The sequence below is a fragment of the Lytechinus variegatus genome, chromosome 2 (assembly GCF_018143015.1).
Source record: "Lytechinus variegatus isolate NC3 chromosome 2, Lvar_3.0, whole genome shotgun sequence".
NCBI classification, from domain to species: Eukaryota; Metazoa; Echinodermata; class Echinoidea; order Temnopleuroida; family Toxopneustidae; genus Lytechinus; species Lytechinus variegatus.
Window position 1 is genome coordinate 79,908,880 of NC_054741.1, and position 72,089 is coordinate 79,980,968.

A 72,089-nucleotide genomic window follows, 5' to 3' on the forward strand; every position below is an offset into this window, starting at 1 on the left:
TTGCATTTTCTTTTAGTCTTTTACTCCACATAACTCTCTGTGCCTTTATTCATCTTTTTTTTATCTTTAGAAATATATGCATGAATACATTGAAAACTCATATAATCAACACTTTACATTCTCTCTTTTTCCTTAAGTGTTACAATAAAACCTAATAAAACTCAACGTACTCACTTTTTCCAGTGTCAAATATTCACAACATAACAGATTTTCAAAATACACAAAATCAATCATCAAAGGTCAAGTCCACCCCAGAAAAACATTGCTTTGAATAAACAGAGAAAATCAAACTAACATAACGCTGATAATTTCATCAAACTCGGATGTGAATTAAGAAAGTTATGGCATTTCAAAGTTTCGCTTATTTTTCACAAAACAGTGATATGCACAATTTAGTGACATGCAAATGAGTCATTCGATGATTTCCATCACTCACTATTTCTTTTGTTTTTTTTATTGTTTGAATATTATTATTCAATATTCAATTTCACCGGGCATGGTGGCTCAGCGGTAGAGCGTCCGCCTCATGAACGGGAGGTCGTGGGATCGATCCTCGGCCGAGTCTTACCAAAGACTTATAAAAATGGGACCTTCTGCCTTCTTGCTAGGCGCTCAGCATTTAGATTGGAGAAGGGTAATGATTATATAACATGTTATGTTATGCAGGGCCCGCTGGTAGAGCAGTTTCCTAACTGAATTGGCTACCCTGGGTAAATAAAACGTTTATTATAATAGTTCATTTTTTGCAGATTTGACAATATGCACCAATTTGACTGAACCATACAGTATCAAACAATGCTAATTCCACATGTTCAGGGAGTAATTGCTTATTTTTTCACTTGACAATTTGGAGAAAATTAGAATATTTCATATTTTGAAATACAAAAGAAATAGTGAGTGGATGATGTCACCAGTCTCCTCCTCCTCCTCATTTGCATACCAACCAGGATATGCAGATAACTGTTTTGTGAAATTAAGCGAAACTTTAAAATGTCATAACCTTCGTATTTTACATCCAATTTTGATGAAATTTTCATTTTTTTGCTTGTTGGATTTTTCTCTTTTTATTCAAATGAACTTTTTGTTGGGGTGGACTTGTCCTTTAATACAAACTAGTCGAATTGAAGCCATAAACAACGATTTTCCATAGTGGCAACAGTCGATTGGTACACTCCGATTAACCCTTATTCGAGGGGCATTCACTATCACTGTAAAGTAGCTTACATAAGTAAATTGCTGGGACCAGGGAACATCAATTTTTTTTTCAAAAAGGGGGTGCTGCATAATGGCAAGTAAAAGAAAAAAAAGGTGGAGGTTTGCTACAAAATATAGGTCATTTTGGTTCCAATAAATTTGACAAGCAAAGAAACTAAAATCAAAAGGGGAATTTCAGTAAATATAAGGCGTTTTGTTTACATTTCTCCATTTTGCCACGCCTACTAGAATTCCACCGATTTCAATTAAGGGTGGTTTTCGAGGACTGGTCAATATCAGTTGCGGGGCCCGGGGGGCCACTTACATTGACGAGTGGATACCATGCGCGACCAAAAAAACACGTAAAAAGGATGTCTTTTTCACGATAGGGCACGTTACGTACGTAACGTGATAAGGGTGTCAAAAACGCGAAAATAATGAAAAAAGGGTATCTATTTCGCTAGGAAAATTACGTGTTTAGGGTCGAATTTGCGGGGATGATAGCACAAAATTAAAATGTCTTATAAAGGATGTCCTTTTTGCCCCAACACTACGTGTTTAGAGTCCGATTTGCGCGAGATGTAGAAGGCGGGGTCGTACTAAACCAAATAAGGTAAAGCCGACGACCGAAGGACCCGTAACAATAAAACATTCCTGTACTTGTTTAGGGGTTCATTTCAGGGAATATTTGCCAAGAGTATCGTTTTGTTTCCAATACTTGTTAAGGGTAGGGTTTCACACTCCAATACTTGTTAAGGGGTGCATTTTCAGAATATGGAAATTACGTGTTTAGGGTGCTTTTCGAGACCCCATGGTCGCGCATGGTATCCACTCGTGAATGGCCCCCGGGTTGCGGGGTCAACCGTATACGTTTACGGTATTTTCCCTACTTTTTTAGGCTAAAGTAGCCAAACAGTGTTTAGGGCATGTTTTTCCCCAAGCTTTTTCCCCGCTGGGCTTTTTTCTCCTTGTTTTTGAAAGTGTTCGGTACGTTCTTCACGATTGTATACAAAACTTTTACGGGGTATTGATAGTTGGCGACAACTCAACTTATTTAGGCCAGGGCAAATAAAACCCGCGAAAAAAAAATCGTTTAGGGGGCATGGGCGGAAAGATCTGTCCCCAAAGGTAAGATCGAGGACCAGGGGTAGGGCCTATATTAAGGTCATTTTAACCCTCCAAGACAACCCCCCAAAAAAAGTTTTTCACCCAAAATGTAAGGTCATTGATCGAGGTCCATGGTCCATTTTATTTCTGCATCATTAAAGACGTAAGGGGGGCATTTAATATTGTGTCCCCCTATGATTATGTTAGGGGGGTGTTGGAAATAATTTGGTCATGCATGTGTACAACAATACATTTGACTTGCTCCCCCGGCGAGGGAAACTGCGGCCTGTTAGTGAGAGCTATAGGGGCGCGCCTCTCAAATATTGTCATAGTACAAAATAACAGATTTGATTTAACTGCATTGAATTGAATTTGATACGCGGATGTCGGCCTGCTCATATTGAGAAGTGGGAGATAAGTGAAACATTGTACTCGCTACCCCCCCCCCCCCCCCTCATCCCTGCCCCACCATTTCATCCCCACCTCTCTCTATAGCTCTATGACTGCATTGCGTAATCTCTGTAGCTTCACTGGATCTGAATGCACGGACGGTATACGGCCGAGCTAATTTGGGAGCGTATGTAATATATTGATCACGTGACCGTCTATTATTTACTGTATGAAATCGGCCATCTTCGCAAGCCTGGGTGTTTGTAGTGGAATTTCCAAGACCAAGATTGGAAATTTTTTCTAATTTCCACTAAGTGAAAGTAAGATATTTTATCATGGGGAATTGTCATACAGTTGGCCCGAATGAAGCGCTCGTTGTTTCAGGTGAGAAGTCTTGATTGTCCGATGGAATCGTCTGTTTTTGTCTGTTTTTTTATGTGGCTCCCTCGGCCTCGAGATTGTGCTGTTGAGTGCGAGTGTTGTTGTACGGTAGGTACAGTTGAACGGGGCGGTGGGGTACGTGACGAGCGTGGCGCGGCAGCGCCCACTTTTTGACTGCTTTCGGTCTTCCCCGCCTGCACCCTTCATGTTGGGGAGCGCCTAGCCAGGAGGCTTCTCGAGAGGAAAAATCATTTACTAACGCTGTCGTAAGGTTACTCTCATACGAAGCCAGGGCTTCTATTCGGCTAGACAGCTGGCAGCCGTCTGTTTCGAGGAGTTTTTTAACATTTTTTTTATTTCTCCTCGTACACAGACGGCTCGCTATCGTGCACGCACCATTAGGGGACTTGCAATGCAAAATCCCCCCATCGGGGCTCTTCAATTTTTGTCTTTAATGAATAAAAAAATTGAAAATGATTGCGACCAAAATGCAAATTAATATTCCCTCTTGGCATTAATTGCCAAAAAACGGAGAAAAATCAAGTTAAAAGGAACAAAAACAGTGACTTACCTCGGCTGTCACGCAAATTCACTTCCCCGTTTTGTCCGATCTTAAGTACATAACATATGGAGATTGAGTACCCTGTACAGATCGTGCTAGAACTTTGGTCTCTGTATTTTCTGTATTTGGTGAGTGAAGCCAACGGAGTTCAGCTGAACAACCAACATAACAGAGACCGAAGCTTTTGGTCTACTATTCGGCAATCCTCTATTTTAGGGGTCTAAATTATTTTAGGTTGCTAACTTCAGGCAACAGCTCCATGACCGCTGTTAATGTTATTGTTAACGGTAGTTCAGTAGTGCGTACGTACGTGCCGGGTATGGCGGGCCGTTAATGCCATTATAGGGCATGTGATTTTCCGTTTCAAAAAATCTCAAATTCCGTTTCCATGGTTTCAGCACGTCAGAAAACGGAAATTCTGTTTCCCCATAGACGTTGTACACACGGAAAAGTGACAATTCCGTTTACACATTGAATAGCAAAATCAAAGCGCATACACTCGCATTGGCCAAAATTTGTATCTGCTACCGGGCTCGATCGGCCATTTTGTTTTTGAATTTTGAAGAAGGGGAGCTACCGCGACAGAACTTTTTCGTTTTTTTGATGTTCCAGTCTGTGCCTCGATGTCGGGAAACCGCCACTCGTTAGACCTTCATCCATATAATCGTCGTAAGTGCTTGATTTTTGTTAGAAGTTTATATTCAGAGAATTGTTTTGACCATACTTCACGCTTCTCCGTGAGCTAGGCCTATGACTTTCGGGTTTTTTTCTTTTCGGGTACCCGTGGTAATTTTCGGGCGGGTACCCGAAAATCATGTCGCTCGAAATATGACTGGTGGAAAAACCCCATAGGTGACGTCATCAAGCCAATGCGATGCAAGCCAATTTATGAATGAAAATATAGTAAGCATGCGCATTGCAAGCCTCCCGTGCACCACGCAGTATTCTATCGAAACAAGTCTGCAATACTCTGTCACCTCGTACCAAAATCGACCTAGAATTCCACTTTTCTATATTTTATATGAATTATAAAAGGTATTCTCAGAGGATCTGTTTTCTCACCGATACCGCACAGGTAAGCAAATTTTCATTACTTCTTGCTTTTCCGTCAAAATCTTACGAAGTATAGCGTCGATATTAGTCGTGTTCGTGAGTTTGTAGAATCTATCGCTACGTGAACAAAGCCAATTGATTTCCGGGTTTCGGAGCGTCAAATGCGCCAGCCAATCACGATCGTGTTACCATTTTCGGTTTATGATGAACTGAAAATGGTATCAAGAACGTGATTGGCTGGCGCCTCGTATGCTCTGAAACCCGGAAATCAATTGACTTTGTTCACGTAGCGATAGATTTTACAAACTCACAAACACGATGCATCATCGACGCTACTTCGCAAGATTTTGACGGAAAAGCAAGAAGTAATAAAATTTGCTTACTTGCGTGGTATTGGTGAGAAAACAGATCCTCTGAGAATACCTTTCATAATTCATATGAAATAAAGGGAAGTGGAATTCTAGGTCGATTTTGGTACGAGGTGACAGAGTATTGCAGACTTGTTTTGACAGAATACTGCGTGTGGCTAAGGCTTGCAATGCGCATGCTTACTATATTTTCATTCATAAATTGGCTTGCGTCGCAGTGGCTGGATGACGTCACTGCGCTGCAAAAGAAACATGGCGACGATTGAACGATCTTAGTCACATCATCATCACTTGAAAAACAAGTATATTTATGGATATTTCGAGGGTAATTGGTGAGATTCAAAATGAGACTTGTGTACTTTTGTGATGAGTTTACAATAATGTCTTACACTACGCAATACAAATCAAATGTACGTTATACTGGTGAGCAATTTTCGGGTATCGGGTATTGATTTTTCTACCCGGGTACCCGACGCTTACGGGCGGGACCCGGGTACCCGGGTTTTAGTCCCAGCCCTACCGTGAGCCATAGACAAATGCACGTACGATTCTGGGTTATATTTTACAGTGAAATTAAATTTCATCAATAATTTGGGGTTTTTTTGGACATCGTTATCATCAGTCAACGACTTTCGCCAATCCGCCATCTTGGATTTTAAGACCACGATATCGTACTGTTACATCTTCAAACGTAGAGTTAAGCAAAACACGACCGTGCAGTTGAGCGATGTGAAGCTCAACCTGGCCGGCCGGTACGATCGCAGGGTACTATCGAGTGTGCTGATGTCAAGAGCAATCATGATGTGTGAATTGTCATGATTGTAGCGAAGTGAGATCGTGTTTTCTGGGGTTTTGTGGCCATTTGATATTCTCATTTTGTTGTTATTTTGGAGTAATTTCTGTTGCTATTCTGAGGGAAAATACGTTTTCCATGATTTTCCGTTTGAAATGCCACTTTCCGTTTCAAAAGGCCTTTTCCGTGACTTCCGTCCGTTTTCAGCGATCGCGGAAAATCACTGTCCCGACCATTATTATAGGACTACTAGTATAAAGCTACATGCCTATGTAGTAGATATAAAGTTGTATTTACCAATGGGGTATCATGCGATATAAATTATAGGGGCCGGGGGGGGGGGTGGTTTAGAAATAGAATAACGGTATATACCTAAAGCCGTCGGGGTGTCATGTGACCCGAGACTAGTCAGGGCCGGGGGTATGCAATGGAGAAATATAATGCCATTCAGCACGCCTTGGTTTTAGGGGTTTTTATTATTTGGGGCATAACGGGGTATCTAAGCACATGACGGCTAAAGGAAGATGAGTATAATAATATGGACCACATGTACATCAAACCAAGGGTGAGCTAACCCAGGGGGCTCCCGGCCGCGTAGCGGTCGGGAGCCCAGGATCGTACGTGCATTTTACCGTACCTCACGGAGAAGCGTGAATTATGGTCAAAATAATTCTTTGAATATATACTTATAACAGAAATCAAGCACTTACCACGATTATATGGATGATGGTCTAACGAGTGGCAGTTTTTCTGACATCTGGGCACAGACTGGAACCTCAAAAAAACGAAAAGTTCACTCCTTCTACCCCCGTCTCGATCGGCCATTTTGTTACAGTTCATAACAAAAATGGCCAATCGAGACGGGGGTAGAAGGAGAGACTGACCAAAACAAAGATGGATTTCCCTAGGAAATTCAATTCCAAATCATGTAAATTGTGATGATTTTATTCTTTTTTTTAGGCCTAAAACTTAAAGTTACACCTTTTCACTTCTTCACTGCTACCACCCTGCCTGTGGTGAATCTACAGGTAGGACTATGGTATGCCGATGTTGTACAGAGCACACACTTTAAAAAATCATTAAAATATCACTTGTGTGACCAAAATTACTAATTTCCATACAGCTGCAATTTATTTTTCATTAGTAACTTGGGAATAATTTTTGTATTCACCAGAGCGCTCAAAAAACTTGAATTTTGGGCATGTTTTTGTGTACGCCCTCTATTGGTGGAAAGTGATATGGCAAGAAAATTCTCATTTTTTGATCTCTATTTTCAATTAAGAAAAAAATGATTTAAAGAATCAAATTTAAATAAGAGCCAAGTTGTATGAATAATAGGTGTAATGGAAACTGTCAGTGTAAAAAAATCAAGAATTTGCCCCAAAGAAAAAGAGAAAATAAGCCAAACATTGCCACCCTTATTTTGCAACACATGGAGATATAACTGAGAACAAGGTTATATCATAACCTTGTTCATTGAATGAGTGCACCTTTTAAGGTTAAAAAAAAATAGTCAATAAAAATGTTTAAAAAAATTAAGGTTTCTTACCAGACCAATCGTGTGTAGATCCCTCGATCCACATGTACACAACGCAATATTGTGTGTATTTGAGTTTTGTCAGAGGTGATGATTATTTATGTCTGGAACAGACCTTTAACGTCACCATCCGAAAGACGTGACCTGGGGAGCGTTTCATCAATATTTTCATACGACAAGTTGTCAGATCTGACATCTTTCCTTGATTCTGATTGGCTGAGAGGCACTGTTCCTATGGTAACTGTCGGATAAACTGTTTTATTTTATAGTCCTGTTTTATCCGACAGTTACTATAGTAACAGTGCTTCTCAACCAATCAGAATCCAGGAATGTCAGATCTGACAACTTGTCGGACGAAAATATTGATGAAACGCCCCCAGGCCTGTGCATCAATTTGTAACTTCCCCACATTGCTTGGATTACAGGCGCACGCCACAACGCCCAATACAATAGGGTCGACCCTTGAACCGCTTATGTATGACGTTTGCCGGGGAGGCTTCTGGGGAGTAAGTCATCTACTAACGTAGGCTTACTTCCCATGAAGCCTGGGAGTGGGACGGATAGGCATCCCTCCCTGTAGAGGATAGGATTTCACACAGTGAATCTAGACCTAAATCACCAATTTTACGTTTTGTTTTGCGCCCAAACTAACGTACATCACGGTACATGGGCCAAAACAATATTTACCCCATGGTGAATCAAGACCTAAATCATCAATTTTACATTTTGTTTTGCACCCAAACTAACGTACATGGCCAAAACAATATTTACCCACAGTTTTAATAAAGTTCCTAATATTTATGAAATAAATACATGTAGTAGTGAATTTGAAAAAAATTAAGAGCACAAGCGTTCACTTACCTAGTCTGTTTACATTTTGCAGTCTTTTGTTATCGATGCCTAGAGGCTAGATACCACACGTCTGTAGAGCTGCCAAGTTATATTTTTGAAAATATTGCATCGGCCGATAAATATCACGAATCGTAAAATATTTGTTTCGGTCAATAAATATGAAAATATTTTATGATATTTATTGAGCACCACGATGATCACGCACACCGCAATTGGGACTCCTTTTTTTATTTTCAAGTGTTGCATGGCAGTGTGCAGATATATTTGAGGGAAAATATTTTTTTTAAACACAGAATACAATTTTTCATTCCCAGAGGTTGGCAAGTCTGGGTAAGACAGCAATAATACAGATTGAAATTAATTTACAGAAAGTCCATAACTTCTGGTTACCTTTTTTTTTTCATAAACATCCTGTTTATGTTGCCTTGTTTAGGCACATTCATGCAAGATATACACATACTGATGTTCTTTACACTACTGTTTCTTTCAAAAGGTGGGTGTTGTGGAGCAGCTGAAAAGAAGTATGTGATGGGAGGCTGGGCCTGGGCTTGGTGCCTTGTTACAGATGTGCAAAGGTAAGTCTTATCAAATAAAATTAAAAAGCAACAAATGTACATTAGGGCAAGTCCAAGAAAAGGTCACCCTAAAAGGCAAAATTTCATCTTTAAGAAGTTATCTTTGGTGGGGTAAGAAAGCCCAAATGTTGAATTTTTGAATTTCATTGAGAAAATTTTGATAATATGCATATTTATGCTAATTTGGGGTACCTACATGTAATTTGCATAATTGGTTAAATGGGTGTTACGCATGGGACAATTATAAAACTCTTAGAAAATGAAAACAAAACTTATGAGATTTATTCATAAGTGGGACATGGACCCCCTAACATCTTATTACTTTTTGTGGAAAAAAGTGGTGTCATCTAATTAATTATGCAAATTAGGTCTTGTCCAAGGATGGAATGTCCCATACGTAACATTTTGAGGATGTTTTTTAAAGTTATTTCTCATAATACAATACTTGTATTGTTGCATCTCTGGGAAGTTCTAATTAAGTATGAAAATATACCACAAAAAATTAACAAAACAGAGTTTGATTTTTAATGAAAAGTTCATTAAAAAAAATGTACATATGGGACATTTACACACAATGTCAATGGGAAGATTTATGTACAAAGTGAATGGAGAAAAACAAATTTCAAGAGTGCCCACGAATTTCTGTCTGTCTAAAGTAATTGAACTTGAACTAAACATTACTCCTTTCGGATGGTATTGTCATTCTCTGACTCTGCATCTGACCTGGCAAAGTTATTGCAAGATCTACACTAAAGCAGACAGGCATACCTACCGAGTAGAACTAGGTTCCCAAACTTCTCTTCTTGCACCTTGTATGTAACTTGTCCTGATTTATCAAGAGTAACACAATTAAAGGTGCATGTAAAAGGCAGAAGTTACAGCAAACAATTATTTCAAGGTTAATTGTCAAAATATTTTCAGACATATTGATCTGGTATATTACATTGTATCTTTGCAAAATCATGAAATCTTAGCGCAAAATCGATAATTCTGATGATCATTAACACAGAAAAGCATGTTGGACAGTGTATTAATATTGGTTCGAAAGATACCCGACATTTGATGGTGTGCTTATTTTGCTCATTTCTCAGCAATTACGCATTTTCTTCCAGAGCTATTTTGCGCATGCATTATTTTTATTTATACATGCAAACACTTTGGTGGTAATTTCATCTTTTCGAACTCATTTTGAAATCGTTACCACAACCGTTTGCATACATTGTGCCAGCTGAGTATAATTTCTAGCAGTCTAGAAAATCAATGGGCTCACCGTAACCCATATCTTCTATTTTATTTTACAGGTATGGAGAAGACAGATTTACTCATCAAATATAGCCGACTAACTTTCCTAACTTTTGAAGACTAAATAACCTTTTTGGGTACATGTAATTACTAGGTAGTAATTACATAAAACTTTGATGAGTCACTTTACACATGCACATGTATTGATATTTTTGAGGAAGATGTTCAAACTTGGTTCTTCTTGTATAGAGACAGAACAACCATGATATACATGTACAAATGTTACTTTGTAAACCTTACATGTAACACTGATTTAAATCTTTGTACTGTTTTTCAAGTTAAGTTAAAGTTCACATGTACAGTGCATTACAATTACATCCTTGTTTTTCCACAGATTATCATTAGAAGTAATGACCCTGAATCCCCGATGTGAGAGTGTTGAGACCTCTAAGGGTGTACCTCTGACAGTGACTGGTGTAGCACAAGTCAAAGTGATGACTGAAGAAGGTCTACTGGCTCAGGCTTGTGAACAGTTTATTGGCAGGTCAACCACTGAGATTGAGATGGTTGTTCTTCAGACTCTAGAAGGTCATCTTCGTGCAATTCTTGGTGGGTAATAAATGCAGTTATATAATTTAACAATTTTGAACTTTGTGATTTGTGTATTCACTAGTTGACTGCAAAGTGCAACATAAGACAATGAGCATGCCCAAACTGGACAAATTGTGCTCGACTTATCAATTTTTTTGACAAGGACATGGACTCCCCCACCCCATCATGTTTTTTTATGTGGCTCCCTCGTGATAGGGGGTGCTGTTGAGTGTTGTTGTCTCTGTGTATTGTGGTGCTTTACTCCCCCAACTTTTATGCTGTGAATATTCAAAATGTACTTACATAGCACTCTACTATATTTATGCAAACCAATAAATTTATCCCTTATTACTGAATGGTTTTATATGATTTTAATGGCTTTCCAATACTTTTGTCCATCACCTTAAAACTCTTATGTTTAAACTCATGCCAAATTCATTCAATTAGTTTATTGCAATTAAACATTTAAATTTCTTTCCCTCTAAACACATGAGAAACATGTGTTAAAACTTGTGGAATTGAAAAATAGTGTGATTGAAGAGAAATTCATTATTATAACAAGCATCATTGATGAACTAAGGACAGGAAATGCAATTCAGTAAAATCAGATTGTGAGTGAGTATTTTCCCATATATAGTTCAGAAGCCAAGGCAATATTTGAAGGAAATACATGTATAATCGTACATTTTGGAACTGTCTTTTTCTACAGGTACCCTAACAGTAGAAGAGATCTATCGAGACAGGGATCAATTTGCTAGCCTTGTGAGAGAGGTAGCCTCACCAGATGTTGGACGTATGGGTCTAGAGATTGTCAGTTTCACCATCAAGGATGTCTATGATAATGTAGATTACTTAGACTCATTGGGTAAGACACAGACTGCTGCAGTCAAGAGAGATGCTGATATTGGTGTAGCCGAGGCAGAGAGAGATGCTGGTATCAGGGTTAGTATACATTAACATTATGTAAAAAAATGAATAAACTGATGGATGGATGGATGGATGGTTAGAGTAAAGGATGGAAGAGGATGGAAGGAAGAAAGGACCCCTTCCCCACACACAGTCACTATTTTCATTACTGGATTTATATGTGTGTGTCCTAACGCTGTTAGCGTTATGATGTGGATGATATGAAACACAAATATATTTTGCAATTTTACATGAGAATTAATTTGGGAATACAACTAGTCTTTTTTTTCTCTGCTAGATACATGTATAAAACAGTTTCTCTCCAGCAATAGAAATTTGTAAATAGTTTTAAATATTCATAGATAAATGTAAAAAAATAAGTACTATCAATGGATGAAACAAGATAATGTCATATTATTGAACTTTTACCAAGCTTTATTGTGAGATACCATTTACAAAATAGTAATAATCTTTTCAAAGCTGAATTGTGCATGAATGAAAGCAATAAATTGTTTGATTCTAAGTCTAAATGGGAGTCATATTTTCAGGAAGTGTTTGACTTTATAAATGTCTTAGGTGGTAAGTCATAATAATAGAATATAATTAACTTTTGATATTGTATTGAAACTTCATTGTTAACAAGTTTCACTGCATGTAGATATGCAGAGTATATTTCCTGAATGACTGTCTCTGCTAGTTGACTATATATAGCTATGATGTTAGTTTGATTGTTAAAACTGCCTATTCCCTTGCATTAATGTATTTCCTAAAACTAGTATGAAGATTATGATGCCAATAATACATGTGTACATTGGTAGATTATTGGTAAGGAAGTTTGTGCTTGACTCATTGATTTTCACAGCATATGATAATCCCATTTCCCCTGGGACTAGAACGACTTATTCTATCAAGGTCAGGATCATATCATTTCAATATTGAGGTTTCATGCATGAAAATGCAGCAATTAAATACTGGTAGTCAGGCAGTCTAAATAGAAAGAAATTGATATTACAAACATTGGTTTATCATATGATTCAGTTGCATACATGTATTTAAATGTAGCACTACTGTCTCTTACTGACTTTTCTTCATTTTCTTCTCTTTTTTTTTCTCACCTGAACAAAGTTCAGCAGAGACCTACTTGTAGAAGCCACTTTAGTCTGTTAATAGTCGGTCGGTCTGTTATTTAGGTAGTCTGTCACAAAAATGTTAAAGTTTTGTTCGACTTGGCCTTATTTCTTTATTACTGCATCAATTGAGTTCAGACTTGGTACATATAATCCTTGAGGATGATGGGGGTCAAAGGTCATGCCCATTGTTTTTTTCAAGTTTTTGTTCAACTTGCTCTCATTTCTTTATTTTCTGCATCAATTTTATTCACACTTTTTCAAAGGACCCTTAGGTAATACCACATGTGTGTTCATTAGGATGATGGGGTCAAAGGTTATCTAGGGATCAAAACAGATCATTTTGCATATTTTATTGACCACTTTGTCTATTCAACTATCCTCTTTTTGTCTCATTTTCTTCAGTCTCTGTCTGTCTCTGCTTTATCTTCAATCCTCTTTCTCTTTATTTCTGTTCCTTTCTTATTCCCATTCTCTCCTCTGTCTCCCCCTTTTACTTTCCTTTCTGTCTATCCCTCTTCCTCTCTTCTTTTAATTTACCCTTTAAGATCATTTGATATCACATTCAATGTTTCTTTTTATACTCTACCCCTCTTCGCAGAATAGATGCAAATACAGATTTGCAAAATTTCCATTTCTATATCTGGCATTATTGTTGCTAAGTAGTATCATCTTGTTTTTTCCCACCTGTCATTAATCTGATATTTAATGTACTGTACTTGAGTACTGAGTAGTCACAAGTGTGTTAGTGGCAATGCATCTCGTCAAGGGTATTTACCTTTGTGTTACAAGCCTGACACTCTGTTGCACATCATTACTACAAACAAACCTGTGCATTATTTAAAAAAATAAATAAAAATTTCACCCTTATAGAGACTACATGTAGGAGGCCAAAATCTTCTTCCTCATGTGACACCACAAGCCTACATGTACAGTGGGGCTCAAAAGTTGGTCAACACCACCAGAAAATGAACATAAGTGTTCAAGTTTTGTCATGTTTTAGATATTTAATTGCGAAGTCAGGGGATAAAATATTGCATTCAGTAAAGTTTGTTTCTCTGGGCTCACCAAACATTTTAGGATTGTTTTCTGCATTCAACTTTCAGCATGAAGGAGTGCAATTTGTGGTGGGGCTCACTACTTTTGAGCACAAAACATGGAGGCATGATGATGTGTTTCCCAATGAGTTCATCAATTAAGCTTGTCATAGCCTTTTATATGAAAGAACACAAAACATGCATATATTATTGGCCATTGCCAGTTGAAGTACGTTTTCGGTTTACATGTTTTGTCATTGACAGGAAGCTGAATGCGAGAAGTCAATGATGGATATCAAATTTGATGCTGATACCAAGGTTGCTGATTCACAACGCCAGTATGAAATGCTGAAAGCTGGTTATGAAGCCGAGGTTAATACCAAGGTCAGTTCAATTATGGCAATCGTTTTGAAATTGTTCGCAGAAGACCATATTTAATGATAATAAAACATGTACTATAAGGAATTCTGGAATTGCATGGTCAAACTTTGAGAAAAAGTATTATTTTCAAACTCCGGGAGAGGTGCACTAGGGCCCAATGATGCTAAATTTAAAACCTGAGTATATTTCAATGTATGTGCTTACAAAAATGATGATATTGCTTTAAAATAGATTTGTAGTCGATTTAACTGCATCGGTTCAACAAAGTTGTCTCTTTTGACATTTGCAGAAAGCTGAATCAGAGTTGGCTTACTCTCTCCAAGGAGCTAAAGAGAAGCAGAAGATCAGGAGTGAGGAGGTTCAGATCGAGGTCGTCGAACGTCGCAAACAGATCGACGTTGAGGCCAAGGAAATTGAGAGGAAAGAGAGAGAATTGATTGCAACCATCAAGAGGCCTGCTGAGGCTGAGTCATTTAAAGTAGAGACCCTTGCTGATGGTCAAAGGTATGACCATGAAATAGAGTCAACTGCCTTGCTATGCTCAAATTTACCTTTTTAACCAACACTCGTTCCTAATGCAGTGTTTTAATAAATTGACCTTTTTATATACTGTGAGGAATAGTAAGTTTTGGTATTCACCGTTTTATTAAGAATGAGATATTTTTGTAATGGGCTTGTGAGGGGTAGTTTTGAAATAATTTTTATGCATCTCCCAATTTATACATTTCTACTTTTTATTTCATCCGGCCTTGAGCTTATAATGTCTTGCAGCGTTTTGTTGTTCGTCCACATCAAAATGCTTCTTAATCATTTTATGTCCAATTTCAATGCTGTTTGCTTTATTACATCTATTTTTTTTTGGAATGATATTACTAGGCAGGGAGTTCAATCCTCTATACAGAATTTCAAAAGTGATTAGATATAAAGATTCACCAAAAATGCTTCTTATTCTTTATATTTTGACCAATTTTGATATTTTTTGTTCTATCTGGTAGAACCTCCATGCGGTTCATTAAACTTACTACACAGATTTGTTAAATTTTGGTAATGCATTTCTCTATACGTAATATCCTAAAATCAACCCCCAAAATACGCTTCTCACTCTTGATTTGTTGATCAATTTCAAATCTGTTTTCTTTTAATATGTTAGTACTTTGATGTAGGAAAACTTTATCCAAAATCTTACATTTTCACATTAAATACATATTTGCATTTTCTTAGAAATTGCACTGAATGCTTCTTTATTTGTTGATCAATTTGTTTGCTTTTAATATATGATACTATCATATATTAAAAGCAAACAAATTGATCAACAAATAAAGAAGCATTCATTGCAATTTCTAAGAAGTATCATATATTAAAAGCAAACAAATTGATCAACAAATAAAGAAGCATTCATTGCAATTTCTAAGAAAATGCAAATATGTATTTAATGTGAAAATGTAAGATTTTGGATAAATTTTTCCTACATCAAAGTGCTAACATATTAAAAGAAAACAGATTTGAAATTGATCAACAAATCAAGAGTGAGATAGGAAACCTTTATAAAAATTTTCACAATTTCACATTAAATACATATTTGCATTCCTCAAAAATTGCAACAAATGCTTCTATATTTTTTGATCAATTTCAATTCCATTTGCTTTATATGATAGCTATAGGTTGGGGTTACAAAACTTTGCAAAATTTTAAAACTCCTAAATGTGCTAATTTATTCACATTTGAATATATAGCATTTAATCAGATTTATAATAGGAGGCATTTCCTCAATCTATAGTAAAAATGTATGTATACAAAATTATTTCTTTCACCACTGCATCAACTGGGCTTAAGTTAAGAATGACACTTATTTCTTTTCCAGATGCCATATGAGCCCCACTTCATCAGTTTGCTAGTTATTTTCCAATAATAATAATAATAATATATAGCATTTATGAGGCGCCGATCTATCTAGTTATTTTCCAACATGAGTAACCTACATGTATGCAAGAATGATTATATCCCTGATCATGTGACTGCTCCATGTGGAATAAATTATGAATACCATGTGGTTGCCCAGTAAAGGATAAGGCTCATTCATAAGTTCCTATTCTTCTAGGCCAGACATTTGAACGGTATACTGTCTTTACTTGTTATCAGGATGAAGACTGTGCTAGCTGCTAAAGGTGATGCTGAGAAGATCAGGAATGTAGGAGGTGCTGAAGCTTCAGCCATTGAAGCAATTGGTAAGGCTGAAGCAGAGATGATGAGGATGAAAGCCGCAGCCTACAAACAATATGGAGATGCTGCCATGATGAGCTTAGTCCTTGAAGCACTGCCCAAGGTATACTGTCCTTTGTCTTTAGTCCAATCCATTCTTTTTTTTTACTACTGACTTTTGTGCTTATTGAGTTGTTATTTTTAAGTTGCCAGTAACTGTTAAAATTGATGATGCTTTTGAGCTAAGACAAAATTTGAAACAATAAATGTTTTCATTGTATGCCCCTAAAGATTTAATAAAGAGAATTGCTTGTTTTGGTAACTCTTGTTTTTTTATTTCAGTTCTATTTTTGGGAGTGGTTAGTGGCTGGAAAGTCGAAAAATAAGAAGAGTAATATTGAACCAAGGCTATAATATTGAATATCCACCAAGGCTATTTCAAAATCCAAAGATGGATGTCTTCTAGATCAGATTGGTCATTTATCATTGTGATTATTGGGTTTGGTTTTTTTTTTACCATAGATTGCAGCCGAGGTCTCTGCACCTCTCTCCAAGACAAATGATATTGTTTTGTTGGGTGATGACCGTACAACAAGCGAGCTTACCAGGCTTCTAGGTTCCCTCCCTCCTGCAGTCCAAGCTCTCACTGGTACTGATATCTCAAAGGTAAGACATTTGCTCCTTGCATCACCAGGGTACTGTTTCATGAAAAAGTTGGTCAGTGATTTTAAATGAATAATAAGCTCTCGGCCAATCGGGTGCAAGGATTTGCAGTAGCTTATAACATCTGTCGATGAAAATCGCTGACAAAACTTGCCATGAATTGCTCCCCAGGTGTGATACCAGGAGCTGTTTGATATGTGTAAGTTACCTATGAATAGGTATATGAATGATTGAAAAGAGTTCTTGGGTGCTTAATCATATTCTCAATCATACCTGATCTTTGTAGACTAGATATCTTGTTTACAAGCATTTCAAAGCGTGGAATGTTATATGCCAGTTTTATTAGGGTGTTAGAAATAAATGCCACTATCTTCAATCATGAAAAGAACAGATGATATTGGATGTCTCTAAAGCAATATGTAGCTTCCAAACAACACAAAAGACACCCCAGGACCTTAACCCTATGTAGGCCGGGGGGGGGGGGGCCTCGGAGGCCCCCCCCTCAACGAATCGCGCGATATTTTCGCCGTGCGAAATTTTTGACCGCGCCGCTCGCTGAGTTTTTACTTTCAAGTCTTGCGCAACTTTTGAGACCAATTTTGCGTCACCCGGGTATGTGGTTCCGAAATTACGCAACATTATGTAAGTGCATGTCAGACCGAAAATTGCTCAAAAACGTGATTTCATGTACAAAGTCAATGCAAATTGTGTTTCCAACCAAATTTCATAAATGTATGATTATTTTTAGTTTTGCTAGTCTAAATGTATTCATTTTATGCTTTTTATGATCACAGAGGAGTCCCCAACAAATTTCATTGAAAAAACAATGAAAAACAAAAGGTCAAAAAACAAAGAAATACATAAGAAATTGCAAAAAACAATATAATACATAAGAAAATGATTTGATATCACAATTTTTTTTCATGTACTCTTGCTTAGGACACCACAAAGAGTTTCTATACCAAAAATTAGTACATTTGGAGCTTTATTTAGGGAGTTAGAGGAAAAAGTATGATTTCGCATACTAATTACGCATAAATTAGCATGATCACTTAATAGCGATTCGCATGAAATAAATTACTATACAATCTTGTAGATTATGTCCCAGGCAACCCGTGTGCCAATTTTTGGCGCGGTCGACGGCCGAGATCTTAGGGGGGGCCTCCCAGGCCATAGGAACTCCCAAAATACCCGGCCTAGATAGGGTTAAAGGAGAATGAAACCATTGGAACAAGATAGCTTGTGTGAAAACAGAAAAATCAAAGAAACAGATCAACAAAAGTTTGAGAAAAATCAGACAAATAATGAGAAAGTTATGAGCATTTGAATATTGCGATCACTAATGCTATGGAGATAGCAAATTGGCAATGCGACAAAGATGTGTGATGTCACTTGTGAACAACTCTCCCCATAGTTTAGTATATATTTCACTTGAATTGCCTCTTTTATCACATCTATCCATAGATCATGTGTTCTTTCTACATGAGGGCATGTAATACATATTTTTAAAGAATACATCATGGATAAAAAGTTTGTATCATCATAAGAAAAAGCAAAAAGAGACATTTTGAGGGTATTTTATAGTCCACCAAAGGGAAAGTTGTTCATCAGTGACATCACACATCCTTGTCGCATTGCCAATGGGAGGATCTCCATAGCATTAGTGATTGCAATATTTAAATGCTCATAACTTTCTCATTATTTGTCCGATTTTTCTCAAATTTTCTTTATTCTTATTCTTTGATTTTTCTGTTTCTACACAAGCCTATTTGTTCCAAAGGTTTCATTCCCCTTTAACTTACTCCAATATTTGATTTTAAAATTCCAAGAAGTTCAATAATCCTGTCTTTATAAATATCTGATTAGATTGCCAGATGGTTTACTGTCCCTTTTCCTAATTTAAAGTTGGGTAAAACTCATTTCTTCTGATACCTACTTGCTATCTATATCCCTACAGTTTTGCATTTTGGGATACATGTGTATAAAAGATTTAAGTTGTGAGTTAGTTACAAATATTACTAAGTGGTTATAATAAATATTGCAAATGTGATTCTCACACTCTTATCAATAGTTTTATTTCTAATATGTTTGAGATATAAATTCTTAACAAAACACCATGTTTGGAAAGTATATGTTTTATATTCCAAAATAGAATTAGATTAAAATCAAGTAGTTTTTCAAGCATGTTATAGATCCTAATTTGCAGATGCTATGTTATTTTTAAAAAATTGAGACCTTCTTATGATGTGTTTTAAGTACCCCAACTTGCAGGATACTACTGACATCCTCTTCTCATGTGGGGCCCGTTTCATAAAGTTGTTCGTAAGTTACAAATGACTTAACGCACGACTGGTGACCATTTCTTGTGCTAAATGATATCCCTATGTAACTGAATCAGCGCCTAAGAACAGGTTTCAGTCGTGCATTAAGTTGTGCAGAACTTTGTGAACAGCTTTTTGAAACACCACCCAGGTATTGCTATTTAGACGTTATCTGTACATTCATGTATTTTGTCTATCTCCTAGGCGCTTTCTCAAATCCCAGGAGCACGATAAACAGATGGCAATCATGTGTGGCAGCAGCAACAGTGAGTGGAAACAGCAAAGGTAGCTTGCAATCATCTAAACCATAGCTCATTAAGACACATAGCTGGGACACACAACATTTTGAAGTAAAATCCGGTGTTTCACAAAGATATAAGTTTGACTTTAATTCACTCTTAAATACCTAGGTGTACGATATATAACGCATCAGATCGTGCTCCAAAGATGGATATACGATGCATGTGTTGGCATTTAAGCATTACTTTTAAGTCATGCCTAACTTTTTGTGAAACACCCTTCAGGATTTGAGTTCTTAACGGGTTTCTCCAGGTGGATATGTACATAACTGTACCCACAGTATTAAATTGTGTAAGGCCTACACTGCATAGATTTCAAGAAAAGGAAATAAGAAATGTAATACATTTATGCATAAACACTCACCATTTGTATGTGGTGGTGATGCATAATGATATATGTCAATATGTAGTTTGTCAATAGACACATTGCTTTTTTTTCAAGAAATTTCACTTCTGCCCCTCGCATACAACAAAGTTAAGCAGTGTGATGGCACCATAAACGATCGACACATATTTTGTTTCTTTAGTTTAATATACAATAATTGTGTACGTTTTGTCATAAAATAAGATTTTGCCCCAAATCCATATGATACTGATATGAATAAAGCTACGTGTACATGGTCATGAATAGAGCTTCAATGGGAACTATATCTGTTAACCAGCTATCAAATAATCCTCTCATGACTCTTCAATTCAGGTGATTTCAGACTTTGTAAATAATAACATATTTTATCAATTTCTTGTGTATTTGTAAGTATATTTCTATGTTTTACATAATGGTCTCTAGTGATGATTGTAGGATGTGTTTTTATATGGCCTGCTGCTACTTTTTGTACATTTTGATTAGAGTTCATTGTACTGTGAGATGTAATATTTCTTGTGGAGTAGTCATTGAGGCGCAGTCTTTGAATTTTGCATGCATTCATCATGCCTCTGTATAGTTACAAGAACAAACAAACAATTCCTATTCACCATTATTGATAAAGTTAGGTTGAAGGAAAATCCTAGAGTTACAGAGAACTGTTATTTTGAGACCCTCGGCTTTTGAAGAGCTGCAATTTGTTCAGCCCATCCAGACATTGGCAGTCATTTGTATGCATACATCCTTTATTACAAAGGATACTCTTCGTACTTGATGAAAACTTGTGTATGGGGTATTTTGGACCAGTCACCATGCTCCTTTGAAGAAAAAAAAATATTGAAAAATGGAGAGTGAATAAGTCTTGTAGATGATATTGATGAGTTTTAGCAGTTAGGATTGATTATATCGATCACAGTTCTTAGTAAGACAGGGCCCTTATTCTCTATTACGCAAATTAAACTGCCAAATGTGATGTTATGAAGTCCTATGCTGCGTAATCTTCCATTTTATTATATTAGTCGATCAGATTTGGGATTAAAATTTATGAAGGGTGGTTCAGACAGGCTCCAAGACAACACCTTTCACTCCCTCATAACCCATCCATTCTACTTCATATTCATGATATCAAAATTATGTTTGTGAATTGGTTTTAAAAACAAAAATTAAAAACAATTGAAATATTCAAATGAAATTTTAAAAATGTATTCAGGCTAGATTGTTACTTCTAAATTTTAGGCTCAAATTTTAAAGTTGAATAACCAGGTTTTCATAGTATATGACTGGAATTACGCACAAATGTGAAGGACGTAATACCATAGCTTTTGCAAGTTTGAGTGTTGGCTTTGTTTATGCAATATTATGTGGACCAAGTTGAAGATAGATGTAATGTTAACCGGTTTGATAGTCTTTCGATGTTAGTGAAATGTTGAGCAGCTTGCCAATTTAAAACTTTTTTCTTTGTGTTCTTAGTTTCCTGACCTTCAAAGATATTCTATTCCATTACCAACGATTCTCTCAACTTTATGTATCTTTGAATATTAATAATCATATTTTATTCCTGTTTCTTCAATGTTTGCTCCCAAATAAATTCTGATTTAAACTTATTCTTTGTGGGGGGAATTGCAGATACAGCTACCATCAATAATAATAGTCTGAAAGACAGTTATGCTGCAGTTGTGCTAATGAAATGGACTCCTGACTTAACAAATTTTATCTTTTAATCAAATAAATCAGTGGGTTTAGAATCTGTTTTGTTAGTACAACTGTTGTGACAGGGTATCATGTAGCTTAGGTTCATTTTAGGTTTAAAAAGATAACATCTTCATCATTGTCAGTGTCATATATTCATTTGCATGTATTTGATCAGAGGCTTATATGTCAAGCAAGTGAAAGTACTTCTGCCCTTAAAATAGGCATTTATGAATCTGAATTAAAACTAATGCTAGCAACAAAATGTTCAGCTTCAATTGTAATAAAGAAGTACTATTAAAAGGCAGTTACTCCTTTTGTATACTTTAGCAAGCTCCACTTAACTGGAGTGTGTAGTATCTTGTATATCATTAGGATATTGTGTGCCAATTTGCTGACAAAAACTCAATGTATGAAAATGAAATCAAATCAAACTTTGTTTATGCTTTGTTTATAAAGAACATACATGGATTTTGACTTAAGATAATTATTGGTTCTCTAGAATCCCAAATTATTTTAATGATGTCATTGAATATCACGAAATGAAAGTACGATCAACTTTCAATCATTTTAAATGATGAGGTGCTGCTCATTTCCATGAAGCCATGACTTCGTCTTGAATTTAGATGTTTAATTTCTTATTTATTTTGATATTCTAATTTTCATGTGTAGATGATATATAAGATTTTCTGTTGTTTCTCTTTACATTTATTAACAGACCCCCAATTTTGAATTATGATTTTTACTGACAGTACCTACATGTATGCATTTTTACTAGCTTCACATGAAAATAAACATACTCTTTGAAAATTATGTTACATATTAAAAAGATATATGGTGGGGTTTTGGTGTTAGTGGGGTGTAGTTACATGATATCATACAAATTAAATCTATTTATATTTACTGTATTTAATCCATGTATAGTATTGATGGCGAGTTGTTTGATAGAGACATGCATATTTCATTGACAAGTTCATGGATGATATTGGGTAATTCATACAAATTTATGCCTAATTTTTGTTATTCTTTGCCTTACTTCCGACTGTTCTGATATCAAGTTATTAAGCCACAAAGGTATTGACTTTGTGTGCATTATGATCTTTTATATATCTTTCTCGGAGATCTTTGATCATGAAATATGACACATCTTCAGGTAGGCCCTGTTGCATGAATCTTCATTTGATTATAACTCTAATCATTAATTGTTACTTTCATGGTAATAGGGCTGAATAGCCAATCAAATTCAAGATTTCTGTGGTAGTTATCGACGGTAAAGTTACCCAAATTTTGATTTTTCATGCAACATGACCCGGGTATGTATAAAAACAATTCTTGACTTGAAGGAAAACAATTTTATCAGAAAGAATGTCTTTCATACTACTCTTGTATTTCTTATCCTGTATTTTTTATGAATCAAATATAGCCCTTGTTTGAATAGCAAAGGAAATTGGTAACTTACATGTACCTGAATGTAATCTTGCGTAATAATCATCACCATCATTGTGTATATTGTACATACAGTATATACATGTCAATAATAGTTGTATTTGGTGTGATATTAAAGTGTCATAAGCTAGTACATGTTATATAACATGAAAACCTTACAAACATGTTTTTAGAAAGGTATAAACTCTTTGTGACTTGTTTAGATTTTAGATGTCAGTAAGTTTTTGAGTATTTAAGTTCTCAATTTATGCAAAAACAGATTGCATACATGTAAGTTCAATACAGGAACCAATGTTATTACTGTGTGACAAATGCTGATTGTATTTTTATGGATCAAATCTTATGTGAAACTAAAAAGTGATGAATTAATATTTGTACCACTAAAAATGTAAGTTGAAAGTAACAAAGTATGAAATCCCATATATGTCTGTAGTTCATGTGCGTAGTGGACATGTCAGTCATAAGCTCACTGGCTTAGCACATTGAAGTAATCACCATTTCAAGTACTCAACTAATGGTTTTGAGAACCTACTCTATTCCAGCTTGTTATACTTAATGGCCATGCAATCAAGAGGTTGCTTTCTATCACACAAATGATTTTAGATGGGTACTGGTTATACATATATTTCCAAGACAGTTGATTTTACAAATTTTCTAACAACTCCCACAAATTACATATTGATAAAGACCCCTAGCCGCACTACACTCCTTGGTCATGTGATGTGAAACTTAGCAATTGTTCAGATGATGCTTTTTATGATGATCAATCCTATTCAATACTCTATGTAATCAATGGTAGAAATCAGTCCTTTGACAATCACTAAGCTTCATGCCTGGGAGAGCTTTTAATTTTTTTTTTTATTACATATGATGGTATTGTATGGCAGCATCATCCAACAATCATGTGCATGCCTCTTTGAAAAAGAGCATGTTTTTAACCCCCCCCCCCCCCCCCCCCGCTCAAAATTCTTGGTGGATTTCCAATCGTGTGTGCACACCACGATGCAGGCATATCATCCCCAGATTTTTTTATTGATATACATGGAGGGAGTTGTAATGTATTACCCATAGTTATAATATACAAAGTTTTTTCCGTGAAAAATATAATTTCAACTGCAGGGATATAAACATTCTAATTTCATTCAGTGAATGGTGGTTTCTACTTCAGTCTTGCAATATCATGGATTGACAGGCATGTATTCTGGCTCTTTTCTGAAAGAGGTGACATTTTTTCGGGAACAAAAATTGCCCCCATAAGTTGCCCATTAAAGCTGTAGAGTCAGTCTTATACTGTACCGAACATGTAAATTTTCAGTCTGGGTTATCAGAATTAAAGGTGTGCTATGCATTAGTCAATTCAGGTACAATTATTTCTATCATGCCCAAGAGCTATGTACATGTATACAGCAGATGATTCACATTAAGTAAATTAAAAATGTTTTATCCCACAATTACATGATTGTGAAATTTGGTAATTAGCCTATAGATGTTATAATATTCCATGTATGTAACTTGTGTGTATTTGTATATTCTCACGTTTCATATTTTGCGCCGACCTGTAATTAAAGGTGCATCCAGTTGAAAAAAAATTGATGTTTTCTGTATGGAATTTTGTCTGAAATCAATCTTTCACCGTTCTCTCCCTCTCTTTCTTCATATTCTCCTCTTCATCTGGTAATTCTTTTTACCCCATCTTATTTGAAACCCCTTGCTAATGTGGACATCAAATAGCATTAAGTTATAATTAGGTTATCTTTCTTAAAAATCATAGAATGCCAGGGTCTATATGTTGCCAAAATTCATAAATCTTACTTTACTAATTAAAAGCAATTGATTTCATATTACTTATGACTGAAATAGTGTTGCTGACAATTTCCATTGGAAAAAAACTAAAAGTAAAAAACCCCCATAAATATCAAGTAATTACAAAAAACAGAAAAAATATTGGATCTTTTTTAATATATTCCAAAACTAAAAAGTGCCCAGATTAAAATTAAACTGTTTTGGAGCTACAGTATGTTTAAAAATTAACATCCGAATTATGATTTTATGCATTAGCACAACATTTTTCAAAAAATATTTTGGGTACAATTATCAAATTTTGGAGATCACATCATGGGTGACATGCATGCCAATTTTCGTTGTGTTGCATGATCAACAACCAAGATCGGGGGGGGGAGGGGCAAATAAAGGTATGCCAGTTATCAACTCATGAGACTAATTGCCATTGGAACAAAGGCCAATGTACGACAATATCGATCTACCAGTATTCTAAGTATGGTACATAAAATGACTAATGCATTACAAGCCATGTAGCTGCTTTAATATTGCAGATATTTTATTTTGAATTGAAACATTTTCTAACCTCTTAAAATATCAGAGAACGAATGCTAGTCAATCTCTGAAAATATCTCAAATGTGAGAGAAAAAAATACACCCTTCTCCATATATTTATTGTACAGCTGAGAATACATTGTGCTTATTGCATAAGTGAAAGGCAAAATAAAAAGAGCTGGGAGCTGTTTACCTTTTTGCTAAACTGATAAGGGTAACTAACAAGAATGTTTTAAATTGTAATCAACCAAATCACTTTGTCAACTCTTGGAGATTTTTGAAAAAGTTATTAGAATTTAAATTTTGATTTGTGGCGTCATGCGAGCAGCTCATCACCATGTATCATGAATTAAAAAATCAAATAAAATGTCACTTAATCATGAAAATGGGTTTAGTGTAACAGATACATTATTTCACAGCAGCTCCTGAAAGAAGAAATTGTTAAGTCATTAACCATCAAAGCAATTGTAATTTATTTTATAATGCATAACATCGGAAAGCTGCTCGTACATGACGTCACAAATCAAAAACTAAATGAATATACTCAAACCTTCAATCCTTTTAATTTTCTGCTATTCTTACATTAAACTTTTCGTCAGAATGAACTTCCTTTTCAAAATTACATGAGTGGGGTACGTTTCTTTCAAGAGAAATGTAATATAGCAAATATTGATAATTTGGTTAAAGGAAATGAGAAATATAAAGGTGGAGACACGAAAGCTATTTGGTGTGATATGAAAGATAATAGCCAAATCAGGTCACAAATTATATGAAATCCTACACATTTTTCTTTCTGACTCAAATGATTTCATTGCATACACTAGAAATGATCATAGTTAAGACGAAGTTCACCCTGATGATAAAGGCATATTAATAAATGAAGAAAATATACAGAAAATATTGGATTTTTTCCAAATCTTCAATATGTTCCCCTTTTCTGCTATAATTAAAACCAACATCATAGTAGAGTGAAGTTCCCCTTAAAGTGATTAACATTGGTTTGACTTTTAAAAAATCTGAGCTAGAAGGTCACACTTGTCACCTGTGTCTGTGATGTAACAAAAATGAAGCCCAGAAAAAAATGCATTCAAAAATAATTATTTAGTGCTTCAAAAATTGAAATATAAAGTGACCAAAAACACCATCCTCATTTCATCCCATACACTTATGTGTACTATTTAGGCGTCTATAAGACGCCTATTTACAAAATCGGGGTTTGACTTATAGTTTTAGCTTTTCATTCTCAATAATGGTTGTTTTCAGGGTTTATTAGTTCTAATACATGCACTTGTACACATGTTTCATCTTGGTTTGAGAATTTTTTAAATCGGCTGCTCACAAAGTTAAACAATACATTTAAGTTATCCTTTGAATCTTATTAGGGTTATAACATTCAATTGGAAGCAGAGACCATTCTCCAATTTATCAAAAAGAAAAATTGCAACACATAAAACAAACTATTTCAACAACTATATATCTTCTGATACTGATATAAATACTACAATAAATACAAATTGAATGTTTACAACACAGAAATTTGGAAAGAAAGCAGAAGTCAACACAGTGAACCTCTGTGCAGCCACTCTGCAAGGCATACATGAAACAAATAAAAAGTACCGGTATAGTTAATGAAGTACATTGTTTAGGTGACCCAGTCAAACCAGAAACTTCAGAAATACAAGTATCAATTCCAACATCCAGAAGTTGAATATTTGTCCCAAGTCAAAGATTTTCTTTTAGGCCACATTATGCATTCTTCAGTCGAACAGATTTCTTAATCCTAAAAGATTTACCTTTATAGGCAATTTAATTATTGATTATGATGAATTTGAGTTGACAAATTGAAAAAAATTAAAAAAGTATATTTGGTATTAAACTAAGCACTCAATTAAAGAATGTGTTGTGTTTAAAAAGTATGGCCCAAATTCACAAAGGTGTTTTTGAAAACCCACGGTCGAGTCCATGGTTAATGCAGATTTCCTGTATAAATTACGCTTAATTTAGCGCGTGTCTGGCGCATGTATAAAAAATTCAAATTCTGATGCGCGCTTTTTTCACAGTGCGCAAAATAGACGCCTGTTACCATGGTTAGATACGCTATTTTATTCATGAGTCCACTGTTTTTATTCATGAGTCCATTCTTCAAACAGTGGACTCATGAATAAAATAGCGTGAATTTGGGCCTATGAGCACATTCTTTCTCTTGTGACAAATGTCTGGTTTGTTGGATCTAGTCATACATCAAACAGATTTCATGACGTTGATAAATGCGTAGTCCCATCACCATTCATATATAAGGTAGGGTTCATCTTCATGACTTGAAAATAATTCAGAATACAATGTTAGACTCTCAAAGATACATAAATATTCATTCTCAAACTTGCAATAAAAAAACTTGATTACATGTAGACCTGGCTCGTCTCCTTGGCTTTTCATGTTAATCCACTGTGTATTAAAACCATGTGACACATCATTTAATCCTAAGGGATGTCAATATCTTAAATAGTAAACAAGACAAGAAAGCTTGGAAGGTTCTCCCTAAATTACTTTAAAAATCTCAAATTTCTTTATTGTACACTGTTGCAAGAATGGGTGTATCCACCAACATAGATGTACATGACTAAATGGATATGAAAGAAATAAATCATTCTCAGTACATTCAGAAAGTAGCATAGTAATACTAATTACATCATGATGGAAATCCTGCAATCATTGTGCATTTGAAAGTCACCTAATAGCATTTGAGTAATTAGTATAACAGATGTAACATGTCTACAGAGTCTGAAGCAGGAAGTATTAAGTACTTTTCAAAAGGCAAGATTATACATATATTGTAGGACTATACAAATTCCTGCACTGTGAAAACCGAATTGGACCAAAATACACTATTCTACTAAAAGTTGGATTCAGACAGGACACAGGATAAACCCATATTTTGATATATTTTCAATAAACCATACCAGTGAATATAGGCTCATCTTCACCGATGACCAAGTTTTTAGAGCAAATACATGTCCATTATGAATGAGCTGGATTACAAAAATAGAAATATGCTTGAACTTGAATATCACCACATGTTACAAGAAAAGCAAATGAATTACTTTATATCAGTGATGCTCTTAATGAGCCTGTAAGTACAATTTTTGCCATCAATGAAGTAGTATAATACCAAACTCCCCCTCCAAGATAAATACAAGCAAGGCAACCTGGGTCCTGTGTCATAAATCTCATTGTGAATCAAAACTAATCTTTGGAAAATCAAATGGCACAAGTTTAATGATAGTGGCTTGTTACTTATCATTAATCACAAGTTTTATGAAACAGGATTCAGAATGACATCTGGGCCCCGTCTTGCAAAGTTTTCCAAATTGATTCGATCAATCACAACTATGGACGGCCAGCAATGTCAACATCTATTATGCATGCTTGTTCAAAATATTTTCCAGCTATGATGTATGCACTCATTGTTTTCTTGAAAATTCACTGTGCTTCTCTTTGTTTACAAAAGACATTGTGCAAATTTCATGCAGAAAAAATTATGACGCTGATGGATTTCCATAGAGTTACGATTGATTAGATCAATCGTAACTCTTTGTAAGACGGGGCCCTGACAACACATGTCAACATCAGACATAAACATGAACATGATACCCTGAATTATTTCTCAATATGAAGTTGTTATCATTTTTTTTATCCATAGAACTTGATATCAACTGAAAGCTTCAATAGCAATGAGGCTATTGACATACTAACTCTTGATTGGGAAGTTTTAAAGCTATACAAACTTTGACATCCAATAGAAAAGCAGCCTTCCAATTCTGATGTGCTCCAGTGTGTAATTATAACATGATCTCAACACACTATTCATGTGACTGATAATCACATGGTTTTGAGGTGCTTTGGATATGTGTAGGAGATCAAAGAGACACCTGAATAATAAGAATAGTGACTCAAACTTGAGGCTAGTTTTCAAAACCAATGATAGTCCCACTTTAAAGATGAACATCCTACAGAAAACTGTGTTATTTCTATTAAATAAATATAGGGGAGTTGACCTAGCCAAGGTTCCTGGTAGTTGATAAATATGATGTGGAGCGTTGTGGATTAGTCTTCTGACTTTGAAACAGAGGGTTGTGGGTTCGATTCCCAGCCATGGCGTAATTTCCCTCAGCAAGAAATTCACCCACATTGTGCTGCACTCAACCCAGGTGAGGTGAATGGGTACCCGGCAGAATGAATTCCTTGAATGCAATGAGCGCTGAAAGGCAGCTCGAGCTAAAGCCGGAGTAATAATAATAATAAACAATGCACCTCAGAATAGATTATTTCTAGATAGATGGCGCTATATAAATGCCTATTATCATCATTATGATGAATGAGGTGGAGGCTTTAATACTTGACTTTTATTAAGAGTAGGGCAAAAGGACTGGTGTTGTATTTTACTTACACATACACAATTAGTAACACCACATGTAGGTGAAGGTTCCTCATGGGTACCACATTTCATATCACTTTTCAACTTCCACACACAGGAGAATATCATCAAATGATTCTCTAGGATGATGAGGAATTAAAGAGATTCCTATCACAACAGTCTCTCATGAAAGAAAAGAATGAATTCTTAGCAGGCTGTGGATTTGTTGGTTTCTTTTGGCTTGTCTTCGAGAGCTCTTGGGCTAGAGTCAGTACTGATACCTAACGAAGAAATAGAAAGAGGATCCTCATTATTATTCAGTTTTGATTCCACAAGTTAAAATGTACAAAAATAATGTATTAATCATTGTTATTTCAAAGTTGGCATCACCATCACCAGCACCATCATGCACGGACGCTACCACGTCCTCACAATCACAGAAAGAACCTTCACAACAATACCATTTCTTTCATGATCATTATATTATTAGCCCTGAAAACAATTTATTATTTCACTACTCACCATCATCTTTATCATCATCATCACATCAATTTTCATTATCATCCTCCTCATCACCACCACCACCACCACCACCATCATCATCATCACACTCATTTTCATTATCATCATCACCACCACCATCACCACCACCATCACCATCATCATCATCACACTCATTTTCATCATTATCATCATCATCACCAACATCATCATCAAACTCATTTTCATCATCATCATCACCATCACCATCATCATCATCATTATCATCATCATCATCATCGCCATCATCACACCCATTTTCATTATCCTCCTCCCCATCACCATTATCATCATCTTTAAGGCCCCTGTGATAATATGTACCTGTTGATTCAGTAGTATGACTACTCCTTGTACTGGTTGTGGCCTTCTTACGGGTGAATGTGATGGATGATGCTTCTTCTCTCTGGCATGGTTCTGCATTGCTACTCACTGCTGCAATACCTCCACTTGACTCACTCTCATCTGAAATAAGAATTTCTTTTCTAAATTAAGTGTCTTAAAAACAGGCTTTCTTGCTTGTTCCTAGTTTCTTGCCTAAATTGACATAAAATAAAATTAGTAAACACCTGTTTCTACTCCCCGTATTGATAAAATTACACTACATGTATACAAGAAAATAAATTAATTTCATCAAATCAAAGTTTTCATTCATTATTGGTTACAAGTGGGGGGTGGATAACTTTTACAGAAAAAATATTGACAATGGTAGTCTTGATTTTAGGGAAATGAAAAAAAATCAAAATGGATACTCACTGTCTGGCTGTGCTGTAGTATTTGAGTTTTTATCATTCCTTGTTTCTAATTGGTTATTCAGAGCACTGCAGAAAATGAAATACAGGTGGCCGTTTCATGAAGTTGTTCGTAAGTTAAGAGCGACTTAAAGAACGACTGGTTAACCTTTCTTACGCGCTAAACCATCGCCTATGGTGTATACCACTTACCAAAAGAAAGGATCACCCGTCGTTCTCATCTTACGAACGGCTTTATGAAACACCCACCAGGTCAACTTTATAAATTCAGTTAAACATTGAATTAATAAAAAACCTTCAGAATTTCTTCTGAACAAACATTTTATGCTATAAGTAACACAAAGTAAATAATTAAAAAGAAGCACACTTGGAAATGATTTTTTACTTTAACTATTAGCATCTCTCACAAGACATCTCAGTACATTTCTTATGGGAATGTCACAACACTATAAATTCTCAGAATCTATTAAAACAGAAACTAGCTATAGTTATCTACAACAAAGTAATTTATCTGGGCTATTTTGTAAGCTAAACACTAAAAGGAATGGGGGAGGGCATGGTGGCCCCCTCAATGCTTTGCGCATATTTCAGAAACGCAAAAACAAAACGCCGCAAAATTTTATGACTTATCACTTTTTGGCTCCCAGGTACTGGTGAAAATAATGATAAAGATTATAATAAGTGCCCTACATTTCCCCCAAAACAATATTGCGTAGACTTAAAGAACTAAATGAAGGAGAATTGCTACCTGATTCTTGCCATGAGTCTAGCAGTACTGAGGTCATCTAAGGCAGATTGAAGGTCACTTGTGCATGTTGAAAGGTCAACCAGTTGACCATCTTCTACAATGAATGATGCTGAAGCTGTGTTTGAGTCTTCACTGCCATTTTCCACTTGGCTAGGGGATTCTAACCAAAAAAAAAATGAAAAATACATTCTTCTAATGAACAAGCAGAAAAGCTTAGGCTGAATTCCCTTCAAAGACTTTGTTGAAATTGAAAGAAATGAAAATTGATAACAAAGGATTACTATTTAAAAATCAAAGTATGCTTCAAATGAATGTGGAGGAAATGATGCAATTACATAACACAATTTGGACAAACATAATACAAAACAGGACCCCTCACCATATAACAGTTCTTGAAGAAATTAAATATTAATAGTTCAAACAAAGGTGATATAGCTCACCCAAGTTGCCCATCAGTGTTTAATCAGCTACATAACAGGATTGACTTAATTGTAAGCTGCTTATTTCTAATAATTATATGTTCACAGACGCATTCTGGGCATTTTATTATCTTTTTTCCATAAAAATATTATTCCCTTATAACTTCAATTCATCAAAATCTATCATCCATTTCTTTTTTTAAAGATTGGAATAAACTTACCATTATCTACTGCTCTGTCTACCTTCTTCTCTCCTTGGCTACTGACTTCAGTGGAGAGCTGAAGAGAGATACTAGGTACTGGTTTGGTTTTTGGCTTCCAGAAACAAGGAAAACCTGCATGACAACCATACATAAATCACAATGATGCATGATATTGACAATAAGCATCCAGCTTTCCAGGCAATGGAATTAGAACTTCTGAGACAAAGGTATAATTTCTATTCGCAGAACTCACTTCCTACTTATCTACTTAATTTGTCAATTAATCCTTCCATCTAATCAATCATGATTCTAATTTCATTCATTTAATCATTCACTAGGGTGATTTAAACAACAGGCATTAATATATGTATCTACCCTATCTCAATGATGTCTCCACATTACAAAAGATAATTTGTTTCTACTTTTAAAAATAAACATCACAAATATTGTATTCATTTTCAATGATGATCTTTCATTCACTAATGTTTGGAAGCTTTTGCTTTCAATCTTGATGAGGATTGATGACTTCCGATGAAATGATTGATTTCAAAGAGAACTCACCCAGTGCAGTGTCTGATCTTGAGCCTCCAACCGCCCCTGCTACTGCCTCCTCACCAACCTCACCCGGCTCCTGCCCTGATGATGATGATGCTACATCTAACGTTGTAAGACCCATGTCAAGCATGCGTGTCTGGATACGACGTAAGATAGAGTCTGCTGATAGAGGACGCCCTCGCTTCTCCCGCTCACGTTTGTCCTTGCTGGACTTGGCATGGACTGTTGTTGAGAGTGATACATTATGTTGACATATATGTTTATGTATGTTAAGTGCATGGAAATCTATTCATACCAGTGTACATATATGAACAATAATAAAAGCACTATATAAAGACCATAACATAGTCTCAATCTAAGCACATAAGGGACATCTTTTGAAAGATTCCTTTAAAAGGGATTCTGAAGCACAAGCATAAAAGAATAAATGAGATTGATTTTTTTTTCTTGGGGGGGATTGAAATCTAAAATATTGTATCTGATGTAATAAAGTATGAACAATAAATTAATGAACACCATAAGAAGACCAAGTAACCCTATTACTCAAAGATGTGACTAAATATTATGACAAACTGTATTAAAATATATCTAACACAAGTTATTTTACAGGGTTATGAGATATTGATACAAATACATGAATATCACAGAGAAATACAAAAAACATCACACTGAAATCAATAATAAAAAAATGACATACATATCCCGTGCACATGACATACAAATAATGAAAATGAATGATTTAACATGTATGTGGATGCCTTTGAAGCTATTCTTAAGTTGTTGGGTTTATTAATTCAGGATCAAGATAAAACACTAGCAGCCATTGGGATTCTCAGATCATTTGTATTAAACCAAATCAAATATCAAACTGTGCATTAACTGTGATTTAGAAAACCTATGACCTTACATTCTTCAATTAGCTCTAAAACATATTAATAACTTAAACTCTTAACATGCCAAAAGTTACTAATTTGCACAACGTAAATAGCTCAAATTCAATGGAGCTGAAATTTCACTGATATGTTTAAACTTAAGACCAGCTTCATGACATCCCATACGTGAGGAATGAGTTATCACCTCTAGACCGATACGGAGGCTTGGGCATGAAACCAAGAACACTATCTCCAGCTCTTGTCATCTCAAGAAGCTGCATCAGCATGATGTCTTCCTCTCTTAGATTCCGCATCACTGATGCTCCTTCGCCTTGGTGATGATGAGATGCTTGCTGGTGATGATGATGGTGGTGATGGTGTGGGCGGTGTGGGTGATGATGTGAACGAGGCGTGGCTCCAGCCCCTGAGGCCCCTCCTGCCGTTCCACCAGATGCTGATGATGCTGTTGCCGTGGTGGTGGTGGTGGAGGATGAGAGTGTGCTTAAATTAGTCTGTTTAGATGATGACGATGATGAAGAGGATGATGATGATGGTGATATTGAGGGTGTGGTATCCTTACCAGATCTTGCTGGTTGGGTCATAGATGATGATGTAAAGGTGGTAGATGTAGAGGAATGAGCTGTATCCATGGTAACTGCATTGAGGGATGTATCAAGTGACACATCTAGAGGACCTTCCTCAAGATCCCATATGCGGGAATGTTCAACATCATTTTCACCAGACCTGGGAATATATGAAAATACATCATAATACACACATGTTTAAAAAAATCCCTTTCATGTATTGCAATGATATTGTAATCAATGTGTTTGATTTATTAATTGGTATTAAATCCCTTTCCTCACATTTCAATCAAAGTACATGTAGCCTTATGTGAGAAGCACACAGAGTTAGGTTGAATGATATGAAATCATATACCAAAAATATGCTTCATTATAGCAAGTTCTGTATGCTCATGTAATCAAGTACATGTACACTTATAGTGGTTCAATGTAACCTTTCTTATCTTGCAAAAACATGCCACAGACATAATTAAAATTTAACACAGGGCACATCAAACATAGAGAGAAAAAACTTACATGGTCTCTTCATCAATATCATTCTCCTCATTAAGAGGACCACTCTCCAGATCACCCTGCTCTCCCTCATCAACCACCATGACGGATGCACCAGCATCATCATCTTCATCTTCTTCTTCGTCCTCCTCCTCTTCATCATCATCTTCAGACGAGGAGGGGGAAGATATTGTCACACTCGAGCCATCACTCTCCTGCAAAGTAATGATTACAAAGTTTGTCCAGTCATTTTATGTTCTTAAAAAAATACTTAGAAACATATATTATCAGGAAACCATTGCAGAAAGTTGCATTTCAAGGTAACTAAAAAAATCAAGCACCACGCCAAAGCATGTGCTTCTAATTGGGATTTTATTTTTTGCAAGCTCTTTCTTCTGCAGGCAGAAAATCTGATTTGTTGCCCTCCTGTAATAAAAAAATTAAAAAGGAAATACTATTTGGCTTTAATAAAAAAATAAAAAAAAACCTCTGATACTCTGAAAAGTAAACTCAAACATTAATGCCACTTTAGTATTTAGACCAATAAATCATTTTCATACTGGATAATCAAACCATTAAATGAAAGCAATTGAAAAATTCTTGTAATTTCTGAGAAATCCCTATCAATAATATGAAGAATTGCTATTAATTCAAGGTGACAAGTGAATATAAAGTAGAGGAGTGTGATTTAGCTAGTAGTTAGTTAGCTAGGGGATAAAACTGTTACTAGCCAATTCTTCCAGTGACGATTGCTCTGATGGAAAATCTACACATTATGCCAAACTTAGAACCGGACTTCAAACCTAACCATAGTCCTCATATTATCCTGAAATAAAGCCCCATTAAAAACCCTAACCATATAATAAGAACATGTGTTCTGAGATTCCCAGAAAGAAGCAAATAGATTAAGAATATCAGATAAACACACTTCATAACTTTAACGTTATCATTACAACCATCATCATCATCACCATATTCATCACAACAATCATCAGCATATTCATTATCATATCCAACATCATCGTCGTCATCAACATTGTCATCATCATCATCAACATCATCATCACAACAATCATCAGCATATTCATTATCATATCCAACATCATCGTCGTCATCAACATTGTCATCAACATTGTCATCATCATCATCATCATTGTCATCATCAACATTGTCATCATCAACATTGTCATCATCAACATTGTCATCATCATCATCATTGTCATCATCAACATTGTCATCATCAACATTGTCATCATCATCATCATCATTGTCATCATCACAATTGTCATCATCATCATAGCAATCATCACCATATTCATCATAATATTCATCATAATATTCAACAAATGATCATGTTAGTCACCTGTGTATCATTATTGTCCCTACACAAGTCAGCTTGCTCACGACCCTGTAAACATGACTTAACTTGAACACCATCACGATCAGTATCTGACAGAAAGAAAGAAAAAACATTCAAATATTCACAAATTTTATCATCGTGTGTAAGCAATTAGACCTGTAAGGAGAAATTAGATGAAAACATCTCGAAGGGAAGAAGTATTATTCTAATGTATATAGGGCATGTGAATACAACATTAGTTTCAGTATTAACCTTGATCAGATCTCGACAATGTTGTATTTTTATGGTCTATATAATTTACCAAATGGGATGAGAGATAATGTGCATGTTTTACAGGAGTCACACATAATTCTATGACTTTTTTCTGTGAAGTCTTACACAATTTTTGTATAGAAAGAAGAACAGCATCTCCACACACACATTCTAATCGGTCTACTTGATTAATTTAGGTTTAAATTTAGTTGAAAAATAGTCTATAATGATTTTCATTAAAAAAAAGCAGAAGAAAAAAAAATATAAGAAATTCTAGAAGCAATGCAAGTCATAAGGAAAATGTGACTTTTGCAACTTCTCCTTGTAAAAAATAACATTATAAAGACAGCTGTGAAAAAGAATGAAATAAGTGAAAATGGTTGTCTAATAAGCAAATAATTTATCTTTCCTTTTTTTTTCAATTTGATTTTTTATTCATAATAATAATCAATTCAGAAAAATATTATCTTCACTGGACTTGTACTTTGTGTTGTAGAGAATGTGTCCACTCCCACCTCCCTCCCGAAATAACTACAATACCACCGAAATAGCCACATTATTTACAGGGTTAATGGTGTTCAGTTCCAGGTGTAGGAGACCAAAAGGAGATGGGGGACAAAAAAAAACCCAAAACAAAACAAACAAGCAGATATGTTGGGTTGAAATGAGGATGAACTGAATCAGGGTGGCTGCTGTGAGCATGGGACTAATCTGGACACCACTGTTCATGGGGACAAAATCAAGATTTAAAAGTTTGGATTTACTACTAACATGATTCCATATTAACACATATAAAGATGTTTGACTATGCTATTGGTAGAGCAAGAAGCCCCTCATTTTGTATAGTCTATTGTAATCAATTGAATCAAAGGAATAATCTAGTGGTTGAATGATAGGAAGATAAAATTTTCATGACATTTATCATTTTATTTCAAAATACATGTATTATTCTTACCTGGTGATGACCGTTCAGCACTGCCCTGTGTTCTTGATAACTCAATGGCAAGTCTCTACAGTGACAAAAACAAAACAAAAAAAAAACTTAGCAAAATTCATGCTCATGAATTTCATCTAATACATGTAACACCCCCCTCCCCCTCCCCCCAAAAATGGTGTCAATATTCTTTGTAGCATTCATAACTATTTTGTTTGAAAAAATAAGGGTTTGAAAAAACAACTAATTGTATTTTATCACTTTACAAGTTTCTCATGTATTTCTCTGTTTTTCAACCTTATGTTTTCTTTTCTTTTTTTTGGCCAAATTTATTTTTGAAGCATAATCATACTAAAATTATTTAATTTCAGCTAATGAAAGTGAAAATAAATAATAACTCAAACTGCAGTCACTTTGTAAACAATTCATTTTTTCCTCCGCAATTTTGAACTTGAAAGTCAGAGACAGCACTATGATAATTTGTACACAAGCAGAATGAAAAAATATCACACATGCAGTGTAATGCAACATGTGCTGTAATCATGTCAGATTGTGCCTGTTTATTTCTAAAATGCAAGCAATTAAAGCACAGCAAATTTGTGAAATGGCCTATAGAAGTGAGATAAAGAGCAAACAAGCAAACAAATATAATTTTTAGATGCTTTAGATGGTCAAGTTTGTAGGATTCTATGTATACCAAAGTACTTTTAAATAATCCATGTAATTAGTAATACTATCCAAATAATTTTCTGACCATACCTGTCAATCAAAATGTTTGACCTTACCTCTTTGAGGTCACTGATCTGTTGTACAGACTGTCTTTGTGATGTCTCCAGCTGGTTGATATACCACTGCTGATCTCGACATTTCTGATAGAATGTTGGAGGACGTACCTGTGTAATGATTACAGACATCACTCAAAGATTGACCAATTATTAATCATCTCAATGTTGTGCTTTGTCAACACCAAATTCTTCTGAGCATCATGTCAAATACTTAGAGTGGATGCTATGTTTGTGAATGTATGTTAATAATTTATTTTTAGTAGACTTGTATGGATAAGATATCATGGGGTACATTTGGGGAAAACTATTATTGTGCTATCAATCAAGGTGATTCAACAATGAGATTTTTAATACACATCTTGCATAGAGCCTAGCCTTGGATACCCTAGGGAGAGTGTAAACATGGTCAAAGCCTGAGCAGAGTCTATCAAGTCAGTTGGTAGGATCCAAGCAGCTATTAACCAATCAGATGACATAATTCATAATAACGTGTCTATAGTATACAGATAATGCACGTAAGTGCGTGCATGTAGGGCCAAATAATGAATGATGTGCAAGAGGAGCCAATAGATATACCGCACCAAGATTCGCAGGTTATATCCATTTGGTGAGTCGAGAACAGAGTCCATTATTTAGGTCCTCTATGCACAAGAATGCATGCATTATTTGTTTTATACAACCCCCCCTCCCCAATGTTACTGACTTGCCCTGAATGCTGTATTTGATCTAAATTCTAGATAATTCCAGACCCCGCACTCTCCTGCACTCTGACGTCAGAGTGCAGGATAGTGCATTTTTGATGCCTTACTGCAATTCGCTAAATAACATGTGATCCAATTTGGACCAATCAGATTACAGAACATTCCTGGGAGTTGTATAATTGGTGCTACTGTCTTGGATTGTACAACATACCTGGAATTGTAGTATGAGTGTATCATCCTTGAGATATCCTTCACCAGCCAGTAAATCTAATCTGAAGAATCTATTATACCCCCAGCATTCACCAACCTCAAAGTCTGAAGCAAACTCACGTACAATGTTCCTACTGTTATCATGTGATGCCTGATGGATCATCTCAACTCGGTATTCATACCTGTTCATCAAGGAATAATTTCAGATCATTACCCTCCATATCACAATCTGAATTTTGTCAAACTTTCCTTGTGAGCACGCAGGCACGCATACAAAAAAAAAACTCAGGAAAAGCACTTGTTTCTTAGCTGCAAAATAATCGTATCAAATGCTTTGTCGTGGTAAATGCAGCTCATGATATTCTGTCAACTCCTGTTTATATACATTCAATATTTCTTATTTTCCACTCAAGGCTTTTTCCTTCCAGGAACCAAACATACCCCCTTTGGTAAGAGGTCCTAAAGCTAGGTGGGGTTTATAGCTACATGCACTACTACTTCCAAAATTAATCTCAGTAGCAAAATATGCATGCTATATGAATGGCACTGACTGTAGAGTAATCAATGAATAAAAGTTTCATACAGTGACTTGATAACTTACAAATCCACAGAAATTTGCAGTTTCTTAAATTCTATTCTCTTGTCTTTAATCATATGGATATTACTTAGACAATGAGGTCTGTAAATGGCATTTCTTTGCACAAGTGGCATAAAAATAGAGGTTTATGATTTAGGGCTAGATCTTTTATTTTTGTGAGTTCTGTGCAATTATCTTTACAGGTAAAGCCCTTTAGATAATTTACCTCTCCAAGACAACGTGAACATTCAAATTCCAATGTTTTCATCATTTGATCCATCACACTACATGGGGACTTACAGAATGTACAGAAGATTAATATACATGTAAAGTATCATACTGACCAGTTAAAGATTTTTCAACTGAAAAGCACTTAGTGTTGGAAAGACACAGATAATTGTAGCCAGGTTTCATGGTTACAGGAATAAACCTGAATCCTAGCTTCTGACTATTTTTCAAGCATTACTCACTTGGATGTTTCAGGCAAGCCAGATGACAGTTCAAGAAAGACAGATAAGTAGTTTCCTCTTACCACACCATTACCATCCTATAAAAAAAAATATACATAGAATATAACCAAACAGGATAAGCCTATATCTGTTTTTTCTTCATACTAATAAAATGAAAATTAATTCTAGCAAATTTTTCATGTATCCAATGCGTACGGACAGGCACAGAATATCATTATTACCCAATGAACAACTTCTACATCCTAGACAGAATTCCTTACTGCTGCATGATTACATTACATTTGTTAACTCCTTTGTAACACAACATTTTCATTTCACCAAGAACATATTTAACCAATTTGACCCCCCATGGAATTCACGACTGCCATGCTACTGCCATATGTGGCAACACTCTCTCTTTTAATAATTTTCCTTCAAGTCTTGAGCTTTGTTTATTGTATCAACTTCAGCTTATGCAACTGTAAATAATTGAAAAAACCCATTTCTGGCTTTTTAGTCAGTCGTTAAACTTTACCGACATCTTTATGAATCGACCCCCCCCTTTAAATTGGTTGGATATGATCTTCAAACCTTACAGTTCACGGCCGGGAGATCTGCACACTGATCTACACTAATTCATTCATGATACTTACTGGATAAACTTTGAGTCTCCAGCTGAGTCCAGCAACCATGAGAGGTGGACTGTATACTGGATCAGCCTTGTGCTGTAATGCTCTATCAATATAACAAAGACAAATTCATTTTTCAAACAAATACAGTACACAGGAATGCACAATTTAGTTTATATTCCACATTTACAAATGCTGGAAATTTACAAAACTTTGATTAAAACTATAGATTTAAACTTTTCCTTTCCCAGATTTCTTATGCAGAGTAATGAAAAGAATACAATATTTGCAAGATAATAAAGAGAGAAGCAAGCACTAGAATAAGGTTTACTCAAGATTGGTTCTTGCGTATCTTATCAGGAATATTAATATATTTACAGCATCAATCATGAATTAATACTTACATGAAAGTAGTGAGGACAAATCTGCTACTATCATATGCTGGCACAAGTTCACTGCAGAAAAGATAAACATTTATGCAAATCAATTAGCACAGGCAAATGAAAAAAAAATCATCCTCCTTTAACTCTAATGATACTCTAATACTAACAATAGATAAATAAAAAAAAAACAAGTGTGAGAATAATAATCTTTTGAGATTCTACAATTGAGGCAGATTAAGGTGATCAGAAATTTTCTTAGGACAAAACATACTGTCAGACTCTATCACCACTCAAACTTGAAAGCATTAAACGTTATCAGGGATGATGGATCAAAGGTGATCAGATCAATCAAATTTTCAACTACTGTATGTGGTGATGGGTCAAACATAGTCAGTCATCATTGTATGTGTCCTACATCAGGGAGAAGGATCCATTTTGACATATAATCTGTACCTTGTGAAGTCTGCTGGTACTGGAGCTGTGACAAACGATGCCATCGGTTTACGATGAACCTGAGTGAAGGTCTGTAAGACATCGGCACTCTTAGCTATCAGTTCACTTTTAGAACAAGAGTTGACTTGGTGCTCCACTTCGTGAAGGAGGGATTCCAGGAGCTCTGTTTCCTGCATCAGTGAGTTCTTCTGACCTACATGTAAAAATAGATGAAACAAAGAATGCAGCACTCCATCAATTACAAAGGACAAGAGGTTGGTTGCTGAATCTTTGCTATCAACCCAATCTTGGACCAAGTGGTGTCCTTGAATTCCAACTCCTGAAAGAGAGGAACTCCGTCTTCTAAGATATGAATTCTTTTTTTCCTACAATCTTCTACCATAAAAAAATACTTAAATAATACTACTTCACAAATGTAGAATTCATTTTTTTCTAATAAATCATTTAAACTAAAAAAAATGATAAACTTTCACTTCCAACAAAAACATAAGATTTGTCAGATGCTGATTTTTTTAAAAAGAAATTAAAACTTTTCTCCTCTATACACATACCCATGAGAGTTAGTAGTTTACTCTTGAGTTGTGTTTCCAGTCTTGATATCATGAGTTCTACTGTGTTCCTGATCTCTCTTACTCTGTCATCTTTGGCACTTCTGACACTGTCTACATTACGATCCTAAAACAAGAATAAAAAAAAACATAACTTTATACACATAGTGAGCAGTGTACGGTCTTAAAATAATCGAAAACTGCATGTATATCACTCAATGATTCAACTATGAATCATATTATCATGACACAGAATCTGTACTGACAACAGACAATGTCAAAATTATAGTCACATGTAGTACTATACTAAAATCTTCAACACAAATATCTCAAAAAGCATTTTTCTATCATTATCAACATCATTATCATCATCATCATCATCATCACTGCCATCATCATCCTCAACATCATCATCAAACCATGACTTACAATGTCTTGGTTAAGGCTAATTAATTCTCTTAATCTTCTCCTCAAGGCAAGTTGTTCTTCCTGTATCTGTGAGGCATGTTGGGCCCATATCTCATCCAGTGGCTTGAATGTATGTCCAGAATGCTAAATCAATCATGGAGATAATTCAAAAAGTACTTAGACATCCAACGTTCTGCTATTAAATTATACATCAGATTTTACCTTAAATGTCATAGTGCATATCCATACTGTAGTGCAAAAACTTCATATAAGACTCATTTGAAGAAATCATTGATCTCATTCGACAAAAAACAACGCAAAATGAATAATAAACTTTACTACAGTGACATCGCTTTATATATATTAATGAACTGACATTGGTATACAATCCTGTGTGAATGCAAGTTTCATTTAATTAGTTCCCAGTGTCAAATCATCATCTCAGATGGAGGATCAACGTCATATCACCACTTTCCATTTTCTCTTATTTTATCATATGAAATAATCATTATCTCATAAATTTTCGGACATATGGAAAACCATCAAACAAAAAGTTTCAGCAATAATGATCTTACATTTTAAATTAGTAGTAAATTTTGGTTTTACGTTCTTTAGTTCTATCTTTTAATAATAAAAGAATATGTAGGAAGATAACATCATCAGCTTGCTCATTGCATAGTATGTAAAGAAGGGTCAAACATGAAATCAATATTTAATATGAGCATTACCATTCCACCCCACAAGGCACACTGGTGACAGATGCATTTATGACAGGTCCAGCAGTATACACTCAACTTCTCATTATGCATTTCACATCTGACAAAATAGAAGAAAATACAAGTTAGAAAAGCTAGCATAATTAACACAATTTCTCAAATGATCATACATAACACAGGGCCAACCTTGCCGGTATACATAATGAGGCAAAAATTTTGAAGGGACAGGATATGGGGTATCAGGCAAAATTCACAAAAAGTTTTGAGCAACCATAGTGAGCGGGCAAAAATTCTAACATTTTTTATTACAAAAATCAAATTTTGTGACAGATTTTAACATAACATACAAAAAATGATATAATTCACTCTCCCCTCTTTCCTTTTCTTTTTTTTTCATGGTCATGAAAAATTAGGAGGGACAATCACCCCCTAAGCCCACCCCCCCCTTCGTGTGTATGCCATTGATCTTACATAACTATCATGTGTACATGACTGGGATATTGACAGTCAACAAAACTGATGTCAATCTAATCTAAATAATATAATTATTTGCTTGACATTTAGTCCGCAGGGTATCGGGATATTTGGTACTGAAAGATATGACAAAATTTATGACTGCTACCCCCCTGTCATAACTTTTGTCATATCTTTTGCTTGTATAAATGGATTATGTGCATTTATAGCCGCGTATTTTTGATGCGCGCTACAGAGAAGAGACAAAATTTATGACAATTTTTGTGACAAAAGTTATGACATCCACCAGAATACCGATTTTGTCATATCTCTGAGAAAAGATAAAATATGGAGAAAAGACAATGTTCAGAATACGGCCCCTGGAAACAGTGTTTAACAAAAAAAAGGACACGGAGGTGTGGGTTGAATCATCCCCCACCCCTGATATTTTCCACCACTCAATTACTTTTACTTTCAAGCCTTGTGCATCTTTTGAGAACAAATTTGCGACATCCAGGTATATGAAGTTGCGAAAGTAATATTAAGTGCATGTCTGACCTAAAATTGCTCAAGACAGGATTTTTGTGTACTAAGTCAATGCAAATTGAGTTTTCTCATCTTAATCATAAAGATTTTATTTTTACTTTAATCAGCAGATATTAGTTGATTTTAGCAGAACCATACTTCAAAAATTTTCTGACAAATTCTGCATTAGATTTGGCCCCCCAAAAAAGAAACAACAAAAGGGTTGAAAAAACAATTTACATGTACAATGTAAGTCATCCAAAAATATAAGACAAAGAAATTTATTTTCAGTCCATTTTTTATCAAACAGTTGTTAGCAATGCTAAAAACACTAAAATTTATCATTAATTTATATAGCAAATTAAGGCAAAGTATGCATATAAAAAATTAATTCAAAAAAATAAACCATACAGTCTTGTACATGTAGATGACATCACATATTAAATACCAATTTTTGTAACACACATGCAATGGGTGTTCAAACCCCTTGGACAGAGAAAAGCCCTGCCTGTTCTGGGTTAAGACTAAATTCAGAATGTGATAATGTGATCAATTATTCTATCATTTACATGTATGATGTAACTGTAAAGAATGTAATTTGTCACTGCTTGTTTTGAAATTTGAAGAGTAAATACCATTATTTACTAACAATATGAGATTTGCTTTAGTTGAAGTTGATCTATCCATTGCATAATTGCAACTTACATGTATATTGGCAAACAAGTTTCTTCCCCCCAAGTTTATACTAAGTCTTTGAGAGAAGCAACACATTGTCTAAAAACCATGTGACTACATGTACACTGTAAAGCAACAGTTGAGATCTCTACTCACTTGTCTTTATCAACCTCGTCCTGTTTTCCCTGGGGGGTACACAGTTGTAGAGTATCGAGTTGTTGAGTCACCTCCTCAGCCCACCGACAATTAACCAGCTCATGAAGTTGAAGGGGTGCTCTATATTGAAACATACATTAAAGAGTACATTCAAGTTATACATGCACCCTTTAACATTTAATGTTCTTCCATTACCTACATGTATACCTATAAAAGTACAAGATTAAGGTTAATACCGTAGACCAAGCCACAAATGTTCGCAAGGTCAAATCTGGATTCACTGATGTTACCATAACTAATACTAGTACTTCTCAACTTTTTTATACTAATACTACTAAATACTATATAAAAGCAAGAAAATTTTATACATAGACCTCAGTTCAACTTCACCCCCCCCCCCCCCCCGAAAATAGGGGCAAAACATATGAAGATTCCTTTGAGTAAATTAGCATAGTTAAATGTATGGCAAGATAAACAACACTGCATAATAAACGTATAAAGTAATAATAACACACAAAAGTATTGTCTTATTTACATCTGAGAGAAAAATATCATGAACATAAATACATTCCAAAGTGAACAAAGCAGAAGCTGTAAAGCTTCCCTAAGTTCTACTGTAAAGCTACATGTACATGTATGCAAAGCTCAGAACAAATAATTAATGACAGCTAAATGTCAAACTTCACTGCTTATAATCACCTGCAATGGGGACACTGGGGCCTTTGTTCCGTTAGCCATCTCTGCACATAAGGAAATGAGGAGGCAATAAAAAGAGACATGCATGTACAGTGTAGTATGTTGAAGAGTGTTCATACAAGATGCTACACTATCTAAATTTACACTCTCACACGATGCTACCCATGCTACTGCCTACTACTACATGTAGGTAAATTAAAATGAAGTTCAAAATTGTATCATTCTAAGCACTTGGACCACAAATAAAACCCTACTGTCATAGAGAGCTTATTGATATTGGAAGCTGTATGAAAGCCATACATGTAACAAAAGATCTGATTTAATGCTTAAGAAATTTGCAATTAATTCACTCTGAACTTAATTCAAAACCTGCATGTACATGTAGGATAAATTGAGGTCATTTTTGGCAATTTCTCACACTACCAATAAACAGTAAATAAACACCCATTACTCATTTACAATATCACTTGAAAACTTGATACCTATTGTAAAGTTTTAGTCAACTTAGGAAAAAAAGTTATTAGAATGTAAATGTAAATGATTCGAAGTACAAACCTCATACAATGTATATCAGTTTTAGCCACCCAATTTTTTTAAGCATCTATAACATTTCTATTTTGTGAAAAAATGAAGAAATATATGTCATAATTTTTCTATTTGAATGTCAAATTAAAGTAGAAATAAATCTGATTTGGGTGAGGGAATAGTATTTTTAGTCTTACCCGTATACAGGAATAACAGCAGAGCTTTGAACAGTGCGGGCACAGCCGGGCATCCCGGAGCTTCTCCATACAAATAAAACATCTGAATACCTCAGCCAGGCTCTGTAGAACATTGAAAGTAAATGTGTGAGTGTGACACATGACTGAAATATGTAAATGCCCATGTACATATACATCAAAACATAAATACTCCATCACTCAGGTTTAATAGTAATGGGATGGATGGACAGATGGATGGAGAACCAGAACACATACATTGTATGCCCGTATTATGAACTCATGTTTATTTCAATCTCTGGTCTGAAGTAGTGGTTTAGCTATGGAGAGCCAACTGTGACACCAATCTGCATGTTCAATTTATCAACTCATTTAACACTCAAACCATTAAAATCTGTCAGGAAATAAACATTACTTTGTTTACCGTACCATTAAAGAATGAGAAAGGAGCAAAGTCAACATTAGAAAAAGATAATGTAAACACACTTGTTAAATTTGTGGCTTGCCATAATTTTAGCACAGAGTTTTAATAGACCATGGTCAAAATAAACCAGACCTCCGAATATGGGCCGTAGTGTCTAGATAACATACATGTAGTGTGCGAAGGCATGACAAGGTTAACTGTTCAAATAATGGTGTTTGTTTTGTATTTACAAACTATAAAAAAGAGAAAATTTTAAGAATACAGATCTACATGTAGATCTTTGTGTTATGAATTCCACAAACTAAAAAAGAATAGATCACAGGCAAGTGGTTTCACTGGTCTCTGCTATTTAAAAGGACCAGTTGATACATGGTCATGGTTAACAAGTTGCTATTGTTGATGGTGGTGAGATTATTGTTTACTTGAGAGATCTTCATTGACAGATCTGTGCTGTCATAGCATACATTGTTGAGTGATGACACATCCAAAGGAAACTTCGTAGGATTACAAAATAAAGAACAAAAAAGCACCTAGGGCATATGTTTTCATTTATGTTATCTTTTTTGTAATATTTCTTGACTTTGTCCTATAGTTGTTGGGTCAACACTCAATAAGAGGCTGTTCTCACTACGTTCCTAAACTAGTTTACTGGAAACTAGTTTAGTGGAACTAGTTTAATGCGTAGTGAGAACGGTCAAAGCGGTCTTGGAAGCGATCTTCCAAACCAGTTTGGAAAACCACCTCGCGATGTAGTTTTCAAGATCGCTTTGCCTCGTTAAACTGGTTTTAACGTGAGGACACAACTGTTCTTCTGGAAGCGATCTTCGCACATTTTAAGCGCGCTACTCTACACGACAGGTGTATAATGCCTATGCTGCGGTTTCAGATTTGGCGCGAAACGTGTCATCCCACTGAGAACGTTTCCATAGCAACAAGAGCGCTTTACGTGAAGTGATTAAGAAAACCACTTTCGTGTTATCAAGTGAGAACGCTAACAAAGCGATCTTCCAAACTGGTTTCCTGAATCGGCTTCCAGTAAACTAGTTTTAGAAAGCGTAATGAGAACGGCCTCTAAGGCTATCTGCTTTTTTTGTTGGCCCCTCATTCTCATAAATATGTTTTTTGTATGTTGTCACAATGTTTTACTTTTGTACCTTATGTATGTTTTTTCATGTTGTTATTGAGAGTGTAAATAAATTGAAATAAATTGTAAATGTAGATAGAAAAATATAATTCTATACATGTACACATACAGTCATACAAGTACATGCAAGCTGAGTACATGTACATTTTTGTACATGAACGCATATATTTTGGTTCATGTAGGAATATACAATTCGGCTTTCATATGAATGTAGTATTGTTATTTAAATGTAAAGCTAGAATTTTCTTGTTTCATATCATTCATCAACATTGTGTATTCTGAAGGAAAAAAAATATGATTGAGATAATCTTTCCAGTAAATTTCTTATAACTGAGTATGCACAAGAGCAGATATACCAGGTACATGTATTGTAAGTATAGTGCTTTGAATATTGTTCAATCTACATTTATAAAAGCCCATATTCTCAAAAGAAGTTTCAATTGTACAATGGCACAAAACCATGGACTATGCAGATTTTGTGTATAAGTACGCTTATTTCATCATATAACCTAAGAATAGTTCAATTATAAATGTGTACTTTAGGCAAAGGGTGCTAATACATTCAGGCTTTCATGAAGATACATGTAGATAATATAAAATACTGTATGTACATGTATGTATACTAGCCATGGGTTTGTACCATGGTACAATTGAAAGCTCTTGAGAAAATGGGCCAAAGCCTCTGTTAAATTTTGGGAAATCTCTCATAGTGCATGCCCCATTGCCACTATTCTAATTACTGGTTTATGGTGTACGAATGTGTGTGTCCTGAAAAGGTATGGAGTGATGTACATTGCTTTTATATCCAAGTGCTCAAAGCTGTTATAAACAAAAAATAATTACCAAGAAAGGACAATAACAGTCAAATTTCAATTCTTATGGCTGAATACAATGTAATTGCTGAAAAAAAATCAAATGACCAAACTAAACTTAAATTGGAATGCTACATGATACTTGAAATTTACTGACCCTTTACCAATTGTTTAGCCAGGCTTCATAACGGCCCCCTCCCCCAAGTGATGATTACAGAACCCAGTTTATTACTACACGTATGTAAAATTATTCAAGGCCCTAAATTTGCATTTTTATACATCTATGTCTAGAGGCACTTTTCATTTATCACAAACATCCCTATTCATATCCAAAATTTATCATAATGCTATGTTTATCACATCAAATAAACGGGACTACAGACAGATCAAAACCAAACGATTTTGAATGGCTAGTTTGGAATCAGTTTCATTGATTGGTCTGACCGAGTATAAGAGTAGACTGGGCAGTTGGTGGTGAATCATCAAAATCAGTTGAGCTCTTCTTAAGACAGGATGGATTAATACCAAGTAGGCGTGGTTAGGTTACTACTCCTCTCAGAAATGAAAACAAATCTACATACATGTATGTGCTCTCATAGAATAAAACCAGTTTACAATTAAGTGTTGTCTACATACATGTACACATGTACATATGTATGCCTACATGCAAGTACACATGTGTGAAAGTTTGAAGGCTCCCCTTAAAAAAATAATAAAATAAAATTGTTTCAAAGAAGAAATTTGCTCTTAATATGAAAACTAAATGACTCAACAGAGTAAAAAAATTATCTGTACTGGGGATATTCATAAAGACTTTTACCAAAATATGATGAAAATGTTGTAATTCCTTGTTTGATTTTGATGAAATTTTCAGCGTTTTGTTTGTCTGGTTTAATTACATCATTTGAAATCATATCATTATCAGCCTGGAGTACCCCTTCAATATCATAAAATTCAGTGCATTTTACACATGTACAGCTCAATACTTGGAAGTAAAAAATGCAGCCATTTCAGGAACTATCATTTTATGACAAAGCTGAGGACATATTTTAAAATCATCTGACAGGATTTTTTAAAAAGAGCCATTTCAATTATTTTTTTTTTTCATTTTCATCTCGCTTGTTGAAAGTGTAATGTCACATGGTGTATTGCGCACTGTGTTTTGGTTCATTTTGTTTTTATACGCAATGCTGAAATGTAAATTTACTCAACATTTCCAGATACCGTAAGTAACGGTGTATTAACCGCCCCTTTTTCTTGGTGGGATAGAAGCAAAAGTGGAGGGTGCGGTTTATACACGGTGACGGGTTTGAGCCAGCCCGCCGTAACCCCTCCCGTACATGTACGATGTCTGCCAGTTCACAACACATCGAGTGGCCGGGCGTAGCCGCCCAGGCAATGTCGTTTAGAGGGGTATGAGCCGCTGGTAATGGCAAGCGATTATTACAATCTTAATTAAATATTGTCCAAAACAAACGCACCCACCTTCATGACATTAATTTTAACTTTATTCTCGATTAAAAGTAGTGAAGTTCCCTGGCTAAGTTAAAAGAGACGCCAAGCATACTCGGTAATATTTTGTCACCGCTGAGCGAGAGTTGAGTGAGCTTAGAGATTGCGCTGTAATATGGTTAAAGTGCGACTTAAGCTGGCGCTATTCAAAGTCCTGTTTCACGCCAGCTTGTTTTTTTCCTTCCTGTTTGCTTTTCATAAGATACCATGTAAACCACGCACGAGAGAGACGGCACAAAGTCGTAAAAAACAACTGGAAAAAATGTCAATTTCTTTGTTTCTTGAACCTTCCTGTAATCCCATATCCAAAATTTATGCTAAGACATCAAATTTCTGAAAGTGATTGTGAGGTTGTGATCCAAGAAATGTGAATGTTTCTTCCTCCTACGCTGGGAAAGACACTGATCATAACTTGATAGATGTACTGGCATGACTGATACTGTATCATAGTTTGCAATGTAATGGCAGTGCTGTGTGTGTGCACACTGTGACTGTGAGGTGAGTGAGTGTGTAAGAGGCCAATATTGTCGGGACCGTTCTTTCTAACATTTGTAGTATGAATTGATCAAGAACAGCAGATTTCCGCATACCAGTAATCTCTTTGGATACTTTGAAATCTTAAACTTAGTTTTTAGTTTTTGTTTCTTCGTACCTCAAATATGCATGTCCCCCCTCCTTCTTTTGATAAAGTACATTCCACCGACTGGTGTATTGTAAATGTGAGAAGAATTTTTTTTTTTTAGTCAAAAGTTGGGGGTGCGGTTAATACACCGTTACTTACGAAAATTATGTGCATTTCGACAATTTACTGAAAGGGCATCATGAACATTTATAAGACAGTTGTAGCAAGATATAAATTTTTAAATTATTGTCAGGAATTATCTCCTGAGTCCTTCTTTTTAGTCAAACATGTTTTTTTACCCAATACCAGGTACATGTACAATACAGGTAATAAATGGTCATGTTTTCTATAGGCAGGCAATATTAAGCACATTTTAAAAAGTTTTCTTGCATAAAACTACACAACCTGTACATGTAACTTTTAAGTGCACCACTCCACAAAGAAGGAAAAAATACACACGGGCTTGGGTCGATTGTGCCCCTGTAATATCCCCATTCACTCTACTAATGAAGCTTTCAATGTTCCGGAGTTAGGCAGTACATTGTCAAAAGTACATGTAGCTCCTTAAAAAAAATTGCCTGTCATCGGGATAGAGAACCAATTGCTTCAGAACTTTAATTCTTAGTATTTTTGTATTTTATTGTTATAAAAATATAAAAAATACCACTTGAAAACTGACTTTTAATATACCATACCTCCTCCATCCATCTGCTCCACCACCCCTACCTCATTGTATAATTTCTGCTGCCATCATCATCATCATCATTTTACAGGTGGGGTAATCCTGTTGACCTCGATCACTTTATCTTCTCAGTTTATCTGAATTTACAGTCTTCCATCTCCATACGATGTGTTAAAGGAAAAACTTGTGAACAGTGGAGGGTACAGATGGTTTTGATCATTGGAGACTGAAACGCTCAGACCAGTGCCCAATTTTAATACATCCATGGAGCACGAGTCAATAACTTCTTGGACGACACCATTCCAGTCTTTCACTACCCAAATGCATTTGCGTATACATGTCAAGTCTAGATCGTTCTTTGAAAATCTGAAAAAGTGAATGAGTCCATCTTGACAACTCGACCACTCCTTTCAGTATTTTACATACCATAATGGCAACTCCTCTCCTTCTACAGTACAGAGAATGAAAGTCAAATATTTTTAACATATAAGGGGAGTTCTTTAATCTCCTACACCATCTTAGTTGTTCTTTTCTGGTCTTTTCCAATTTTATCTGGATCAACCTTCCAATGAGTGTTCCACAAGATGTTGCCATACTCTAGGTGTGGTCAAACAAATTTCTTGAACAAAATTGGTAGGGTCGTTGTGTCCAGTTTAGTCCGTCTGATAATACCAAGGAGCTAATAAGCTTTGCTACTTCCATAGGTACATGCTCATGAAATTTGAGTTCTGAGTCAATCAATACTCCAAATGTTGTTGTATAGATCCTTGTTTCTCCCAAGGTGAAGAACTGTATGTATGTACTGGTACTTATTCTGGTTTAAAGGAAGTTAGGCCAGGGATTCTTCATCATTCCCTACTGCAGGGCTCCACACTAACCCATTTTTTCTACTGGTCCAACCTATTCATGTCGGACCAGTAGATACCCAGTTTTTCAAATTTTTACTGGTCCGAACCTAAAATCTACTGGTCCCAAAAAATAAAGAAAACATTAAGAGAATGCGCAAGTTTATTTTTCTAGCCTTTCGTTACCCCCCCAAAAAAAAAAACGAAGAAAGAAAGAATGGAAGGAAGGAAGGAAAAGAAAGAATAAAAGAAAGGAAGAAAAAAGGTAAAGAAAGGAAGAAAAAAGGTAAAGAAAGGATAGATGTGAAGGAAGAAAAAAAAGAAAGAACTAAAGAAGGAAAGGAAGGAATAAACAAGGAACAAATATAAGAAAGAAAGAAAGACAGAACAAAAGAACGAAAGAAAGAAAGAAAGAAAGAAAGGAAATCAAAACAAGTGGAATGCCTCTGGCTGTCTCACCTGCATCACGCAGTTCAATATAGCAGCAGTGCTGACTTTGAATACTACTCTAACTCGCACAAGATGTTCAGTGATACATGGTTACTCTTATGTCCACTTTTTATGAACTAGACCAATAAACTTACAGAGATATGATGGTTATTCACCAAAAAACCCCAACATGGCCAAAGTTCATTGACCTTACATGACCTTTGACCATGATCATGTGACCTGAAACTCAAACAGGATATTCAGTGATACTTGATTACTCTTATGTACAAGTTTCATGAATCAGATCCATAAACTTTCAAAGTTATGATGGTAATTCAACAGATACACCCAATTCGGCCAAAGTTCATTGACCTTTGACCTTGTTCATGTGACCTGAAACGTGCACAGGATGTTCAGTGATACTTGATTACTCTAATGTCCAAGTTTAATGAACTAGCCCAATAAACTTCCAAAGTTATGATGGTAATTCAACAGATACCCCCGATTCGGCCAAAGTTCATTGACCCTAATGACCTTTGACCTTAATCATGAGACCTGAAACTTGCACAAAATTTTCAGTGATGCTTGATTACTATTATGTCCAAGTTTCATGAATCAGATCCATAAACTTTCAAAGTTATGATGGGAATTCAACAGATATCCCCAATTCGGCCAAAGTTCATTGACCCTAAATGACCTTTGACCTTGGTCATGTGACGTAAAACTCATGCAGGATGTTCAGTGATACTTGATTAACCTTATGTCCAAGTTTCATGAACTAGGTCCATATATTTTCTAAGTTATGATGACATTTCAAAAACTTAACCACAGGTTAAGATTTCGATGTTGATTCCTCCAACATGGTCTAAGTTCATTGACCCTAAATGACCTTTGACCTTGGTCATGTGACATGAAACTCTAATAGGATGTTCAGTAATACTTGATTAACCTTATGGCCAAGTTTCATGAACTAGGTCCATATACTTTCTAAGTTATGATGTCATTTCAAAAACTTAACCTCAGGTTAAGATTTGATGTTGACGCCGCCGCCGCCGCCGTCGGAAAAGCGGCGCCTATAGTCTCACTCTGCTATGCAGGTGAGACAAAAAATCGAGGAAAGAAACAAAGAAAGATTAAGAAGGAAAGAAAGATAGGAAGAAAGCTCAAACTATTATCATAAATAAATTATCAGTTTCTTTTTGGCTCAATTAAAATAGCTACGAAAGAAAGTCAGATACCAACTGTATCAACACACACATAAATGCATATGTGGGGCTATTATGTATTCAGACGATATCACCCGAAACCCGATCTGTTTGAACCAAAACAGAAGTGAAAATTTCTCCTTTTACTGCTTACAAATGACAGAGTTGCTCCAATTTTTAGGAAATATGGACATTATAAGAGCCTTTCATGAGTATGAACCTTGAATTTTGACAGTTCTGTGAGAGATTTCTGCCAGAGTTTAGCCAGGCTTCGTTCGTGCGGCCAGTGGAGAATTTACCATGTGGATTGTGTGGCTGACTACATGTACACTGTATGCATGCTGTATAGTACTCTAGTAACACGTGCGATTCATTCTGTGTGTATTCTGTGTGTGAATGGCAGAATTTAACGGGGGGGGGGGAATGGTTTGCTGTGAATTTGACCATTTCTGGAAAAGTTATTGGCCCAACAATCTTGCTATTTTTAAAAAAATTACTGGCCCGACAATGATATTTTTTACTGGTCATGTCGGACCAGTGAATCTTCCAATTTCTGAAAATCTACTGGCCCAACAGCGATTTTTACCGGTCTGGGACCGTCGGACCGCCGCTAGTGTCGAGCCCTGCCTACTGCTCTGTACAGCTTAGTATCTTCCACAAAGAGTAAAATCCTGTCCAGAGGACAGGATTTTACACTGGGTAAGTCAATAATAAAAACTGACAAACAGGATAGGCCCAAGGAAACTCCCTTGCAGTATGCCACTCTTAACATTTGGAAGATGATGTCACTCCATTTTTAGCCACTGTTTTTTTCCCACCTTTTTGCCATTTTTAGTTTAAGCATTTAAAAAAAGGGAAGTAAACTCTGACAAAAAGTTTGTTGAAATTACTACCAGAAGACCAGGCCTGCAGAATACTAAAATATATTGGTGAAGGTAAGGTTTGAGGAAAATCCAGCAAAGATGAAGAAACTTACAATAAAATTAAGTTTTTTATTTGTAACATTGTGAATGAGCAGCTGCCCCATACATGTACAGTATGTTTAGAATAAAAAAAGGCATGAATTGCAATATTTTTAATGGTCCATGATGACTAACATTTTATTTTCTTCTCTCAGGAGTGGGTGTGAAATGATTTGTCTTGGGTTATACTGAATGAACAATAAAAACCAATTTCATTTTTTTTTTAGAAAATTATATTTTATTGATATTAAATGATACATGGAAAGCTTGCATATGACATCAAAAATAAAAAAAATTAAACTGCTAAGAACTTTTTAAACCTTTGATGGATTTTCCATAAACCAATAATTCCATCAATTTTTTTCAAAACTTTTTGCCAGGATGAACTTCCCCTTTACAGTGCAAATCTACCTTAATAAGAATTTAATTTGAATAAAAAGAGAAAAATTAAACTTGCATTTAATACAGTGACAATTTCGATCAAAATTGCATGTAAAATAGATAAGCTATGACATTTGTAAAAACATGAAAATTAAAATGGTAACATGGATGTGACTGGCTGGCACGTTTGTAATCCTGTATTTAAACATGATGGCGAACGAATGAAGTGAAGAAGAACCCGATCCTGAATGTTTGTCATAAACATTTGGTAATACACTGTATATTTCAGAAAGGTGAGTGTAAGATGATTATAATATTCCCCATTGTTTTCTCTTTATTACTGTGCCTCTTTTAACCCATCAAAAAAAGAATTATTAATCAATTAGGCCTACCTAGGTCTAACTTTAGCAGTAATCGAGGAGGGTACACTAGCACACCCCTTTTCTTCAAAGACGTTAGACGCTGTACATGTAGTTAACTAAGCGTCGGTTACATGTATCATAACCTTGTTCATAGAATGAGTAGCGTCGGTCAAACCTCCATTACGAGCCAAATAATGGCAGACATTCGTCTGTGCATGGACCTATCACAAATGGACATTCAACGAATCCCCTCCTTTCGGCAAAAGACTGTCACCGCTAATCCTTTTATAAACAGAGCGCTGGAAGCTGATGCCAATCAAGCCGGTCGTAAAACATGCTATCACTGATGGACAGCAGAAATCAATTGTGCGCTGCTCCTACCCATTGTGATATTGTTCGTTCACTTTATCACAAGCAACGCACAGCAGCGAACGTTAGCACTATGAAAATGATTGCAGAAACAAGAAAACAGGCGTGCATAAATGTATTTCTTTCATTCATCGCAAATAACCGCACATGAAATGCATTGACATCACCTTGCAGATCAGTATATTTACGGCAAAAAAACAGCAGTTGAAATTTGACGGAGAAACTTGCGGAAAACGTTAAAAATGCATCTTTTTCGGACAATATTGATGTCGATAGTAGCGCTTACCTTCGGTCAGAAGTTGATTTTCATTTGGGCGTAAAATTCCAGAGGATTGGCAAAATTTAATAGGAATTTTTGTTATGATCAGATAACAATTGCGCAGTATTTACAGCATGAAATAATATATTGAATACCGGAAAAAAATGTGCATTGCATTATAGGTACATGTAATGCAGGGACTTTCCCTGATCGCAGCAATCGAGCTGACCGCATCTGGTTGAAAGAGGGCCAGATCGAGATCGGGCAGTGACTGTCAATGTCCGAGAAGGGATTGAGTAAACAACCGCCCCAGGTGCTCATCGTAAAAAAAGCGCAAAGAGACAGTTAACTATGAGACAGCAATATTGACAGCTGGAAACAGGTGGTGGCCATATTAAAATACTCTCGTTGAATGTCCATTCCGGTCCATGGTCTGTGTAGGACAAAAACAAAATAAGATATGGGGTCCGAGAGAGGCTAATAGTGTGAATGTAATATAATTTTGGTGAAGTTAGTTGAGACTTAGTCGTTAGCGATCACTTTTAATCTTGGAGCAAATTCTTAGTGAAATTAGTTACCGTATTTGTCCCCTAACGTTAAAATTAAATCCCAGCCCAAATCGATCGATTACCAGAAAATGTTTTTTAAAAGGCCTAGGCCTACTCTGAAACCACCCATGGGTTCATATCGTCTCGCGAGTGAAGGATTATCAGTCATACGCACGCGACACACCACTACACTTCGAAAATACAGTGGGCTTTTGCCCACATAAAATATTATGTTTAAATAAACATTCCACATCCTGCTATGACACTTACCGAATCATTTAGATCCTTCCGTGACTTCTCCTTGAAGTTTCTTTCTAAAAATATGTATATTTTCTTGATCTTTAGTGAAGATTTTACGGAGATAGAAATCAGTCAGCGTTGATATCAATTTTCTCCTGAAGAGGGCGCGCGATTTATATTCATATCAAAGACACGACAAGGAAAGAATAGGCACCTACACTATTTTACACGCATATCGACGCAAGGCATTACGCAAAGTCCGTGAAGTGTCCAATCTTTTCATTGTATAGACTTTGGTACACCGTATACGTATTATTGACGTTCGTCAAGCTTGTACTGCTGGTTTCTTTCCAGGCACGTATATTATTTTCATTTTTTTTTATCAGTCATCTTTTTAAATTAATGCAAATGAGTGTTATCATCACCAATAATAATCATTAATTATGTTTTTTGAAGGCATTTCATTAATTGGTGCCCATAATTAGTAAATTAATCATGAGGATTGCGCATTCAAAGAATTTAGATACAGTTATAAAATTACCGAGGAGCTGAATCAAGGTTGTGAAATTATTAGCGCCACCAACGGGCTTCCTTGTATTTCCGTGGAAGAGACAAGCGAAGTCACTTTCGAGGCCGAGTAAGCAAAATGTGCTTTTTTTATCGGATTATTATTTTATTATTATTTTATATTCAACAAACTCTTGCTACTTACCGGCAAGAGCCCCGGTGCGTAGCGAGAAGGAGCTTCGGCAAATATTACTTCAGCAATGAAGCGATGTTTGCCGACTACTTCGAAATCCAGGGTCAAACACGGTCTATTGTACGAGGTTAGTACATACTAACTCGTACAATGTGTGAGTGCTCTGAAACAGCTGATATATCAGTGTAAATTATTCCCTGCATGTTACACTTAACTTCAGTAGATCTATTCCTATCCTTTTCGGCCTAGGCCTATCGCCGGACTTCCCAAACAACCAAACGGTGCCATGCCAGGCCAGGCAGTGCCAGTGGGCTAGCTGAACTAGGCTGCAGGTTGGCTACCACCCCCGGTGGGCCGCGTGGCCGTGGGGAAGTTCTGCCGGCACACGACCGGCGCCGTCCGTACAAATCAATAGCTAAAAACTGCCTGCAATCAACTTGAACATTCAACAAGATTAAGATCACAAATCACCCATTAATAACCCAACAAACTTACTTCAACTGTTGCTTCCTCCATTACACAAGCGGAATGTTGACCTTGCTTGATTCAAATTTGCGGTAATCAGAAACATTAACAACGGTACGTCTTTATTGGAAGTGGCGTCATCTTATTTCGAGAGGTTTTGAGGATATGCGAGATCGTTCATCGGATTGGTCAATTCCCGTCGCGTCACATGATATGTGGCGATGCACTTTGACCCACCCTGATCCTGACCTCCTACCCCCTGCCCCTGTACTTGTTCCTCCAGACCCATCAAAAGATATTTGAAAATGATTAGCAGATATTACTCGGACTGCTCTTATATTTGTATATGTGTCAAATCAACTTTTGATAGAGATGGCAGAACCTAAAATAGAAAATAAAAAGCAAAACTAATCAGGGGCCGCATGGTTTTCAAAGTTGGGGGGGGCTAACAATGCAAAAAAATCACAATTTTTACGTTATTGTACATGGTTTTGAAAAAAAGGAGGGGGCTGAAGCCGCCCCCAGCTTCCAAAAGGCCCCTGCTAATGATTTGTATCATCTGTATACATTCAAAATAAGGAATTTTATTTTTCACTTCTATTTTCCCCTTATTCACCTTCTTTCCAATTTTTGTGATTGTGTAAATATTGTATAAGATTGTTTTGATTTGTTTTCTAACACAGCAATTTTTTTTAAAATTATGAAACAAGTGGAATTTGAAAATGAATTTGAATAAGACGTATTTCTTGATATCATGAAACCAGCACAGTATGTTCATGTAGTCCTTATTTCTATATCAGTCTGAAAATAGAAAGGCATATTGAGATCCACTAGACCCTATAATTGTTGACTTCAAAACTTTCTGAAGTGATTTTCTTACAGCCCTATACAGGGGCCGCGGAATGGTTTCCAAAGTGGGGGGGGCTGACCATGCAAAAATTATATGGTCATTTTTACACTTTTGTACACGGTTTTGGAAAAAAAAAGTGGCGGGGGGCTGAAGTCCCCCTTCCTAGGGGATAGTATGCAAAAATTTTCATTTGTAATGAATTTTCTAACTTTGTTTTATTATAGACTCCTCATATCTAGAGGACCAGCAACTTTGTTGTATTTAGAGAATTGATAAATGAATGATTGAAAAAAAAATTGTCCCCACATGCTCTCTTTAATACTATTTTGTCTCCTCACTGCATTTTCTGTCATATTCTACCATCTCCACTCCCTTTCTATTTCTCTATTCCCCTACTTCCTCTCACCCCCTTCCCCCTCTCTCTATTTACTTTTCGACCATGCTTCTCAGATTTAAAGGGGAACTCCTGGCCAAAATAATTATATCTATATCAATAGAGTAAAATTTACCAGGCCAAATGCTATTAATTTCATCAAAATCTGATAACATATAACATTTTTTATTCTTAAGTTTAATAGCAAAACATACATTCATGCAATAGGTAGGCTAATGATGCCCCATCTCCACTTTCCTTTTTCTTATATTATTAGATGAAATCATATTAATTTTAGCCTGGAGTACCCCTTTAATAAGACTTTTGACTGATCCACTAAATGCCCTTTAATTTTCTTTGTACATGTAATTTCATTTTATGTTCAATGAAAAGTATATACAGTCACACAATGATACAACCTCGATCTCGAACAACTTAATTATAAATAAGATGACTATTAAGATTTTTAGGTTTCTTTGGTTACTGCCATCAATTTATAGTGTAATGCCCATATTAAAAAAAAAGAATTAGACAAGTTACTTAATATACCCTTTAATATTTTCAGAACCTAATGATACAGGAAATCATATCATAGCTAGGCATGTCCTTAAAAAACTGATGCTTTGAAGCATTTCCTTCGCTTTATGGTGCATTCAACTTTAAGCTAGCATCATAAAACATAAAATGTAAATCAAAATGCAAACAAAAAACATGGTCATAGGGGTCCATCATTCTATCATATTTTAGACAAAATTTAATCTGTTTCTCCTTTACAGCAAGCTCATTCATGGTAAAGTTTGACCAGTGAAGTATAGGTCAACTTGGACCCATGCAATATATATCTGAACCAGAAGATATATTGTAGAATCATGATTTAGAATTGAGAACTACACAGTCCAATCTTAATGTCTTTCTGCAGCTGGCTACTTTTCAAGTTGCAGCATTTTCAACATTTCATGTTTGCATTATGACTGTTATTTTATGTCCAGTTAATAGTTGCTAAACACAACCATGGTTCGACCTTAACATCTTTGAAAACAAGTATTCTCCAGTACAACAGTGTTGATTCAGAATTAAGGCCTGGTCACACCGCCCGAGCGTTGTTGGAGCGGAGAGAAAAAATCATCACCGCTCGCTACCGTTCACCATTTTCGATTTCGAACCTTCGGAATTACGAACCTCATTTCTTTTCGAACTAACGAACCTTCGGATATACGAACCTTCGGAATAATGAAGCTTCGGAATTACGAATGTATGCGATTATAAAATATTGCAAAAATTGTTTCTCTAGGTTCACCGAGCATTGTAGTGTTGTTGTCTACATTCAGCATTCAGCACGAAGGATTGCATTTTGTGATGGGGTTCGCTAACTTTTGAGCACAACTCTAAATCCTGTGGCTAATTTAGTTTCCATTGCATATTATGGTTTGTTTCAGTGCTTTTGAGGAAAGATGCAAGTACTCATACACTTGTAAGTTCATCTAAGTTTGAGAATTTCTTTAATGAGCTGCTCACAAAGTGCACTTGGACCTTTAATCTAAGCAAGAAAATACCAGAATACCATAAATTCCAATTTATTTTTTATTCATTCATTAATTCCAAATAGAATAAGAAATATTCTACAGTGTATTTGACCACTGCATCCCTGAAAGCTTCAGTGAAATTTGAAAACAAAGAGACTTTACAAAGTGAGAATTCAAACAAAATCTTTGTGCTTATCCAGAAAAACAGATATAATAATTATAATAGTTACATTTATATGGCGCTTATTACTTTTTGTTTCTAAGTGCTTTATATTGCAATTATTACTACCCTGGTTATCGGATCCTGGCATGCCCACCCAAAATGTATACAATATCTCCACTCCTAATGATGTATGACAAAAAAAACCATGTAAACACAAAATACAAAAAAAGCCTGACAAAATGACCACATGGATGAATATTACATTAAATGCATAATTAATTGTACAAATTAACTGTATGGTCCATCAACATGTTACGGGCACTGGTGTCTGTTTCTTTGAAAATATCATAATAATCAAGGTAATAGGATGCACAGCAAATATTGAATTTGATGAATTAAATGCTACTAGCTTAAATGCTACACATATGACTTATTTTCCTTTTTTGTTAACACAAGCATAAATGCTAAAATTTCTATTGCAGTGTACAACTTCAAAAAGTTCATCCAAGCAGACAAAGGAACAAAGTTATAAGTTACACCCAAGGAAAAGGAGAATAAACCCTGGGAATAAGTAATTTAAACATAAACATCAAAGAAACAAATTAATCAGAGTTAATTGAACAATTAACTCTTTCCACGCATACTTTGCACCGAAGTACACTCACTGCCGCAAACTTTGCATTTCAAGCTCAATCAATCAATCCATTGTATTTATCCTTTACCATAATAATACCATGTGTGAAATTAGGCATTATTTACCAATATTTCTGATCATTACTTTCTAAAAAACATTAAATAGTCAGAAAGCTGGTGAACTTCTCTACAACAGAGGGTTTCATGGCCCAGCACACAAAAAGTAATAATAAGAGTTAAGACATAACCAATTATAATATGGATCCTCCCATTGGTAATGTGACCAACATGCGTAATGTGATGTCACAGTTATAAAACTCCAAAATGGATTTTTGACACATTTTACATACAATGCAATTTTTACCAAGTCTATCCACAGATAATGTGTTTATTTGGGATTTTTCATGGGAGATAGGACATGTTACAGGGGTTTTGTAACATTACATCATGGACAAAGAGTTTGTATGATTAGAAAAACAGGCAAAAAAATTGAGGTATATTTTCAGTGTACAAAGTGGAGAGAACCTTGGTTGCATTGCCAATGAGAGGATCTCAATAGCGTTTTAGTGATTTAAACATAACCCTCGTATTGATTGTCAAATCATTCTTGAACTTTCACTGATCTTTACATTCTTTGATTTTTCTGTTTTCATACAAGCTAAACTTGCTCCAAGGGTTTCTTTAAACAAACCCATATTGAGGTAGCCTGTTTCTGTGATATCTTAATATTGTGCATGTACATATATGTATAATCATGTTTCGATTAAAATATCTAATAGGAGAAAATCTGGGGTGTCTTATATGCACATATATACGTGTGTACATGGTATGGACACGTCTGAAAGAACTACAGAGCTCTACAGTATATACACATTAAAAATGTTAAACAGGTTATAAATTCAAAATTCTGCAAATACATGTAGGCACACGTAGTAATAATATGAATTGGCCAATGGCATTGCAATAAAGAGTGTATAGAAGAGAATACAAGAAAAGAGTATGACAGTTGCTCAAGATAGAGCAAGATGATAGTTTGTCAAGTTCGGGTATTTGCAGATCTGGAAACTTGACATTCCGGTTTTTCAAAATTAATGACTTTTTTATAGATATAATATATATGACATACTAAGTGTGAAGATAGTTAGTTCATAAGGAAATGTAGAATAGTTGACAATTTCATAAATTAATAAATGATCCAAAATTCTCACTAAAGGGTCATGGGCGTATTTTTTTTATTCAAACCAAAAGATTGCTCCCTTCAACACATGAAACATTTATCTCACTTAATAATAATTGAGAGTTATTGTCCTTAAATTGTTGTCCTCTCAAAGATTATACTCTATCATGTCTGTATGACCAAACTATAAATGTACTTACAGATTACGGCATAAACACATGAATTTGGGATGCTGTGACTGACTAAATGAATATCAGTAAGGGTAGTTGGTCATGGGGAGGGAGTGTTACATACTATGGAGATATGCATTTCATGTAGCAAACATGGCTAACTTTAATGGGACTACAGAAATTTGTTCTCAGTAAACAGCTTTATTATACATGTACTCTGTGTATGGTGTTTCAATTATTATTGACAATTAAGAAAAATCTTAAAATCTATTGTATAAAAATACAAAAATTTAACAATTCTCACAGAGCACACTAATTTGACTGAAAGAGGGGTATTGTCATCTGATACATGTAGTATGAGCTCATAATTATGCACATAAATTTATATTTTTTCTCATTAGTGTTTGAGGGGCAGCAAAAGCAGTAAAATTACGGGCGACTCTATGAGATCATTGCATTTCTTATATTAAACATATTCTAGCTTTGGTATACAAGGGGCTACAGAGTTTATCTCTTTTTATTGCTTAATTGAACAGGTATAACAATACAGCTCTACACAGAATAGAGGTTCATTTATAATTACTATTTGTTACAAATTAAGACAGTGATCAACATGTCGGTTTTAATGATCAAAATTTTCATAAATTTGCATATAAAATTTCATTTATAGTAATGAACAAATAACTTAAAAATGCATATCATCTTTACAGGATTTTCATTTACATGTATAGGCAAAACAAAAAAGGTACGCTAGAGGGTATTCATTTGTCTCGCAATCTACTATGGTCAACAAGGAAATTCGTGATCACTCTCACAAAAAGTGTTCACTGGCTTTCTAGGAAATTCGTGATCAGTGAACACTTTTTGCGAGAGTGATCACAAATTTCCTTGTTGACCATAGTAGATTGCGAGACAAATGAATACCTCTAGCGATTATTTCAATCCGCAATAATGAACCTATTTAGTAAATAAGGTACGGTAAGTAATTTTTGATGTGGACAAAGAAAATTCATGGATGTTGAAAATAAAGTATGTGAGGGTAATCAAGAGACAAACTTTTCACTCTTAAGGTGTTAACACTCCATCGTTTGTAATGTCAGAGAGTAAATACTTTCACCATTTTGATTCAAATTAGTGCAAAATCATGTACAAGTAGTTTGTTTGAGTGAGGGGTTTAACACAAATGGGGCGAGTTCAAAAGGCATGGCAATATGTAAACTATTTTAAAATGTGTAGAGTTTAACTTTTGATAGCACAAAGGGTTTTTAGGAAGCTGCAAAATTTATCATAATCAAGAGTATAAATTAATGAATTGTAATATTGTTACACTGCAACACAATTAATCCTTGTTCTTGAATTCTTAAGTTAAGCTTTTACAATAGATATAAATAAAATTTTACAGGCATTAAAACCAATAGTAGAACAAGATACACCTAAGTCTACACTGGTAATTGCTCCAGAATGCATTCAACACTGAATTATGTGACATAAAATAAACAATACGACATAAGTTAACATCATGCATGATAAAGTGGTACAATCCTAGCTATCCTGTCTCTGCATATAGGGCATTGAGGTGGTTGGAGAGCGATTGCACATTCTGAGCATGCGCATACATGCCCGCAGTTCAGGAGTACACAGTCCCTAGGCCGGGAGAGACAGATAGCACAGGAATTCATTTCTTGATATCTACCATGGAGATCATCCACATTGGACCCTTCTGCCTGTTCTGCCCGTTGCTGAATGACTCGTTGGACATACAAGTCATAGTTACGTTGCTCTTGGTACCTCTTAAACCACTTCCATACAACAATACATAGCATGACAACCGTTGCTGATCCACAAATAGCCACTAGAACTTTCCACCGACGCAGTTTGGATCTCAGTTCCCGTAGAATGCCAGACTGTCCAGACAAAGAGAGTATGTAGTCCAATCCAGTTGTTGGTGGTCTTAACATCATCTTACCATTAACAATGGCTAGCTCTCCTACTCCAGTTAATAGAGCACCCTCTGGGAGCATTCGTTCAATTTCTTGGAAACCTTTGGTCTTTTCTCCGCTGGCCCAACTAAGGATATTGTTTCCTAAGGAGGTGTTGTAGGGGAAGAACTTGTCATGGATAGTTTCCAGTTCTAGACCAGTAGCCACAAGGGCATCTTCAACACCTACAACTACATTACCACGTGCTACATCAAAAGGGACCTGCCTTGTGGTGTCTCGGATCAACCGTGTTGTGTCATACCTGTAGCCAAGCATAAAACATTCGCATATTAACAATATCAATACAATTGCTCTGACTTAATAATTCCCTACATTTTTAATTAATGAACTTTTTTATTCAGTCTTGAAAGTGCACTGTTGATTACAGCTTCTTCTGTTTTTTTTACCATGTTTGCTTCCTCATATTTATATTTATTTTGTTCAATCACGCCATGTTGTGCTACTTAGTTTGATCCAGGCGAAATTAATAGGGAACTGTTAAGTATTATCAAGTGTCTAACACTTCCTATCGGTGATCCGGGGGGAGGGGTGCACTTGCATGACAAAAAAAATTTTTTTTTTTTTAAATGAAATTTGCCCAAAACTTTATTCAACTTGCAGATTTTTGACCTGAAAGTTAATTATCTTTTATTTGCAATGTAAAATATTTCCTTCTTTATTTTCTTCATTTGGTCTCTCATCTTGAAGAGCCCTCAAGAGAGGCAAAATATGGTCCCTCTCCTGATTATATCAGGGGCAGTGGAAGCGGGGGAGGGGGGCTTCAGCCCCCATTTATATCTAAATCTGTGTACAAAATTGTAAAAAAAATGTTTTTGCATGGTCAGCCCCCTCCATGCAAAAACACTTTGAAAACCCTTCCACGGCCCCTGTATATGGCTGGATGTTTGTTCTCTTCAGTGTTTTTCATGAGGGAATTTTCCAATGATCACTTCTTCTTCAGCAAACAATATCATTCCATGGGGAAGAATTTTCTACACTTTTTTAACACACTCTTATAAAATTCAGAGTTGCAATTAGCGCAAGTATAGACGGCAAGGCAAGAGTTACAAAATTAAAATTACCATTTTTACAAAGATTACATGCAGGGGAGGCAATCCTGGTGGACCGAGCGTGTTCTTTGCCCCTTCACTTGAAATTTACCACCCCCCCCCCGAATGATTATGTTGGTCCAAAATAGCCCAGTTAAGATAGGGCTAAGTCCCTTTTGACATAAAAGTGTCTTTTTTATATATATTCCCCCCAAACTAAAATACATTTCGCTGCCCTGAACCCACATGCTTTTATTTTCATGAAATTTGAACACTTCTGCATTCTGTCTTTCATATTAATGTAGATTGTGTTTATTTTTTTCTTTGCTCTTTTATCCCTTAACCCCCCCCCCCCCTTTCAGCTTCATTCCACCACCCCTGCTTCCTTTATCACTGGTCCATACTATTTCTTAAAAAATGCAGCATAAAATTGACCTGGCTTTAGCATTTTTCTTAGCCTCCATGTACACTACATACGATTGATCACTTGATCATTGCTTACCATAATCTTGTTGATTTGCTCCACTCTGTCTTGTGCTCTCTACACAGTAGCGTCTGAATGACCCCTACGACCCCTACTACATATTCACTCTTGATAGACTGTTCCACTGCTTTGATATTACCTTCTATGACAGCATAAGGGATAGTCTGGTTTGGTGTGGTGCTGAGCATATTAGCAAGGTCTTCATTCAGCTCCAAGACGGGGGCATCCTGTACAATTTCAAGAAAAAGAGAATCAGCAAACTAAAGGCTACAAAAAATAATAACAACACATGAAACTTCATTAATGGGATGCTTTATTTAAGATTTTTCATCACTTAATATTTTTATCACTACGTGCAAAAAATTAATTCCTTGACAAAGACCTGTTCATTCTAAACTTGAAATCCACGACTCTATTATAGTTGTGAAGATAATCATCGATAACTTTTTGTTTGAATGAAATGATACAAATCCATTCCATTGAATTTCAATTTACTTCAATACACCCAAATTTAAATTGGAACCCAGATGTCATCGTACCTGTCATGTATTTGTGGACGACAATGTTGTTTACACATGTTGGCTACTCATAATAATCAGATTCATTATTGAAAATCTAATCCAAGGGGTTATACTAATCCTAGGCCATTAAAGGCTATAGCTAAGGATGCCATGTCCTCAATGACTATCCCATCTTACTGATTTATGGAGAATTTCAAATATACAATACAAATACATGTATGTGCTTTTGTGTTGTCTTAACTCTTAAAATTTCAGAATTACGTGTACTTTGCAAAGGGTGCCATGGGGAAATAATTATGTCATGAAATTACTAATTTCTTATCTATTTCTATATGGGTTTTCTTTTTATCATAATGTCAGACAGGGTTTCATTCATCCCTGAATATGTGGAAAAACCATTTTTACATTATTGTGAATTCATTATTAAGGAGCCTCCTTATAGTCAAATCTGCAAAATTTGAAATATAACGATTTGCCCCTTCACCTGAGAAGAAAATTACCACCCCCCCCCCCCCCCGAATGATTATGTTGGTCCAAAATAGCCCAGTTAAGATAGGGCTAAGTCCCTTTTGACATAAAAGTGTCTTTTTTTATATATATTCCACCAAACTAAAATACTTTTTGCTGCCCTGAACCCACAAGCTTTTATGTTTGAAATATAACGAGTGCTGGCTGGTTTTTCGCCGAGTTTAAAAATTTGTATTTGTTAATATATGAGCTGCAATTCTGTGAGTGTAGGGAAGGGGGAAGTGAAAAAAGCCTTTAATCTGTGCTTTTCCAAGAAAAGTTAGCATTTGGATACCAACTTACGAAGTTCTGAGCTGGTTTATAGCAGTACAGAGTAGCATTTGTGATCAATGAAATAATAGTGATAAACTTTTCATAAACAATATTTTGTCAATATCACATAATTTTGATAATACTGAAATATCACCCAGCACTAATACAAAATAAATAATTGAATAAATAATGTGTGACATGATTTGCTCTCTCATTTGCAGTGCTATGCATCCTCTTCTAACAAATTTTTCAGAATTATGCTACTCTGAATTTCCTCTCTATTTGTTAAAATTAAATCAACTTTTGTTGGGGATGGCTTGCCTTAAAGACCCATTATTCATGGACAGCATCACACCTCACCTTAACATTTGCTAGAGTCCTTGCTTTCTTATGCCAGAATATTGAGAAGAGTCCAGTGGCTGCTGCACTGGCACCAAGCAGACAGTATTCTAGTATCATGGTGAAATGTTTGATGTGATATTCTCTTCTTCACAATGCTCATCTACCACTAATTCTATCCCACTCCACTCCACTAATGAATTCACATGGATCTGGAAGAGGAACAAAAAGGAAATTTCTTGATTCATTGTCACACAACTGAACAGCACAGTGCACAACATGTTATTTGTTACAAAGCAGTTTCAAAATGTCAACTGACTGGTTTCTCTGAGGCCTAGGTACATGTACACTATGTTCCTGAATGCATTGGGTGATTTCAAGTAGTGTTGAAATCTGGACAACACTAACACCAGCCTCAACACTATACTTGAAATCACGCTGGTGTTGGGATTTACCTCTCAAATATTTCCGGCAGTTCGTGTTGAATATGGTGTTGATGATTTACATGTACATACAATTTTCTCATTCACCAACACAAACCCCCAGGCAAAACTGGGAAAATCGTGATTTCAAGTTCGGTGTTGGTGTTGATGAACTGTAGCTCACAAGAACAGCCAAACACGATAAAACATCCCTGTAAAATTATTTTTTACAGTTAAGATGAGTGCAAATCATTAGAGTTTTATACATTTTAATGAAAAATAATATTTCTGCTTTATGATTCTTGTAGTGATTTTAACCTTTGCATTCTGTAGGATAAGATTTTATAAATAGCAATATCTCCCCAATTTCACTTTTGTCTTTGAGAATTTCTCGTGTAAAGTTGAGATGATAAGCAGCGCAGAGGCATGATGTCATAGGCTATCAATAATGCGATCGGTATCGCTCCTCTGAACCCAGCTCGGTGTTGCCTGTTGGAGCTTGGTTCAGCTAGACCAAAAGGTTTGGTCTCTGTTATATTGGATGTTCTGCTGAACTCCGTTGGCTCCACTCACCAATTACAGAGACCGAAGTTCTAACACAATTTGCACAGGGACTCAATGGCCATATGTTTATGTATTAAGTTCGGATAAACCTGGGAATTCCGGAAGTGGGAGTTGCGCAACAGCCAAAGTAAGTCGCTGCTTTTTTCCTTTCCAGTTATTTTTCCGTTTTGGTGCATTTCAGGCCAAGACGAAATAATGATCTTATGTTGGTACAGTTCTTTTTGTATATTTTTATGAAATAAAGACAAAAATCGATGAGCCCCGTTGGGGAAATTTTGCGTTGTTAACCCCTAATGGTGGCTTGCACAATAGCGAGCAGCCTGTGTACGAGGAGAATTTTTTTTTTTTTAAATGTTTAAAACTCCTCGAAACAGACTGCTGCCAGCTGTCTAGGACAAGAAGGGAGTATGGTGAAAATGCCACTTTCAGAATTTGTATCTGTCTGTGCACCCATGTATAAAACAAATATGAAGCCATTAAGGAGGAGGGAAAACCAGGAGATTGATGAATAAGATGATGTACAATTCAAGGGCATACCTTGCCTAGCATAGCAGCACATTGCACTTTTAAAAACAGTATTATACAGTTCCATTCATAAGTTATGAAAATCTACTTTTTGCTGTAAAAAAATCTGCACATTCTCGCGTTTAAACAATTATCTCTAATTCTATATCAATATTTGACACCATGAGTTGATTTATGGATTTTATGCACCATTTTTTTTCTTATTTCACAAGCTTTTCAATGGTACCAAATTTGTTGGGATTCCTTCAAGATTTAAAAAAGCAACTGTCTCCCCCACTCAAACAACACGTTAACGTGAACCACCTATAGGCTATGTATCAACTCAGCGGAGCCCGCCATTATAAAAGCCCTCTCGCGGTAGGTCGCCTCGCAATCTTGTTAGCGACGCATGTGATCACCGTCTTGCTCACTCTCCAAAATGTATGCGATATTAAAATCCTAAAAACTAATGGAATCGTTAAAATTTAGTAAGGCTATGAATACTTATCATTTACATTGACTACCAGTGTATCAACCTATATCAGATTTACAAGCAAGTGTGGATAAGATTTCGAATTACCAGTAATTTTGATGAGTGATACAATATACCAAAATTTATGAAAATATAGCGTAAATTTCATATAGCATTTCAAAATCGTTATTTTCAATATCTTCACAATTTTTCATTGTTTAAAAAAACATCTTATTACTTTAACTATAATTTTCCCGAACTGATAACGTTGGTAGGCTATTTTCTCCATCGCTTAAAAGGAAATGTCGGGCTTTTGAAATCAGGTTAATTTTTGTTATATTTCTAAAAGATAATCGTTAGATTCGAGCTACTATACCATTGTTCTCCCGAAGAAGGGTTATCATCTCATAATGTTGTGTAAATGATACATAACAATACAACCTTCGAGTGTAGCAATCCATGTTGGATAACATTTTTCAGTATGAGTTTCGTAATGAAGAGAAAAATTAAGTTCATTCTTAGCACGCGAGCCGCAGAATAATAAATTTTAGCGTGTGCAGACAGGGCTGATCGCCCTGACTGTCCGTTCGGATTATCCAGTCCGATACCGCGTCGGGTTGTATATTCCAAGTACCTTTTCCCCTTGCAATGACCATACCGTGCAGTTTTAGTGTCTAATTTTGTTACTCAATCTGTGAAATTAATAGTTTACCGATGTCTAAAAATACTTGGAATATACCTGACACATAAATTATTTCATTTTCGGTAATTATTATTTCTTTCCTGAATTACAAAAAGTCAAACTGCCTAGTGTCAAGAATGTGTAAGGGCAAGTCCAAGAATTCGCGCGCGTTACGTATGGGACATTTCAGAGGCTTTAATGACCTGAAAAATAGTGTTAAAAGACTTTGATTAGATTGAATACCCTCATGATGGTACACATCTAGGAGAAGAATAATCATGCAATAAATTGTGACATATGACCTTCATCTTGACCTTTTAGAGCGAAAAGATGCGCCGTTACGTATGGGACGCAGAGAAAAGACAATTTTTAATACATTAGTTTCAAGTTGAGAATTCTCTGAAAGTATTTCACTTGACAACTTGAAACTTAGTGTGATAGAAGTCTCAATAATATAGTACATTTATGGCAAGTTTCATGTCATAAGCCAAATCCCTCTAATTACAGTCTCTAATTAAACAAATTAATGACATGTTACGTATGGGACAGTTACGTATGGGACATTTTGTCCCCATAGAGAACGTACACAATTTTCCCCATAATTCAAAAAATTGAAATAATTTAAAATATGGAAATAACAAAAGAGTTTCTTTCTTTTTAAATGTTCTACTGAGACATATTTGATATCACTGGAGGGGAAAGTAGCCATTTCAACCTTTTTATTCCTTGTTTTTCATGGTTTTATGAATTTCTTATGTATTTCTATTGTTTTTATTTTTTCATATTTTTCCATTTTCACATTTTTTTGGCTTCATTTGTATTCATTAATC

General features: G+C 35.5%; 3 protein-coding genes across 4 annotated transcripts in view; 1 reads left to right on the forward strand and 2 right to left on the reverse strand.

Annotated features, from left to right (window-relative positions):
• The first annotated feature begins 2,908 nt into the window (after positions 1-2,908).
• LOC121409191 (flotillin-2a-like) lies at positions 2,909-24,647 on the forward strand. The gene is made up of 9 exons (XM_041601041.1): positions 2,909-3,075; positions 8,731-8,812; positions 10,449-10,663; positions 11,355-11,587; positions 13,980-14,099; positions 14,386-14,600; positions 16,236-16,419; positions 16,818-16,961; positions 19,484-24,647. Exons 1-9 carry the CDS (start codon positions 3,027-3,029, stop codon positions 19,511-19,513), a joined length of 1,272 nt encoding a protein of 423 aa, XP_041456975.1. The 5' UTR covers positions 2,909-3,026; the 3' UTR covers positions 19,514-24,647.
• Positions 24,648-29,704: 5,057 nt separating this feature from the next.
• LOC121409192 (E3 ubiquitin-protein ligase TRIM37-like) lies at positions 29,705-58,765 on the reverse strand. Of its 2 annotated transcripts, none has more exons than XM_041601042.1 (23): positions 58,605-58,765; positions 46,617-46,718; positions 45,898-45,938; positions 45,199-45,318; positions 43,402-43,489; positions 42,695-42,817; positions 42,269-42,392; positions 41,718-41,910; positions 41,286-41,336; positions 40,906-40,987; positions 40,274-40,350; positions 39,228-39,408; positions 38,316-38,423; positions 37,552-37,606; positions 36,348-36,433; positions 35,009-35,199; positions 34,114-34,652; positions 33,043-33,258; positions 32,500-32,613; positions 31,860-32,019; positions 31,116-31,180; positions 30,684-30,824; positions 29,705-30,103 (listed from the first exon to the last, which is right to left on the reverse strand). In XM_041601042.1, the coding sequence occupies exons 1-23, from the start codon at positions 58,623-58,625 to the stop codon at positions 30,030-30,032; spliced, it is 2,952 nt and encodes a 983-aa protein (XP_041456976.1). In that variant the 5' UTR covers positions 58,626-58,765; the 3' UTR covers positions 29,705-30,029. The 2 variants fall into 2 exon arrangements, with proteins under 2 accessions (XP_041456976.1, XP_041456977.1); XM_041601043.1 differs by having other exon boundaries at positions 34,489-34,652; positions 58,605-58,763.
• Positions 58,766-64,449: 5,684 nt separating this feature from the next.
• The window catches only part of LOC121409193 (mitochondrial ubiquitin ligase activator of NFKB 1-like), a 15,419-nt gene continuing 7,779 nt past the window's right edge, over positions 64,450-72,089 (reverse strand). Inside the window, exons 2-4 of the mRNA XM_041601046.1 lie at positions 68,637-68,827; positions 66,994-67,202; positions 64,450-65,704 (exon numbers count right to left, since the gene is read on the reverse strand). Of these exons, the coding sequence (XP_041456980.1) occupies positions 64,981-65,704; positions 66,994-67,202; positions 68,637-68,735 (1,032 nt within the window). The 5' untranslated portion in view covers positions 68,736-68,827 and the 3' untranslated portion in view covers positions 64,450-64,980. The remainder of the gene's footprint in view (positions 65,705-66,993; positions 67,203-68,636; positions 68,828-72,089) is intronic.

Coding starts and splice junctions, on each gene's coding strand:
- LOC121409191 (XM_041601041.1), top strand. CDS start 3,027: ATGGGGAATTGTCATACAGTTGGCCCGAATGAAGCGCTCGTTGTTTCA. Junction 8,813..10,448: donor CTTGTTACAGATGTGCAAAG/GTAAGTCTTATC, acceptor GTTTTTCCACAG/ATTATCATTAGAAGTAATGA. Junction 16,420..16,817: donor TCCTTGAAGCACTGCCCAAG/GTATACTGTCCT, acceptor TTTTTACCATAG/ATTGCAGCCGAGGTCTCTGC.
- LOC121409192 (XM_041601042.1), bottom strand. CDS start 58,625: ATGGAGGAAGCAACAGTTGAA. Junction 41,337..41,717: donor GTACCAGCAGACTTCACAAG/GTACAGATTATA, acceptor TCTTTTCTGCAG/TGAACTTGTGCCAGCATATG. Junction 37,607..38,315: donor AGATCAGTGACCTCAAAGAG/GTAAGGTCAAAC, acceptor TTGTCACTGTAG/AGACTTGCCATTGAGTTATC.